The sequence below is a fragment of the Bactrocera oleae genome, chromosome 3, assembly GCF_042242935.1.
Source record: "Bactrocera oleae isolate idBacOlea1 chromosome 3, idBacOlea1, whole genome shotgun sequence".
NCBI lineage: Eukaryota > Metazoa > Arthropoda > Insecta > Diptera > Tephritidae > Bactrocera > Bactrocera oleae.
The window spans coordinates 57873157-57927707 of record NC_091537.1 but is presented as its reverse complement, the minus strand read 5'-3'; the positions used below and the strand labels follow the sequence as shown (position 1 = coordinate 57927707).

The 54551-nt window shown below is 36.6% G+C and overlaps 1 protein-coding gene and 2 long non-coding RNA genes across 4 annotated transcripts; 2 read left to right on the top strand and 1 right to left on the bottom strand.

Moving 5' to 3' along the window:
• Window positions 1-4225: 4225 nt before the first annotated feature.
• On the bottom strand, window positions 4226-6477 carry LOC106622404 (pescadillo homolog). 2 transcript variants are annotated; one of them, XM_014241565.3, is made up of 5 exons: window positions 6317-6477; window positions 5989-6222; window positions 4834-5932; window positions 4585-4781; window positions 4226-4531 (listed from the first exon to the last, which is right to left on the bottom strand). In XM_014241565.3, the coding sequence occupies exons 1-5, from the start codon at window positions 6332-6334 to the stop codon at window positions 4310-4312; spliced, it is 1770 nt and encodes a 589-aa protein (XP_014097040.2). In that variant the 5' UTR covers window positions 6335-6477; the 3' UTR covers window positions 4226-4309. The 2 variants fall into 2 exon arrangements, with proteins under 2 accessions (XP_014097040.2, XP_014097041.2); XM_014241566.3 differs by having other exon boundaries at window positions 4226-4528.
• Window positions 6478-28485: 22008 nt separating this feature from the next.
• Window positions 28486-31524, top strand: LOC118681799 (uncharacterized). The gene is made up of 3 exons (XR_004977541.2): window positions 28486-29312; window positions 29373-31308; window positions 31374-31524. It is a non-coding gene; the product is annotated as an uncharacterized lncRNA (long non-coding RNA).
• A 20694-nt stretch (window positions 31525-52218) lies between these two features.
• On the top strand, window positions 52219-53540 carry LOC118681800 (uncharacterized). The gene is made up of 3 exons (XR_004977545.2): window positions 52219-52719; window positions 52777-52860; window positions 53057-53540. It is a non-coding gene; the product is annotated as an uncharacterized lncRNA (long non-coding RNA).
• The last annotated feature ends 1011 nt before the right edge of the window (window positions 53541-54551 follow it).

The following is a 54551-nucleotide window of genomic DNA, read 5'->3' as shown; positions in this document are numbered from 1 at the left end:
CACCTTTTTGCTTGACATAACCCCATAAGAAAAGACCAAGCGGTCGCAAATATTCTTATACATTATATATGTATAATTATGTGTGCATGTAAACAAATATGAAAGTACCCATTATAATTATTAATTTGTCTACTTACAACATATGTGTGTAAGTATGTACACTCATTGTTTCATGGGAAATCTCCGTTGCCACGGACAACCAATGGCCGAAGCTCACGTTTTTTGTTTTCTTGTCAAAGAGTCACTGTGTCGAAGGACTGACGCGACGACAAAGCGTCACAACATTGTGTTGTTGGTAGAAAATCCGAACTATGCCGAAAAAAAATAACGAAAGGCCGCTCTAACAGCTTTGCCTACAAACTATCGTAAATATGTATGTTTATATGCATTCATATTGACGGAGATTTTCGTCATGGAAAAATGTTTTAAAATTGAAAAATATTTTAAATCGACAAAAGCTTTGTTGCCGGTTTTGTCAATTTTTTCTGTGTTTGCGGGGTTGCAACTTTTCCCTTTTAGAGGGAATATCAGAAATTTGTTCAATTATGATTTTTAGCTTTTGCCATCGTCGCTTGTAGGCAAACGCATGCTCGGGGAGATGAGAGGGTGTCTGTTTTTATGAGTGAAGCGAGGTTGCTTGTTGAAAGTACGCCTGCGTTCATGAATGAAAATGTTGTTGTTGTTTGATTTACTATAAATTTGGCCTTCGCCTATTTGGCTGACATATTGACTTGTGACGATTGTTGTTTTTGTAGAACAATGTTTGTAGTTTTTGCGGGTGACATATTTACATATTTACGAATATATGAATGTAGGTTTGTGTATTTATTATTTGTGTGGCAATGTCATACGCACATATGTATGTATGTACATATAGAACAGAGCGCGCAAATGTTATTACTGATAAATGATAATAACTTGATTTGAATTTGAATTGTACTTACATAAGTACATACATATGTATGTATGTAAGCTTTAAATCATGAAAAGTGTGATTGGCATATATTATATTACTATTTAAATATATTAAGATTTTTAAGATATTATGTTAGTATGTTATATACTTATGTATGTATGTATATAGTAAAACATAGCAGATACATATACATACATATATACTTATATGAAAGCATTTCATATTATCAAACATAAGCAATATTTAAAAAGCAACTGCAAATATTCCTTTGAAGAAGTATATTTTAATTGAAATTTAATAATTTTTTCATGATATCATAGATATTCAAAAAAAAAGTTTCATATCTATGAATATGATTGCATATAAACGTATAAAAATATAAGCTAACATGCGGCTGTAATATCAATGCAAACTTCTGAGCATAATTTTCATACAATGCTCAGCTCTGTTCACCCGACACTGTTAAAATTTCTCCTTCCGAGCCGACTGTGGTGAAAGACCCTCATCGCATTTTGTTAGGTTTTGACAATTCACACGCTGGTCCGTAGTTGGACCTTCTATATATTCTACATTCTCTGATGAAACTTAATTGAAGTTAACAATAGTACGGATGTAGAAATAAAGTCGAGAGGTTTCTCAATCGAGATAATTATGGGTAGCTGGTCTGAAGCGAGAGTTAGCATAGGTCGCCAGGGTATGATTTTTATCAAACCAACACCAGCAATGGTAATGTCCAGCGAAGTATTACAAGTGCCCATAAATCTGGTTGAAGCATTCATTGTACAGAATGTCGAATCATATACAGTGGATCACAGCTTATTTGATACAGCAGTCGATATAAATTTCGAATCCCAATATTTTTTAAACTGAAAGGAATATTGAAAAAATTTAAACGCTATATTTTAGAGTAAAGAATTTCATATATATAATGTACTTCATTTATTTAAAAAATATTTTATTTTCAACTATATGTACATAAAATTAAAATTACTGCTAAATTTCAGGTCACAGCTTATTTGATACAGATATTTTTCCATCACGAGGCGCCAGCTTGTCGCACCGCATAACTGTATTTTATTTTGCCATGCATATTGGCGTCGTTTATGATTAGTTTTAAATATTTTTTAGTGTGTTATAATAAACCATGGAGACAGCAAGTGCGTTTATATAAAAATGGGTCGTCGTACAACAATTGAGCAGCGTGAACTGGTCATAAACAAATTTAAAAACGGTAGATCGGTTCGACAAATTGGTGAAATTGTGAACCTTAGTGCCTCCACTGTACAGCACATCATTGAGCGATATTTACATGAAAATCGAGTGGAAAGTAAAGGCAGAAGTGCGCCAAACAAAATTTTTAGTGCTTCCGAAGAGCGCTATATTGTTCGAAAAATCAAGGTAAACCCCAAACTATCAGCTCCAAAATTGGTTGTGGATGTTCATCAGGAATTAGGAAAATCATGTAGTGCTGAAACTATCCGCCGCGTACTCCGCGAACATGATTTTAATGGTCGAGTTGCTCGTAAGAAACCATTTATTAGTAAAAAAAACCAAATATGTCGACTAAAGTTCGCTCAGGAACATGTTTGTAAGACCCATGATTTTTGGAACACGGTTATATTTTCAGACGAGTCGAAATTCAATATTTTTGGGTCCGACGGCATGTCTTACGTTTGGCGAAAAAAGAATAGAGAGCTAAATAAGGAGAACCTAAGAGCTACAGTGAAACATGGCGGTGGAAGTGTGATGGTTTGGGGTTGTATGTCCTCAGCCGGTGTAGGAAATTTGGAGTTTATTGAAGGGACAATGGACAAAAATATGTACCTTAATATCCTGAGAAGTAATTTGCTGCAAAGTGCCGAGAATCTTGGTATAAAAGAAAAATTCCGCTTTTATCAAGATAACGACCCAAAACACAAAGCAGCAGTCGTTCAATCCTGGCTCATATGGAACTGTCCCCATTTGATGACACCCCCGGCACAGTCACCTGATATGAATGTTATTGAAAATTTGTGGGCTTTATTAGACAAAAACATTCGAAGCCACAAAATTTCGAACAAAGAGGAATTGAAAAGGGCGCTACTAGAGGAATGGCAGAAAATTACCCTAGAAACCACACAAAAGTTGGTCCATTCAATGCCAACCAGGATCCAGGCTCTTGTTAAGGCGAAAGGCTTTCACACAAAATATTAAGAATTTAAGATTGAAAGTGATTTGTTTTTGTTATTTTAGAAAGAATTGAACTGTATCAAATAAGCTGTGACCTGAAATTTAGCAGTAATTTTAATTTTATATACATATATTTGAAAATAAAATATTTTTTAAATAAATGAAGGACATTATATATATGAAATTCTTTACTCTAAAATATAGCGTTTAAATTTTTTCAAAATTCCTTTCAGTTTAGAAAATATTGGGATTCGAAATTTATATCGACTGCTGTATCAAATAAGCTGTGATCCACTGTATCTGTTCTGCCAACTCAATCCTCCTAAAATCGTTGGACAGGCAGGAGTGCTAAACGGTTTTCACCTCGAAGTGGCGCATCTATGTTCGGGTGATATCCTGTTTGGCAACAATTAACAGGGGGATGTATATATTGAATATTTCGAACTTGACATCACCTGACCGGATAGCTATTCCCTGGCATTCAAGTGTAGTATCTCTGCGGTCGTTGTCGACATCGATGAGAGCGCATCTATCGTAACGCGTTCCCGGCTCATAAATGCAACTGTCTCTTCGATCTTACTGTGGAGTCCGTTGCAGTTAAATTGTAAAAGTCAAGTTTGTCGCTCGTATCTAGGTGCATGGTTCTGATTAAACTGGGAGTCAGGCTGCCAATTTGAGCTCCTTAGAACCGTAGAATTCCTTTTTTGGCCACTCAACTGGAGTGGCGGCGCAGTGCGCGAACTGAGTGAAATTTGCAAGGCCGTAGAGACTAGTGTCGCAGTTTTACAACGTTTTATGATGATCGGTTATGTCGTTTCGGTGTAAAAGCATATCAAACTTACATTTATATTATTAGTAGGGATTTAGTATATATTCACATAAATTCATATTTCTTGTGTCTCTATTTTATTTGTACGTACAATTTTTCCGCCATCTCATCACACATCTGTTCGGATCAGCTCAAAGTACAACGAAAACAACTGCTTTGCAATATCCAAATTTCGACACTTTCACTTACTATAGAGTTGATTGTATTTGATAATATACGAAATTTCCTTCGGTTGCTAGACAATATTCTAGCGTAATGTACAATTTGGTATTCTGTTGTCAAATGGCACGCGTAAGTAAAGATACGTAATATGGGGTTAATTTAAACAATGTATATTAAGTAAATGTTCATATATTCTCTTATACATTAATCAGATATATATGTAACTATAATTATTAATTAGGAATTCTTTGTGCGTCAATATTTCGCCGTTTCTTTTTCAATAGCCACTTTTCCTTTTCTTTAACTTGTTTTTCGCGTATTAATTTCCTAAAAAGGTTGCGATGACGAGACTTTACCATGCGCGCTTGTAACCGATGTTCATCTATTTCATTCTTTCGACGGATGTTTTTATTTTCCTTGTGGACTTTACCAGCCTGAACACTCATAGACAACTTCTAAAATAAAATTATTTTAAAATATTAAATAAATTTATATAACCATCGGCTACTTCTTCGCGTTGTTGTTTTTGCATTTCCTTCTCAGCAACTTCAACATCATCGTCATTTTGCCCTTCTTCGTTTTGCATATGACCATACTCCTCAAAATCTGCCTTTTCTTCCATATATGCTATTTGTAATTGCTCATCATCCATGGTGCTACTGTCTATTATTTCTTTTTCTGAACACCCAGCATTTTCCTCAACAGCTATAAATTTATATATTAATCAGTAATACAAGAAATTTGTGAAAAATCTTACATTTCTTTTGATTGAAATCAGACTGATTTTTGTTTTCATGTTCCTCGGGTGGAACGTAGGAATCCCGGTTACTGTCAACGAATGGAGATAAATGCGGCGGTAACACAACACCTTCAAAATAACTGTTTGTTGGAAGTAGTGTGCGCTTATTTACGCAATCGAATACCCATTGTGGTTGAATATAATCACGGGATATATATTTTTTACTTAGTATTGGTCTGTCGACAATTTGATGAGTAATAGTTTCATCGCTTTCATCATACGTGGCTCCAACAAACACTGTAGAGTCCCAAGAAATTTTACCTCCAAATGATCGTATCAAAATTACTATTGGTTCTCGTGGTACTTCTCTATTGATATAAAACTTTAAACCTTTAAAAAGAGAACGCAGTGCCTTAAGTTCTTTTGCTTCCTTTTTTAGTTTCCGTATACGATTTGAACTTTGACTCTGCTCAAGAAAATCTAGGTCCATGATCTCAATTTCGTCTTCTAGTTCATTTTCTATGAATATTAAATCAGAATTAAGCGCCGCGATACGATCTGATACATATGATAATTCGTCTTTAAAATTGTCTTGCAAATCATTATGTATTTCTGACCGAAATTTAGGTGGGTAAGTATAACCTACACTATGGTAAAGACGATAATTTACAAACCCAAGCAATATTGTATAAAACTCAACAAAAATCGACATAACCTTAAAATCCACTTCTGCTTTTGAATGAGGCTTAAAAGGATAATGATGTGGCATAATCCACGTAACTTTTTGCCCCTTAATATCCGCTTGAAAATAAAATCCTTTAATCGATATGAAAACTTTCCGAATTGATTTTGAACTGATAATATAATGCAGGAATTCTATAGTAAGCCGTCTACATAAAAACGATTGATCACGTGGAATTAAACGTAATGAAGGAAATGTGCTGAATAAGAAAAGTAACGTCAAGCAATCATCGAGGTCTTTAATTGCATCAATAAACGTTGGATAACGTTCCTTTACAATATGATCTATTCGCAATTCTGGATATAATGCCAAGCGCCTCTTTAAATTACGAAAATCTTTTATAGCGCGATCTCTCCCAGTTTTTTTTGCAAAAATCTAAAAGGTATAGAATGTATTGACACTATTAACAGAAAAATTAGTAACAAACCAACCTTGTAGTCTCTTAGCGTCCAAACAATAGGCTCATGAAGGAGAAACCGTATATCTTTCGCATGGTATAGTATTTTAATATCAGAAGACCCCTTTTGAGCTCTTCTACGATGTTTAGGCTCACGTGGATAGACACCTTTTATTATACATAGGCGGCGAAAATCGTTCAACGACAATTGTAATTTACGCAAAGCCGCGCGGCGCGTAATATATTGCGCTGCTTCTCCAGACTGATACTGTTAATTAGTTAATAATAAAATTATCAAATATAAGTAAACCGAATTTTTATTTAAGTAATAGATTTTTACTAAACAACACATATTTATTAACCTTTTTTAAACGACGCATTTTAAGCTTAGAAGACTTTTTAATCGGGTTTCTATAAAATAAATGTGTTCCAAAAAATTCGAAACATGTGTCTACAATGAGTTGAAGTCAAAAGCATGGTATAAGATCTATATATAAATTTACGATGGTCAAAAGGCAAATTACTAGAGCTAAAAAAATCGGTGGCACTATCAACATTATCGATAGTTTTATTTTCATCTCACTATCGATAATTTATTTTGAATATCGATGGTGTATCACTTATCTAGACTTACCAATAATTTTCATAAAATTGCAAAATTTCACTTAAGATATACTCTGGTAATTCCAGATGTAAAGTCTTATTTGGATAACTTGGTAGCCTTAAAATCATTTTTTTAAAATAAAATTCGGGAAAACTTTAGTATAACGTCCCACGCTTTCGGGGATAAAATGGGTATGGGCGGATAGAGGAGATCCTCCAGATCAAGAATATATATAGATACAGCCGGGGGAAACTTATAGTTTTCGAGATAATTGGGTTTAAAGTTCAAAATTTCGACTATTTAAAGTACGCATTTTTCCCATTTCGAATGAGTTATACACTTATATTTTCCACTTTTATATCCACTAACACTTCACTAATACGTTTGTACACATTTATTTTACATTATATAGTGCAAAAATAGTTTAATTCAATAATTGGATTATTGTTAAATTCTATTAATTCTGACAATAACAAAAGGGTTGCAAAATTTGAAATAACCAGTGTTACCTTATCGACATCTTTTGTAATTGAACTGAAAGAAATTAAAACAGATAATATCCCAAATTAGATTTAGATTAATTTTGAGGTATGCACCGCGACCTACGGTCTATTGTGCCCTCCCCTAAGTCATATCGTGTCATCTGGGCCCAGCATATTGATAAATTCCAAAATTCTGCTGGGTGCTAGTGAGGCGATACAATCCCTGTGTGGAACCATGGATCCCAGGGCCTTGATTCTGCGTCTGCAGACTGCTGTGCAGTTCATCAGCAGATGTTCGGGGATTTCCGGCTCTATGTCGCAGAACCGGCAGTTTGCAGAAGACTTGTTGCCAATGTATCTCCCTGTCTGCTCTTTCCTCCCTACGGAGGAGCTCTTTGATGGTATGTGGACCAACCGCTAAGTATGGTTCCGGGCCTACCATTCTTGTAGAGGCTGCAGAGCGAGCAAACTCGTCAGCTAGTTCGTTCCCAGCTATACCCCTATGATCAGGCACCCAAATAAGGTGCATTCGGTTGTGCTTAGATAGGCTGTTCAGCCGTTCTATACACTCCATCACTAAGAGAGATCTGACCTCATAGGCAGAGATCGCTCTTAGTGCCGACTGACTATCGCTGAGTATAGCGATACTTTTATTGCGATAGTTGCGTTGGAGATTTATTCCTACACACCGACTTATAGCATAGACCTCGGCTTGGAAAATGCTAAGGAAACTTCCCATGGGAATGGAGAGTTTGGTGCTTGGCCCAGCGGCCCCTGCACCAATCCCCTCCTCCGTTTTCGACCCGTCGGTGTACCACTTGATGGTGCAACCCCTTAGCAGCAGGTCCAGTGAAGAGTCATTCCCCTCAGATTTGCTGCAAGGGTTACTTGGAACTTCCTGCTGAAGTTTACTACTTTGGTAATGCTATCCCTTGGGAGAAGGGCTAGTGGTATTTCCTCACTTAGCTCTTTCATCTGCTGGGATGAGATTACCTTCCCTTTGCCAGCTCCCTCTGCTGTCATTTGGAGCAGAGTTCGTTTGGCAGTCTGTTTGATTACCAGGTGTAACGGTGAAAGTTCTAGCATGACCTCCAGTGCTGCGGTCGGACACGTTCGCATTGCTCCCGACGCGCAGATGGTGGCAAGTCTTTGCAGCTTCGACAGTTTAAGTCCTACCGAAGTCTGCGATGCTTTCGAACCCCACGATACCGCTCCATACGTGATAATCGGTCTCACGATCATGGTGTACATCCACCTGATAGACCTTGGGGAGCACCCCCAGGATTTTCCAGCAAGTCGGTTACACACCATGAGTGAGTTTGGAGCTTTGGTTAGGGTACGGTCCACGTGCTGATTTCATCGCAGTGTGGAATCCAGCGTGAGGCCCAGATACTTGACCGTGCTGGCCATATCAACCACTCTGCCGTCCAGGGATATATTTCTGAGGCCCGGCAGTGACCTCCGTCTGGTGAAGGGAATGATTGTAGTTTTGGCGGGGTTGATGTTTAAGCCAACCCCACTACACCATCCCTTGCCAGTACCAATCCCCTCTGAACGATATCGCAGAGTGTGTCTTCAAATTCTCCCCTAGCTAAGATAACAATGTCATCCGCATATCCCTGACAGCGGATTCCATTGCTAGTCAGCCGCTCAAGGAGATCGTCCACAACTAGGCTCCAAAGTAGGGGGGATAGCACTCCACCCTGTGGGCAGCCTCTTGTTGTTCCCAGACGAATTTTCGTTTCTCCTACTGCGGTTTCCGCCACCCTAGTGCGCAGTAAGGCTGCAATCCATCTGCGCACTGGTGCTGCCACACTCCTTTTCTCCAGTGCTCTTGACACGCTCTCGTGAGACGTGTTGTCAAAAGCACCTTCTATGTCGAGGAAGGCGCATAGCGTCACCTCGCCCCCATCTAACGAATTCTGGATCTCTAAGGTAAGCTGGTACAGAGCAGTGTTTGTTGACCTACCTGCTCTGTAAGCATGTTGCTTCTCATGAAGCGGTGAAGCCTTCAGCACCTTCGATCGTAATTCATGGTCTATGATCTTTTCCATACTTTTGAGTAGGAAGGAAGTAAGACTGATTGGCCTGAACGATTTCGCCAATGAGTAGTCTTTCCTCCCTACTTTGGGTATGAAGATCACCTTTGCGGTGCGCCATGGTTCTGGGATATATGCCAGCGCTAGGCTATCCCTCATCAGCCGAACAAGGTGGGGCAGTAGCACCTGCTCCCCCTGTTGCAGAAAAGCTGGAAGGATACCATCCGCACCCGGTGACTTATATTTTTCAAAGGAGGCCAGAGCCCACTTGATGGAGTCTGCAGTGAAGAGCTGTTTTGCGACTGTCCAGTCCAAGCGTAACGGCCTTCGTTCGACCATAGGTCGAATCTGGTATTCTTGAATCGTCTCCGGGAAATGCGCTAGTAGAAGAGTCGTAGCTCTTTCTTCTGCGCTGGACGTATAGGTCCCATCAGATCGTTTGATCGCTAGTACTGTGTCCGTCTTGCCTCTAGCCAGAGTCTTATGCAGTCTAGCTGCCTCTGGGGTAGAGGAGACGCTCTCACAGAACTTCCTAAAGCTCTTCTGTTTCGCGGTCCTAATCTCCTTATTGTAAGCAGTTAGGCTGCATCTGTAATCCTCCCAGTTTCCGGTGCGCTTAGCCTTATTGAATAGCTTGCGCACCGTTTTTCTTAGTACTGAGAGTTTACTAGACCACCAGGAGCATTTACCGCCCTTGGCGGTTGTCTTTAGGGGGCAGCTGCTATGATAAGCTTCTATAATGGATTGGTTTAGGGCAGACAGTCTGCTCTCCAATCCAGAAGCCGTTGCGCTTCTATCCAACTGCTCCCTACTGTTAATTCTAGTTGCGAGTAATTCCCTGAAAACGGCCCAGTCCGTGTTCCCAGGGATACGTTTGGGAGGGAGTTGCTTGACCCCCATCCCCAGCACGAATCTTATGATACGGTGATCCGACATGGAGGGTTCCGATGATACCCTCCATTGTAAGATCAGCCCTACCTCAGACTCGTTACTGAGCGTGATATCAAGCACCTCCCTTCTGACACTAGTTACAAAAGTGGGTTCGCACCCCACATTTGCTATACTTAAATTCTTACTGACTATAAACTCGATAAGAGACTCACCCCGTGTGTTGCAGTCCGTGCTGCCCCATTCGGTGTGGTGGGCATTCGCATCGCAGCCCATGATGAGGGGCAGTTTATTCCGCCTGCAGTGCTCTACCAGGTTGCCGATTGCCTCTGGGGGTGCTATCGGAGTCTGCCCCGGAAAATAGGCCGCTGCCACGAAGAAGTCCGCTCCGGTGCCGGACATCCCGTTGGTGGCAGGGGGGGTAGTCTGCCTCCCCTCTTCCTTTTCCGCTTACGAGCCCCACCGGAGGTCGCCCGTTGCGACTCCTCTGCATCCGAGCAGTTGCTCCTGCTTGAGAGAGTCTCCGTGGGGTTCTCTTTTGCTTTTTCCGCAGCGGCCGCAGTCGAAATCACCTGCTGAACGCCGCTGCACGAGGGCATGTCATCGTCGTCATCCCTGGCATGCTCCTCGAACAGCGCTCGCTATTCTGGCGAAAGGGCGTCCAGGAAGCTGAACTTTCGTTTAACCTATGATTCGCCCTTACCTGTACCGCTGCCCTTGTCGTTGCCAGAGTCCATAGTCGTTTGCTGTTGTTGTTGCCGAGATCCGTTTGATGTTGTTGTTGTGGTTTTGTTTTTGTTATTCATCTTGTTCGTACGACCCTTGGCTCGACGAGGCGAGCCGTCGGGTCAGCTTTCGGTAAGGGGAACAAAGAGTCCGCCGCGCCAGAGCTCCTTGACGCGGTAAGGCCACCGTTACTTCCCAATGCGGCCCGGTGTTGGGAAGGGTCCGTTAGAATACAGCCGAATTTACCTCCTGGCTGCAAATCATCCAATGGGCACGGGAGTCGCATAACACCCTGGATTAGGAGGTGGCAGCTCTTGGTTGTCGCACGCATACGGCCTCTGACAACCAGTGTGAGGGTGCAACCAGTTGGGAAATGCCGAGAATGCCTGCGATTAAGCCCCTGCACCACGGCAAGGTGCCTGCCATTCGCAGAGGAGCCCCAAATACAGGAATCCAAAACCTAGAGAAATAAACTATTACAAAGCATTGATGTTGAGTATTATGTTATACCCTCTATGACAATATTACTTTTTTCTTGTAGAACTTCTTTTTGCGTTGGCGGCCTTCGGCCGCGCTTCAAAACAAATAACCCTGGTCGGTCCAACACCGGGTGTATCAAAATATTTTTCGCGCAGAACTTCTTTTTTGTTGGCAGCCTTCGGCCGCCCTTTAAAAAAATAACCCTGGTCGGTCCAACACCGGGGTGTATCAAGGTTTTTTTGCGCAGAATTCCTTTTTGCGTTGGCGGCCTTCGACCGCGCTTCAAAAAAATAACCCTGGTCGATCCAACACCGGGGTGTATCAAGGTTGTTTTGCGCAGAACTTATTTTTGCGTTGGTGGCCTTCGGCCGCGCTTCATAAAAAAAGAACCCTGGAAAACGAATTAGTCAAGCGTTTGTGGATATAAAAGTGAAAAATATAAGTGTATAATTCATTTTAAATCGCAAAAATACGTACTTTAAATAGTTGAAATTTTCAACTTTAAACGTAAATATCTCGAAAACTATAAGTTTCCCGCGGCTATATCTATATATATTCTTGATCTGGAGGATCTCCTCTATCCGCCCATACCCATTTTATCCCCAAAAGCGTGGGACGTTATTCTAAAGCCGACCCTAAATTTCCTAAGTTCATTTTTAAAATTATATATATATTAATTAAAATTACTCTATTTTTTACAGTTTAATTAGGCGTCGGATGAAGTAGAAGGAATGTTGTGGATATACTGGGAATTAGGTAAGAATTTCTAATCATCGTAAAGGGGTGGTAGAGAAAGAATCAGCTGATGTAGTACCATGTTTTATTCTATAAAGATACTGCAACTTCAACAAATAATTTATTTTAAGAGTCTATATATTTAAAAACTAAACTTAGAACTATATAACAATATGGTAATTTATTTATGTTAAGAGTTATATGTAAAATATTGTACATATTATAATCGCTAAATGCTGAAATACAGACACAGCTACCTGATATGCCTACCGTATTTTAAACTATAAAGATATTGCAACTTCCAAAAATAATTTATTCTAGAAGTCTATATATTTAAAAAATTAACTAAGAACTATATAATAATATGGTAATTTTTTATGTCAAAAGTTGTAATAAAATATTGTACAAACATATATCCATCGCTAAATGATATACATATCTATACTTAATATTATAAATGCGAAAGTCCGTTTGTTTGTTAAGCTTTCACGCAAAAACTACTTAACAGATCATCATGAAATTTTGTACATATACTCTTAGAGGTGTCAGAATGAACATAGGATACTTTTTATTACAAAATTTATAAATTTTTTACGGATTATTAAAAAAATTATTTTGGAAGATTATATATGTTTGGAAAATAAATTTGAAAACTTTGAAATTGAAAAAAAAAGTTTGGCAGAAATGATTGTTTGTCGAAAAAATTATAAATGAAAGAAAACATAAATGTATAAAAAACGTAAATCAGAGAAATAACACAAATATTATTAGTTACTCTTATTAAATATAAAAATGCGTCGAAAGCGGAAATATATATAATATATCTTTGTTGTATTGATTCAATAAAGTATATTTTAAAATTTGAAAATTCATTGCATTTAGTAATCCAAGCCAAGCAATAAAATATATTCTTTATATGGATCCATATCTACTATAATGATATCAGTTATTTATTTGATGGATTCGATGCGAGCAAAGCCGCGGGTAAAAGCTAGTATGAATAATAAAACGTAAATAAAATTTGTGATTAAATAAATCTATTCTTAAATTAGAGAAAACATCGGCACAGTAACTATTTTTTTGATATAAGTACAATTATAAATTTTGCTTTATTGTTTAAATGTATTATTATCACTTGTATGACAATGATAAGTTTTGCTTTTTTGATTATAAACATAAATTAATAACTAAACTATTAAATATTTATAAATAATTATTAAGGCGTTTTCTGGTATGCTCAACCCGTTTTAACCCCTCGCCACCCTAACTCACCTGGCCACCATGTTGGTTTTATTGTGAACGTACGCCTCAGAGTTAGCGAAACTATTGTGAATGGACTTTTGCTACTCCCTTATACCATGTTTCTAATATTCCGACATTATGATATGTCGGTTGCGCAAAACCTTATTTATTCATTTACAATAATAGAATGCAATAATTTAAAACGTTAGTCATAAAACCATGATATTTTATTATGACTTGTGTTGTTTTTTTGATATATTTTATTTTTATATATTATTTTTAGATGTTATATGATATTTTAACATTTTTTCTATATAAATACACGTATTTAGGGATGTATATGCGTGATATAGGCCTACTCGGGAATCGAGCACCTTAAAATAATATCGAAATGAAAAATTCCCAAAAGTTATTTTTAAAATACCCAAATGACAAATGTTATAAAAAATTTGGGTTTTGACACCTCTCTTTAGAATCAAAGATTTTTGTATCATTTCATCCTTGGCGAAGTTTTGTTATAGATATACTTATAAGGGCTGCCAGATTGTGCAGCACAGGCAGTTCTAGTTAGAGTGTTGTCGTCTTAAGAACAATTGAGAGATAAGTAAGAAGGTGAAAATTCGGTTTAGTAATAATGCGTTAAGTTGTTTGCATAATAAATAAATATAAGTGTATAACCATTAAATTAGGACTTCTATTTAAAAATTTAATGATCGAACGCAAGAGTGAGTTACAGGCAAACGATTTATCGAGAAATACAATTGGTGTCAGAAGTGGGATTGTCAATTAAATTCCCAAGGAGATAATTATTTTAAAATGGCCAAGTTTTACGATCTGAAGATTTTTCTACTGAAAAAGGAACTGGAGCAACGTGGTTTGTTGACAAATGGATTAAAAACTGAATTACAATCACGGTTGCGAGAGGCCATGGAGGCGGAAAACATTAATGTTGATGAATATGTCTTTCAGTTGGAATTAGAGGTAGTAACAATAAAAGAAGAGACTCGCTTAACAAACGCTATGGACCTTAACATGATTTTGGCTGCAAAGTCCCAGATGTCAACGCAGATATCAACGGAGATGTCGACACAGTTTAAAGAGCAGTTCGCAGCGCAAAATGCACGTATATCACTGATGTAATCAAAGTAGTTTGAAGAACGGTTCGCAGTGAAAGATGCTCGTATATCAGCACAAGTGTCCTTACAGTTGGTAGAGCACAAAGCGTGTATACCAGTACAAGCGTCCTCACAGTCGAAAGAGCTGGACGTGCGTATATCAGCACAGGTGTCCTCACAGTTGGAAGAGCAAGAAGCTTGTGTGCCAGCACAAGTGACCTCACAGTCAGAAAAGCAAGAAGATTGTATACCACCACAGGTGTTCTCACAGATGAAAGAGCAGGATAAAATTAAAGCTGAAACGGATGACTATTTGCAAGAAGATACAGAATTGCAAGGTGTAATTCATGAAGAGTAGTTGAATAAATGTACAATGAGTAGAGAAATAACTACAGGAAGCCCAATCGCAAAAACAGTGAGCAGAGCGGAGCAGTTTCAAGTTGATGTGTGGCTGCTTGCATCGAATATAGAAAAGCGAAAATGGGCAAAGCTCCCGAGCACTTATGATTGTTCCGAAGCTTAGAAGTCCTGAAGTGGTCAACGAGCTGCACAACGGTCCAAATAGAGGGCACTTGAGAATTAAAGGCAGTTAAAGCAAAGGTTTTATTAGGTTGCTTGTCGTCAATCAGTCGGAATACCTATTGCGCGAATTGCCGTGAGTATGGATGATCCATTTCCCACAAATAAATTTTGAAGCAAATGTGTTTTTTTGATCAAGGACTATTTCACCGAATGGCCTGGAGTATACACAATTCTTAATCAAAAGGCTGAACCAGTAGCGGACGTAATTAGCTACAAGTAACCAGATTTGGTGTTCCAATAGAATTGCGTTCTGATCAACAATGGCATCTCGACTCAGCTTTAAGTCAAGCGATGTACCAGAAACTGGGCAATTGAGATATAAGCAAGAAGCTGTAAGCTCGGATAATAAGTAGTAAAGTACTTAAGTTGGAATTATTTAATTATATTATTTAACAATCCAATGATCGAACTCAAGAGTGAGTTATAGGCAGAATATTTATCGAGAAATCTGTTACAATACAATTAATAACGATACTGTGACAGTCATAAATTTCGATGCATTTTAATCGATGCGAACCACCTACACCGTGTAAACGAAGGACAATTTTGACGTCTTAACCGCTAAAACAAGGAATACAATTGTATTTCTTATTAATGAAACTAAAAAGGAGTAGCCAATATAGGGTTCTCTAACGTTGCGGCTATACAAACCCGTAAATAGTAACCAGTAAAGAATACAAAATATTCGAAATGTGGGGTCGGCTTTAGAATAACGTCCCACGCTTTCGGGTATAAAATGGGTATGGGCGGATAGAGGAGATCCTCCAGATCAAGAATATATATAGATATAGCCGAGGGAAACTTATAGTTTTCGAGATATTTAGGTTTAAAGTTGAAAATTTCAATTATTTAAAGTACGTATTTTTGCCATTTAAAATGAATTATACACTTATATTTTTCACTTTTATATCCACTAACACTTGACTAATTCGTTTTTAGAATTTTTTTTATATTAGATGCTGCAAAAATAACTTTATTTCAATAATTAAATCATTCTTCAATTTTATTAATTTTGACGATAACAAAATGGTTGTGAATGTCAAAACATCAGTGTTGCCATACTAATATATTTTGTAAACGAAGAAAAATAAAATAAACAGAGACATTGTATCCTAGATACAGGAAACAACGCAAAAAGAATTTCTGCGCGTAAAAACTTTGGTACACCCCGGTGTTGGATCGACCAGGGTTATTGTTTTAAAGCGCGGCCGAAGGCCGCCAACGCTAAAAGAAGTTCTGCGCGAAAAATATTTTGATACACCCCGGTGTTGGACCGACCAGGGCTATTTTCCTAAAGCGCGGCCGAAGGCCGCCAACGCAAAAAGAAGTTCTGCGCAAAAAAACCTTGATACACCCCGGTGTTGGACCGACCAGGGTTATTTTTTTGAAGCGCGGCCGAAGGCCGCCAACGCAAAAAGGAGTTCTGCGCAAAAAAACCTTGATACACCCCGGTGTTGGACCGACCAGGGTTATTTTCTTAAAGCGCGGCCGAAGGCCGCCAACGCAAAAAGAAGTTCTGCGCGAAAAATATTTTGATACACCCCGGTGTTGGACCGACCAGGGTTACTTTTTTTGAAGCGCGGCCGAAGGCCGCCAACGCAAAAAGAAGTTCTACAAGAAAAAAGTAATATTGTCATAGAGGGTATAACATAATACTTAATATCAATGCTTTGTAATAGTTTATTTCTCTAGGTTTTGGATTCCTGTATTTGGGGTATTATCTGTTTTAATTTCTTTCAGTTCAATTACAAAAGATGTCGATAAGGTAACACTGGTTATTTGAAATTTTGCAACCCTTTTGTTATTGTCAGAATTAATAGAATTTAACAATAATTTAATTATTGAATTAAACTATTTTTGCACTATATAATGTAAAATAAATGTGTACAAACGAATTAGTGAAGTGTTAGTGGATATAAAAGTGGAAAATATAAGTGTATAATTCATTTTAAATCGCGAAAATACGTACTTTAAATAGTTGAAATTTTCAACTTTAAACGTAAATATCTCGAAAACTATAAGTTTCCCGCGGCTATATCTATATATATTCTTGATCTGGAGGATCTCCTCTATCCGCCCATATCCATTTTATCCCCGAAAGCGTGGGACGTTATACTAAAGTTTTCCCGAAATGTGTAGCAATACGTGAAGGACTAATAAAGAATTATTTTAAAAAAAATTTTGGTACATACGAAAGTACATATATATATATTCCTGTGTGGCATTATGTGAAGGACTAATATAGAATTATTTAAAATGTTTTTTGGTACACATGACAGTACAAATACATATATTTCGTACACTATACCTGAAATAGTTTATAGGGACTGACATTTCTTGGCCGCAACATCAGTGTTTATTTTGGTAATTTTTCTATAAACCATTATTTTACTAAAACTTTAAACTGGCATCAGCTTGTTGCTAGAAAATTCGCTTGGCGAATTTTTGGTGTTCGAGGTAGATATTGTGATCATATTCCATTCAACGGTTATTTTAAATAAATATTTTCACAAACGTAGTTTAATTAGCTTGATCAGCTTTTTTTAGTTTAAAATTTGTATGAAATTGTGAAGATGATTTTAGGTATTAAAAAAAAGATCAATATTTTCTACATTCCTAAATCGGTATAGGAAAACTACTCCTTGTCAAAATCTTAGAACCGATTAATTTAACATCTTTCCTACTAAAAAATATGAAAAAGATCTGCGACTATATAATCCAACGACAAATTTAACTAACCTCGAGCGAGGATGTGAGGCAAAGGACGACGTGGTGTTCGCTGCGGGATGCATCGTAAAAGAGGGCGACCGCTTGAGCCGTCGATGGTTTTGTTAATGTGGTTGTGGGATGATATGCAGGTGTGTTGTGTTATCCTGAGTGGTGGTGTACGACGACACGAATGTTGCGTGGCTGCGATGTATGATGTAGATGATGTATCTTTAATGTGGGAGGTATGTTAATATGGAAGGTTTTGAGGGATAAGTTAGCCATCCCGGCCCCCTAGGAGAATATTAGGCTAGCATGCTGACCCCAGTGTCACGGCGGGGTTGCGAACTATGCTGCGATTTCGTACTGGTTAGTTAAAAAGTCTTTAATTTGTTGCCACGTTGGGCATGTTCTTCCCGGTGAGAGCGATTGCTCCCACAAAAAAAACACGATTTTTCTGGTAATGTTGCTGTGTATATATTTACCAGAATGGGGTCGTTATTATAAGTGGGAATGTTTTGTGTCGATAGAACTGATGAACAAATTTGGAATGTGAAATGATGTTTGATAAATTTTTTTTATAATTTTAAGCAAGTTCATTAGTATGCTTATCAACAAGTACTCTTTAATTTTCTTATCTTGATTTAAGAGCTCCCCAAGCCAAAATTGAAATCGTCCTTGAAACTGTCCCTTCAGCAATGTATTGGGTGTATGAAATGTCATTACCCCTTTTTTGTTTTGTGGCACCTTGAGTGTGTAGCTTCTGCAGGTGTACATGGACTTTTATCGTATGAAATCATCTTTTGTTCTTATACCATCTGAGTTATTTCAGATTCTTTTGAGTCTGAGTTCATTTAGAAAGTGAAGAATTAATAAAATAACTTTTCTCAGTGTATGCCAATTATAATGAGTCGATGCTTTGTAAATGGCAATTGAAACTGAAACTCTTTTACGTAAATAAGAGCTTTTTTTCGGATTCATTTAATAAAATACACGTATTAAGTTCTTATGGATACCGTTGCGTATCTACTTGCGATATGTAATTTTTTTGGATTTAATTTTAAAAGTATATTCCGATTTTATTTAATTTAATTATTAAAACTGCACGTTTCTTGTTTGATATTTTTTATGTTTTTTGAAGGTACACCCTAATACGTGGACTTATATGTATGTGACTATATTCTTGTGGAATTGAAACCTCGTTGAAGAGATTAATGCACTTTGTACCTATGTATGCACGAATTGTTTCTGATTTAATATTTTTGGTCTAGTATATAATTTTGTGTTTAGCGCCTGGATCCATATTGGAGCCGCTTACAGTATAACTGATCTCATTACCTTAGCTATTAAAAATCGTCCGCTGGAACTTACACATCCTCTATTTGCCATCACACTTATAGAATTCATTTGCTTTACCCATCGTGTATTTCAAGAGTCCAATATTACACCAAGATACTTCAGCTGTGGCTGTGAAGTATCTAACATTCTCCTATGAGGTGCGATAATTTTTCTTCAATTTTCCTGGAGCTAATGAGCAAGACTTCTGTTTTCTGCTCAGCCAACTCTAGATAGTAGCGTATCATCCGGAGGTCATCTAGATGTTTCGCTACTGCTACCATGAGGTCATCCGCATAGTTGATTAGTTTCACGGATTGTTGTTGATGTATTCTTAGCACCCCGTCGTACATCAGGTTCCATACATATGTATATATTTTTTTCCTCTAAGTATTTATTTTGTGTGTCACTTTACTTTATTCAATTTATATATGTGATTTTGTAACTTCAATGCCCACAATGTATATAACTTTATTTGTATATATATATAAACTTTTGTTTTGTGTAACTGCGCTTTTTGCCTTATTTTTATATATGTTTGTCACTGTTATTTATATATATATATGTATTATTATTTTTATTTTATGTTTTTTTTGCACACTGCACAGCACTTTAGTTATGTTTTTTTGAACACTGCACTGTATTTGTGTTTGTTTTTTGTAAACCGATAGTGCCTTTCTTTAGGGCTCGAAGGACCATAGAAAGACTTTTGTTTGAAATCACTCACCACTTTTTTACAAATGCTGCACAATTATAGGCAGCAGGGATGTTCACTGCCGGATGGATCGCAAAAAGAAGGCGGCCGCTTGAGCCGTCGATGGTTTGGGATTTGCTCTGGAGACGGCAAATAACTATGTCACGCTTTGCATATGAGTAAGTGAAGTCTTGCCCGCTATGAAAAAGTTTTCCATACAAGTATTTGATTTCGATCGTTTAGTTTGTTTGACAGTTTCTTGGGGAGAAAAGGACATGTGCTAAACTTTAGATCGATATCTCAAAAATCGAGGGACTAGCTTGAGTATAAATAGACAGACGGGCTTGGCTAAATTGATTTAGTTCGTCGTGCTGATCATTTAGATATATATTTAATTGGGTCTCCGATATTTCCTTCTGGGTGTTACAAACATCGTGTCATCGACAGCAGTCCATACACAGAATGGTGATTCGAACTATAATTCATGGTCATGCCACATAAGTACTTTGGTGTAGTGTTGATCTTGGACAGACTATAAAGCTTCTACTTTTTAGTAAGAGGGAACTAAATAACATTGTAGGGGTCACCTTTAAAGTGTCACCTTCAGAAACTGGGTAAAGTAGAATAAGCATAGGCTTGCCGAATAGGGCTTAATTGGTCACCACTTGAGCTTGGCTTAGTCATAGTTTTATAGTTTTTCGTTTAACTGCATTTTGTGGGAAGTGCGGTGGTACGATTTTCATCTGAAATACCAACCCCCTCATAGTGATAAGGAACATGTGTATCAAGTTTCATTAGATGTCTCAATGTTTACTCAAGTACGACGGATGAACAGCCGTAACAAACAGAACTATTATGCCCTGGGAACTTTGATCTAAAGTTAATTTTAGCCACTATAAATGTTGTTGCTACTAAATAAATATTAAGTTTACTTATTTCCAATATTCATTTACAGTTTGTATCTTGACGTTAAATAAAGCCTCCTTCTGTGCTTTATTTTTACGAGCACTAGCTTTTCTGCATGGTTCTCATTGAATATATTTTTTGAGGTTTTGTGGATGATGTTATGTATAAACATTGTGGGGAGAATTTCTCCCTTTTTGCATAATTTGGCTAAATAAAGTAATGCAAAGATGCCTGCCGAGTTTCATTACATAAAAAAATTTACATTAGTAGTATATACTAACGATATACCATATGTATATGCATATAAAAAAAAGTAAGTTAGGTATGCTTCAGTAGATATGTTAGGGTTGTTAGCCATTGTATGGCGGCAGTCAAATGCTGTGTTTCGTGATACACCCGCCTTTGTCTGGGTTAAAAAACAAAACACTTTTGATGACATCTTTGAAGATATCTGCATTAAGCTCCTCCTTTTTAATTTCTCTTGGGTTAGTCGAGTAACATTGAATTTGTCGTCATTGACTGAGCCAATTTGTGTTAGGGTTTGTTTTGATGGCTCAACATCTTTTGTATCGTTGTCTGAGTATAGCCGTTTTTGACCCCGTTGGGACGAATGGTGCTTTCCGTTGCTGGATAATATTATTACTGGTACACTAATCAATTTTAATTTACGTACTAAAAAATTAAGGCAGGAGCGTAAGTCGTTAACCGGGGGTTCCTTGGGCATGATCCGCAAGTTACGTAACGGTGAGGTCTATTTTATTTAGGGAGTGATGGCTGTTCGGTGGGGTTCACCACTTTTCGCTTCTTCTGGTGGGAAGGGCTGCCTGCAAATACCGAAGACGCCGAGACAGTTTCTCGTCTTCTGACAGTGGATTAACAGTGCGGGGTACGCTAAATAATAATATGGTGGATGTGGAAAAGATTTGGCATAATACTTTTTTTTTTGACAACGAAGGCATAGAACATAAATTTTACATTGGGAATGTTTCCATTTGCATCATCCGCGAAAACTCACGGTTAATGAACTATAGGCTACTATCTATTATTTTCTATTCTTCTTTTCACTTTTAAACAGTCACGTTTTATAAAATACCCCATCGTCGGTTGACCCTCTGCTACGAACCTTGTTGAATATCCGTTCAGGAAATCCACTGATTTTCGTTAGCACGAGTGTCCAACAAAAGGGTATCCCTCTGTACTTTGATGTTTTCAGTGGACAAGAGTCTTTCAGGGCAGCTTTGCTTTTATATAGAACTCAAAATTTTTAATATACTCATTAATTTAGTCTCATTTCGGAAAAGCTAGTCGGAACTTCGGGCAGTAGAAGTTCCAGTTTGTGTCTATAAAATTTACTGGACCGACGTTTTCCGCCCAGACTGAAACACATATGGTTCAAGAATAAATGATCATCAAAAACCCTTCAATCTGAGATCAGAGGCACAAAAACTTTCGAGGTCAGGTGGAGGTCAAGCAAGTCTTCCCTGTCCGCAGTCACTAAAGTAAGATTTTTTTCCCTTCTACAAATATATAGATTTTTACTCACAAAAAAAAAAATCAAAGAGTCTCTTACTCGAATCTGCGATATGTTGAATGTCGTGGATTTGTCTTAGGATTTAACATAACTCTGGTTTTTCTTCGCACTGCATATAAGCCGAATTCAACTTAAATTCTCTGCCGAGTCAACATCCATCTTTCTCTACCGTATCCACCGCCCTCGAAGTCTGAGAGCCATCTGCTCAGGCGTACGTTGGGAGGATCCTAAGAGCCACCGTCGTGAACACATAACATAACGTAATACATAATAAGCTTGGGAAGCTCATGGTGGCATCCGGTAATCTCCGAAGCAGCCGAAATTAACCGCTTAGATCAGACTTTCCCCTTTGTCGCTTAACCGATGGTTTTGGTGCGTCCGTTCTGGACCTTCAGTATGCTTGCGTCTGTATTGATTTTGTTATTTTGACATTAAACGACTCTGAAGTAGTATAATTGGGTCACAGATAAAATTGTATTGGCTCAAACTTAGTTGGGATAATGTAGGCCTACCACGATTAGCTAGAAGAATAGAAAAGTTCAAATCTGTGAATAATGGAACACCTATAGAAGCAACTATAGTGTAGTGTAGTATTTCTTAATTTACTAAGGCTACTATGTAGAGAGCTGCGACTGATAATGAAAAGAGGCTGAAACTAAATATTTAAAATTTGTGCATTGTTTTATATGTCTTGCAATCGGCGAAGGGTGAGTTTTAGACTTTCATAATTCGAATGAAATCTGTAATTTGTTTAGCCATATCAGTTGAATTCTGATTTTTGCCATGATTATATTGGACTAAGCCACTAAGCTGGGTGGTATGATAAAACTTAGAGCTTGATAAATGCGTTTTTTCTGAATTGGGTTGACAAAAAAGAAGAATAAATTATTGTTTTATAATGCCTGGAGTTTGCATTTTTTCAAGCTTAGAATGATTGAAGGGAATTTTTTCCACAGGCGTATAGCAATCTGGGATCGTTTTGCTATCAATTGAACTTTAAAAATAGTCCACATTCTATTTTTAGAGGTTGAGTTATGAAGAATTACATATTCCATCTGAGTTTTGTCTATTAAGTGAGAAATTAACCTAGAGTTCCTTGCTTCACTTCACATAGTAAAACTAAGGTAAGATATCACTACTAATTAGTATGTCAGAGGTCCGTGAGACACAGGGTTCTTTGCGTTTGAGGGTGAATTATCGGCAAGGCTATTCGGAAACATCTTGTAATTTCTATTTAAAGTATTACAGTGGAGCGTAACGTGATTTAACTAATAATCGTTGGTGTTGCTGAAACCGCCATTTAATATAATCATGGGTATTTTAGTGTTTTAAGCCTCTACAAAAATATCAATTTTTTCCATATCAACATAATTAGCGAGAAATTTAGAGTATTCACGTATCGAATACTGCTTCCGCACGGAGAGCAATCTTTTGTCTTTGAAAGGCGTTGAGAAAAATACAATGAGTTTATGGTTTAGCTCAATTGGGTTTTTCGACACGTTTATATAATTTTTCATCCACATTTTTAACTGTATTTTTTATTTGTAGTGAAACTGTCAATAAGTTGTTATGGTTAAATTATCTGCTCTTCTAAGGCTCAAACTAAATATTGGATAAACTGGTTAACATATTATTACTCGTTCTGCGAATGATTTTTTTAGCCACTTAGGGCAAACTAAAAAGTTGAGCATTCACTTCCATTGTCCAATTTTCATATTTTTCTATGGTGGTATGAAACCATCGTTAGTTAGTTTTTTTTATTATTTCTCTTGCTTCTCATTGGGTTTTCTTAATAGAAGTTTTTCAACATTATTTGAAAATATACAGTACCTGTCCCAAAATGTGTTCCACGTCATGCAATCTTCTTGGTAGCATATGCTTATTTTGCATTATAAATAGAAAGTTGATTTACTTTCATTCTTTAAATTTCTTGTTAAATCGATTGATCTCTTCTTTTTTTTTAGAACTCCAGAATCCTACAGTTTTCACGGTTGCAAACTGTTACTCGATTCAGCCTTCCTATGTACTCCTCCACTAGTAGCAATCTAATCTCATAGGCTGAGATCGCTTTTAGAGCGGTATGGTTATCGCTGAGTATAGCAATACTCTTATTGTGATAGTTGCTTTGGAGATTAATTACTGCACACTGACTTATAGCAAATACTTCTGCTTGAAAGATGCTCGGAACACATCAAATCGGTATTGAAAGCTTCGTATGCGATCCCGCAATGCCTGCTACCTTTGAAGTAGTTAGTTACAAAATGTGACTTTTATAAAAACATTTTCAAAATAATTATGTTTCACTTTATTTTTTTTACTAATTTATAGTTTGTACTTTGTTTTTTAACAATAATTCACATCCACTAATTTTCTGGATAACAAGACGTCGAAAAGCACCTTGCGCGAATGTACGAATGACCCACCTTCATGGTCACGGATGAAAACGAAAAAGGGGCCCATCCCGGTCTGATTCATCCTTTTTTCTCGGTTGGGTGGTGGATAAATGTTGGTTGAAGTGTTGGTGTGTAGTGTGGTTTGTTAATGGTATGATGTGTTGTGGTTCTGTTTGGTGGATCAATCCACCAATTCTATGGATCAAAAGTCGTATGAACATCCCGGGCTCCCCTAGACGAATAAATTGCCTAGAAGCTGCAGCTTACTACGATAAAATCCGTCGGTTATATCTGCCAAGCAGCTCATGCAGTGGTGAGCTCTCTTGAAGATTGTGCACCTCTTTAGGATGTATGTGGGATGGCGTAGGCTCCATCATGGATGCAAATGCTCTTTATACTGCCCCTGTTTGCACCCCTGACTGCTGCAGTGGATGATTGGCAGGGCGGACTCTAGACTCTTTGTGTCCTTGGTGCGGCGATGGGTGGATGGAGCTGATGCTTTAGGCACAGCAATTATAGACCTCATAGTCTTGGGAGTACTGTGGATATCTTTTACGCCCATTTCTATTGGAATAGGAATATATATCAAAAACAGGGTTTGGTTCATAATATGTATTATGTTATTCGTTGTTGGTTTCATGTACCGATTATAAAACAGTAGTATTTCAAGTTAAACGAATTAATTGGTGGTTTTGAGTTTATTTATGCGCTTGATTTATCGGTTTTTCTGCAATCGATTCTTCGGTGTTTGGAAGGAAAAGCAATTTTATTAACAGTCGAGTCAATTTAACTAATGGCCAGTTTGTGTTCGTACATCTACTACTCCTATATGACCATCTCGTCCCCGATGAACCTTTTCAATTGGGCCAGTCGTCATTTGGTTGGAGGAAGGTATCCATTCTGTATGTTGACGCATTCTGATGATTGATTACCTGCCGTTTTCTTTTAATGGGACTCTAAGCTTTTAGTAATAAATAAGAAAAACGGAATTTCTCAGAAATAATAATGGGTTATTCGTTATAACTAAGTTGCTAGTCTTCCATTTGCCCGAATTAATCCCTCAGTGTTCAAAAAATCTATTTAAAAGTGTGCTTCCCTTATCAAGAGGTCGTCTTTCGACTCACTTCGCTTTCTCCCGATTAAAAAAGAAAGTTTGTGTAGAGTATAGTGCTGGCGAGGTGAAGTGGTTTGCATCCTCTTGTCCCAAGATCCGCTGGATTATCTGCACTTGCAACATGTTGCCAAAAAAATGTGAAGAAAGAGAGTTTGTTATCGCACTGAGTCCGGATGTAAATTGTTGCGCTATTGGCCTTTTCAGAAGCATCACAGAAGAATTTAAGATATGGTATTTAACTTGTTAGGAACTTGAACCTACTTTTTTAAACGTATGGACTTTATTTGCTCATCCTATTCAGTGCCATCTTGCTACAGTTCTTGAATGAGGATTTTTGCGTAAATCATTATTGGCGAAAGCCATCCTGCGGGGTCGAAAAGTTTTGCTAGCGAGGAAAGTATTTGGAATTTGGTTATGGCGGACATTGCAGATATTGACTCAATTGAATATGAGAATTGATCTGTTATTGCATTCCATTGAATAATAAGGGTTTTTGTAGTACTGGTCATTTCAAATTTAAGGAAATTTGTATCTAATTAGTCTTCCCTCTTCCTGTTTTTTTTATTATCTCGGGATGATTTGATGTAACTTTCTTTAAATGGAACCCGGCTCAATTTAGTGCTTTGATCACTTGAGATAATGATTCGCACGCTAATGAGAGACTGTGGCTACCTGAGAGAATATCGCCAACGTATGTTTGTGTTTGTAGCACAGAAGTTGCTAAAATCAATTTTGTTTGACAGGCTTTTCCCACTCAATGTAATATCCTAATGGCTAAATGGGTGCGCAATTAATGCCACAGGTAGGTTTTTAAGTTTTTAGTCGCTGGTTGGACTATTATTTGATTTACAGAAGACTAAACGTTGGAAGTCGTGGTCATCTTAATGTACTAAAATTTGCTTATACATTTTCTCTACATCCTCATTAAAAGCATATTTAAATATGCGCCAATTTAGTATTAGCAGCATGAGATCAGGTTGTAATGTTGGCCCTATGTACAAGTATAGTACATCATTGAGTGATTTGGTTGAGCTCGTACACTTTGAGGCATTGAGAACAACTCTTGGCTATAGTTACTGGAAAGATGAGCTTGCATCGCACAACATAACGACTATGTTCGTTTCTTGTTGTTGTGGACTTATAATAGGCTTCGCATGCCTGGTCTTTTTTTGAAGGTTGTGTCATCTGAGGTAATTCTTCTACTTCCCAGAACTTTTTGAGTTTATTGTTTAAATATTCGTTTGAAATATTTTCACCTTGAGTTGTGAAGGAATTAATTTTTTCCGAGACTTAACCACCTAAAATCCATCAAAGATTTTATTTTGGGACAATTTATTAGAGATTTTCTCTATACCTTCAAGAATGATTTGAGGTATTAAGTCACTGACCAATAATATATCGAGTTGTGATGGGGTATGGCAGTTGGAATCTACTAAATTGAGATGTGAGCATTTTTCCCAATGTTTATATTTACTTCATAGCTTGGAAGCAAATTAGTGAGTTGAGTAGAACAATAGCGTGTGCATCTCTTCTTATATCCGCGTTCAGAGAGACTATGGTGATTAGGCAAATTTTATTTGAATTTTGTACAATTCTTTCGCCCATTCGCGAATTTTGAAAACTGGAATTTTTAGCCGATTTTGAACATTTGATGATATAAAGGATATTTGATAGCCTTAATCTATTTATGCTCTTAATTTGAATAAATCTCACTTAAGTTCTATAGAGATGACCGCTGTGGTTAAATGAATTTTGTTTTCATTCTCTGAATGAAGAACTTGAACTTTTTCTGGTTTTAAGCAAAACGGTTTTCCGCAATTTTTTTCGTGATACTAGGGTAGACATCCGGTAGTGTCGCTGCACATATTTTTACTAGAATAAGGTCCCATGATTCTGTGGATATATTTTGTGTTTCTAACACATAAGCAATTAGTCACTAGTATAAGTATAATTTTTGAAATTCTTGGCTGGTTTTTTGTTGAATGCTTCGTAAATTCATTAAAATGGCTATTAGGTTATCTACCAATACTCTTTCATTTTCGTACCTTTCGATCAGTGCATTCCAATCCAGATTAAAATTTTCGTCATTAACGCTACTGCCTGCTTCCCCGTTTGTTTTGTGCCTGTGGTGGTACAGCTTTTGTGCTCGTGAAAGTGTAGGATGGTTTATATACATGACAGTGAACATGTCCCGAAAGGACGGCTATTAATCATAACCTTCGTTGAAAAAATTTGTTTTTATGATTACAGATTTTGTTCTATGAACTCGTTTTTTTTCACACTCGCGCTTAATTTGGATATTTGTTTTTAATATCTGTATATTTCAAAAACGCGAAAAGAAAATCGTAATAAGCAAGAAAGTATGTATATAATTATTTGCATATGTTTGGATATGTTTTAAAATATGTATGTAAGTATGTATGTAATTATTTTATATGAATATTTTTAACGAGAGAATAAGTAAGGAAAATGAGGGGTGAGTTTGATTGTGGTATATATGTATGTAGCGCGGGAAACATGGAAATGTTTAAGAAAATACATATGTATGTGTACATACATAAATTTCGATTATTATTTTATTTTTGTGTTTTTTTCTTTTTGCTTTTGATTATATTATAAGCGATCCTGCTAGTTGCTTTTTTAGCAAAAAAAGGAGGAGCTGGAAAGCTTGCAAGTAGGAATACGTGACTTTGCAAAATTGTGTTTGGAGACACAAAAAGTTTATAGGAAGGTACCGCACTTTTATTTTTATTTATTTATTTTTTTTCAATCGATTCGGTGCATACATAATATCCATATACGAACTGTCTTTTTTTAAACTTAAGAGCAGTTGGGTTTTTCATAAATTACTGTATGCCGAAATACTGATAAAACTGTAAATTGAATATACCTACATACATTTGTGCGTGAGATTTCAAAACTTTACATTTGTTCAAATCTACGTATGTATGTATTTTTTTCGTAACTCCATACAATGACTTTAATTGTTGCGTTTCTTTCTTCTTTTTTTAGGTGACTTTCAAAGAGGCCCGAATACCATTTTGGAATTTTCACCTTGCGTTTGGTGTTATACACACTTGCAATTTTGGGTTCTTCAGAAGTTTTCAAAGTGAACGGACGTGTTTTTTAATTCGCTTTGTGAATGCAATTCCAATTCAAAAGAACATCACGAAAAACAAAACCTAATAAGTGAAATAAATAAACATAAGCGAAGGACGGATAAACCAAAACAAAACAATGTTTGGTCAAGAATAATAACAAATATAAACCAAAAATAAGTGAAAAACAAGTGGGCAACACAAAAAACAATAAACATAATGAGTGCAGCGTAGCTCTTCAACAAGGCCGAAGGTATTCCTTAAATGCATATTTTAATTTCGTGGAGCCAGCAAAAATGACTCCTAACAACAAAAAATCAAATGAAGATAAAGATGAGTGATCGCAGCGATCAGCAGGAGATGAGCCGAAGCTGAGGACACCGTCAGCAGAAGCAGCAATAAACAGCTATCGGGCAACTATAAACTTACAGGTACCAACAAGCATGCACGGACACCGAAGGAAAACCGAATAGATGGTGAGAAGTTAAAAACTGGCAATATATTCAAATTAGTATTGACCGCTACATTAATGCAAAAAGAAAATGTAGCTCCACAAAAACAGCGGTCAATAGCAAAACATTTCAACCCGACACTCCAAGTGCTAAAAATCCTGAAGCTCTAAATGGCAATAGATTTGCTTTACTGAGTAACGACTCAAATGACGTAACGAAGGGTAGCACCACAGTCGGTAATACCAAACCACCTCCTATATATTATAACATTGTTTCTAAAATAAGTACCATTCTAGGCACCAACAATTCTCAAATAGTTCCATTGAAAAAGGGTGATGAAACAAAAAAACAAACGAACACTGAGAAAAGTTTCACAGATATTCTAAAATTCTTGTTAAACAATAACAAGAAATATTATTCCTATCAAGGACCTAGTTGTTTTTATTATTATTTAGGTATAGAGACTTCGGTACATTCTAATCAAATCAATGAAGCTCCTGAAGATCGTGGTTACGACATTAAAACGGTTGTAAATATTTTCACTATAAATAAAGTACCACAACCAATGTTTAAAATTGAGTCGATGCCAAACACTAACCAGTCAATGAAAAATGAAACACATCCGATTTATAATTTAAAATATCTTATACATCGTTGAAGGACCACATAAAAGAAGAGGTCCGGTACAATGCACTAACTGCCAAGAGTATGAACACACCAAATAATATTGCACACTACACAGTGTTTGTGTATTAAGTTAACTAAGTATTTCGCACAACGAAATTACTGAAATCACTGACCGGAGTTCCAAGTCTGACAATGTTAATCATAATGTGGTCCAACGAAGTTATGCTATTGTGGTAAAAGGAATCACTGTACAAATGCAATTTCCCCAAAACCCCAACCAAGTGGAAGCGTTGAAAGGGTGATTCCAAACCTTACTCAATGTACATGTAATGACACAATTTATGTCTACAATGCAAAATATGTTGTGAGATTTAATCAAACCTCAAAACCAAATGTTGCAAACCTTTTTGAGTAAAAAATGAGTGAACTAAATGATTGTGTATGGAATGGCAACGGTGTTAACCATATTACAAATTGGAGATCATTATATTTCTAAATGAAAAAAATATAGATATAATGCTATTATCAGAAACTCATTTAGACTCTATGTTACAAATCACCCTAATGAAAAGGCACATGGTGGAACAGCAGTACTGGTTAGAAATCCATTAAGACATCATGCTTTAGAATCTCATGCAACAGCTCAATTACAAGCTGCAACAATATCTTTAAAACATCGCGTTAGTGACTTCAACCTGATGATTTTTTGGTATCCTAGGGAATAGATTTCTCGCAGGTGGTTATTACATTGCAAAGCATATGTATTGAGGCTCACGTCTAATTTATATGAAAGAAAAATTTCCTCTCGTCTGGGAAAAGATTCAAAAAGCTGCGTATTGTGGATGAAATACAGAACTAAACAATGGCACTAGTTTTTTCGAACTTATTTGAAAATTATAAAAACAAAGGTATAAACCTTTGTAAATTAATTAAATTTGAGATCTCTTGTAGGAAACTTATTTGCACATACAAACAGTCATCTTTTCATCAATATTTTATATGGGTCAACTATTATAAAGTATATACCTTGTATTTCCAATACATATTTTGTAACAATAAAAACAATATTACATAACCAAAACTAAACATAACTTGAAGGTACGGTGTTTATGTTAGATTAGTTAGGCAAAACGTCGTTCACGAAGAGTTCAACCAAAATATATGTTTTTTAATTATCTTGTAATGAAATTAGATCATTTATAACGCATTACAAATTTATTTTGAGATAGAGTTCTCCCGCAATAAGAGTAGTAAATCGCTACAAGGAACGAGCCGATTTTTCGCAAGCACTGATATATTATTTTTAATAACAATTGATAATTTAAAACAATGAATCGACCTATTTACTTATGTACATATATTTTTTTGACAAAAAATTTAACTTTGAACAAAACATTTAAATTTTGTAGAAGTGAAAAGTTTTAGCACGGGAACAACGAAACTGTGTAGATAAGCTTTTTGATATGTCGCAGCTGTTTTGAAAATGTTCAAGAAGCAGGCTTCAAGACGACATATGCCGATCAGAAAATTTCGCTGTCGTGCAGTCGTGTCGTTTCGTCGTCTCTGTGTTCAGAGCATGAACTTAGACAGATATCACTTTAATAAGTAAGGCAGCTGACCGATATAATTAGTTTTCATGCACAGTATTTAACAAAATAATTTTTCTTAAGATAAAAACAATAGGGGAATATCTGGACCGACGAGGCTAAAGTAATTGTTCAAATATCTTTGAACATGCATTATCAAACTAAGATAGGCTAAACTTAAGTAAAGTGAAATTAAAAGGAACTAAATAAAATAAAATGTTTAATTGAACTTGAATTGAATGTATTATTTAATAAATTGTTTCTACATATATATGTATATTTGCCTAAAATAAAAAGTTGTTTCCTTCGGCAAACGCGTGCAACAATAAAGATTAAAAAATGTATATAGAACATCTTAACGAGATGCATTCATATGTAGCATGTGATTACAGGAATTGTAACTAAATGGGTACATATAAAAATATATTTGAAAAGAAACTCGTTTCACATATCACATAAAATACATAACACACACACGCACATGTATTAAGTTGTACAATTAAAAACAACCCCATATCGTGGGACAATACATACAAACATTCACACATAACATACACATTCATTTAATTAAATAAGTAAAAGTTTTTTCATTTGAACTTCCAGTTAGACATAATTAAAAAATTATAATAAAACTTATAAGGCGATTTATATTAAAACAACACAACTTTGGTCCCTGGCTGAATATTTTTATGAATTTAATTTAAAAGTATATAGAAAACTATAATTTTGACACATGTACATTAGTACACAAATACACATTTTTAATGAATAAATTAGATAGAAGGAATACAGTCCACTAAATTACAAATGCAATGATAAGCAAAATTGTAATACAATATGATATATTGCTCATAAAAATGGAGGAATCATTGCCTATCGAAGAAAACACACAATTTACAGTGCATACAAAAATACATACAATAGGAAACTAAATGCCTACCCTTAAAAGCAACCCTATATTGCATGCCAATATACAATATTGCGGCAAACACGAATGCTAGAACAAAATAGAATCGACGATAAACTGCTAGAACTAACTAGATAGCGAAATTCGTAGTTGCCAGAATGTTCGGGTGGAGAAGTTTTGTTAACGATCTACTAGATAAGAGCTGTCGGATTGTGCAGCAGACACAGTTCTAGTTAGAGTGCTGCCGTGTAAGGAGCAATTAAGATATAAGTAAGAACAATATAAGTTAAATTGGGACATTTATTTAACAATCCAATGATCGAACTAAAGAGTGAGTTACAAGGTAGACGATATATCGAAAAATCCGGCGTTCACATGGGGACTCACAAGTGAAAAGAGTCTAGCAACTCGAGTAGAATTTTTCTGTTGTTCCTTTTCACAAAATTTTCAGAAATATTTGTTCGGCTACGCGACAATTTTAGCATGTTGCATATCTAATTTGTATGTTGGAATGGTGGTCTCACATTATTCTTACAACAGATTATCATGAATGAGTTAAAACAATATTTAGAATACCCACTGTTAATATTTTCAGCGGAAAAATTTATGACGGGAATTCCGTAATCCATCATAATGGGTGTTATCTGCCTCCCCTCTTCCTTCCACGTTTGCGGGCCCCTCCAGTGGACGCCCGTTGCGGCTCCTCCATTTTAAGCAAAATATTCAAACCGAACGTTACTTTTACCGTTAACCATTGGAATTCGCTCTTTTGTGTAATTGTCGAATATTTTTTCTCTTTAATTTTCGGGGTAAATTACATTTTGTGTTTTTTTCAATAGTTTTGTTGTTTTTATTATCATAAAAGTCATCAAGTTACAAACTATATAAATTGTTATTCTAAAAAATACTGGTTTTTGGTCCTTTATTAGTTTATATTAGGGAATATTTCAAAAATAAATAAATAAAATTCGTGTGTCGAATACTTTCTTTGGCCAGTGTATACGTATACATATATGCGTAGTTAAGAAAGTAGATTTAGAAAATAGAAAAAAGAAATAGAAAGAACGTTTCACAAATAAAATTAGATTCAAATTGGATCTCTCAGAATACAAGCCTTTTTATATAAGGTTTTGTACAAGCAATGATCTGTATCACATATGAAACACCATATAATGTCATAAATATTATTGATCAGTATTATTTACATTAGTTTAAGATTATTTTCTTATACTTGTTATGTCAAGTTTGATACTGTCTTATCTAAGTTTTATATTTGTCATCTCTCGTTTATCATTCATTCCCTTTACAACTATCTTTGTTTATGCATATTAAAAGTTACGGTATTTAAAATTATGTTGAACTCCTATAAATGTCGGAGGACATGTGTGTACGATGCTCTTCTCTGATTGTAACTCGGTGTTGATTGTACTCATATCTGCTTTGGTGTCAAGCAAACCATTCACTAGCGTACAAATCCCAATAAAGCATTGAGAACTCTACCCGCTGGTAAATTAATTATTTAACATTTTGGTGTCTCCTGTGAGCACAAATATATTTTAATTTCGTTTTGTAATTGCGGTTTTGGGATTTCATGGCGGAGCTCAATTGGCGTACATCAGCAGTGAAAGCAATTAAGCGCATACATGCACGTGTCTCGGAAGGTGCATTGGAAGGTCGTGATGTGTTTCACTTTCAACAGGAGCTCAAGTTGCTTGAATCACATTTTGGTTGGAGGAGGTATGACCGCCGAGATTGGGCCACATGATGCACTTTTGGAATCAGTGGAGGAGCTGTATACTGCGGCATGCAGTAGACTTAATCGACTCATCGCATCGTCAAGGGTTGAATCTAATGTCGCTGACGGAGCGCCCAATTGTCCCACAACATCTTTAGATGGCCATTTGGTGGATCTCAATTTGGACCCGATTGATCAAATTGGACCCGTTAACTATCCCGTTATTTGATGGAGATATGTGTAAATGGTTAGCGTTCAAAGACGCCTTTGAAACACTTGTACATAATTCGGCATATCCAGAAGCGTTCAAATTGGGAAAACTTCGTCAGGCAGTCAATGTGGCTACTGCTCCTTTAATTGGTGGAATATACTCGGGTGGCTATCAAGAGGAGTGGAAGGCTCTCAAGGACCGCTATGACAATAAGAAGCAGCCAGCGGAAATACACGTATCCTGTTTTCTTAACCTTAAAACAGCTACCCAGGAGTCATCACAATCGTTATTGGCTATTGTGGACACAGTTTATGAGACGCTGCGTGCATTGCGTGTTATGGATATCCCAATAAATCAGTGGGATGCGTTAGGTGTACCAATAGTGGTGGCAAAGCTTCCATCAATAACTAAGAGAGATTGGTGTATGAGGTGCTCTACTACAGAAATACCACAGTTAGAAGACCTATTAAAATTTCTGTAAAATATTTTGACGTGCTCATAGCCTTGCTCCTGAACCCCCGGTCTCATTAATGGTTTCCCGTCAGCAACGACCAGTGAGGGCGCATGTGGCTACCACGGAAGCAGCTCTATTTTCTCATTGCGGGTTAGCGCATCGAATCTCCAGGTGTCCTTCATTATTGGCTCTTAGTATCGACCAATGATTTAAAGTCCTTAAGAAACTGCAGATGTGTTACAACTGTTTACGTACGGGTCATTCTTATCGACAGTGTCCATATAGTAGCTGCCGAAATTGTGGACGTAAGCACAACACAATCCTATGCCGAAACAAGTCCAACAACACGTCAACGTTTGCTTCTACGACTACGGCAGCCGAAGGCAATGAGGTTCCTGCGGAGGTGCCGACAACCACAACATCATGACTAGCCGCACCTGCGAGGCCCCTCACTGCCAATCCAAAGCCGCTAACCCTTTTAGCAACAGCGCGTGTATATGACTTTGGAGAAGCATCGGTGCAGCGAGTGGCACGAGTTCTATGCGATCCCGGATCACAGGTTAGCTTTGTGACGGATCCTCTAGCGAACTGTTTGCAGCTATATCGACGAAAATGTGATGTGAGGGTAGAAGGCGTAGGTGCTACCATTAATACTAGAGTGAAAGGAACTCTTAGATCAGCAAAAACTAACTTTGAAATGCGAATTGATGCTTTGGTTTTATCGTCCATTACTTCTCCGACTCCAGCAGTGAAGATTGACATGAACAAATGGCCATATTTGAGAGACATAGATTTGGCGGACAACCGTTTCGGTACGCCTGGAACTATCGACGTTCTTATCGGCGCGGACGTGTGGGGCGATTCATTAAAAGTGGAGTCATCGGTGGAGGACCAGACGAACATTTTGCCCAGCGTACTCGCTTTAGATGGGTGGTGTTTGGTCCAGCAGCAGTGACCATTCCTGCAAAGGAATCATTGCTCACTCTCACTAACCAGAGAGGACCACCGGTTGGAGGAACTGGTGTCCAGATTTTGGAAAATGGAGGAAATAGCAGTGGTTGACGATCTGCCAGAGAATGAATGTGCGCAAATCTTCGAGACCACTCATAGCCGTACCTTAGACGGCCGTTATATCGTACACTTACCTTTGCGACGAAGGGCAACGGAACTAGGTGACTCTTACGCATTGGCATTACGGCAATTTCATAGACTAGAGCGTCGCATGGTTGCGGATCTAGTTCTTAAGGAAAACTACATTTCATTTATGAGGGAGTATACAGCACTCGAACATATGGAACTAGTACAATCACCTAACGAGCATACTAATTGCTACTACATTCCTCATCAAGCGGTCACAACGAAGTTCCGCGTAGTGTTCAACGCTTCGGCACCTACCAGCACTGGAATCCCACTGAACGATATTCAACTGGTAGGCCCAACACTTCAGGATTCGCTAAGTAGTTTTACCTTTTCGTCGCTATCGAGTGGCGATAACTGCGGACATAGAGAAGACGTTCAGGCAAGTGTTGATTGCATCTGAACATCGTGACTATCAACGAATAATATGGGGAGAGTCTCCTGAAGACGAGATCCGTGTGTATCGCCTGAAGACCATCACATATAGCATGACATACAGTCCTTACAATGCAGTACGAACCCTCCAACAATGTGCTTATGATAACTCCGCTGTGGTTCCCGACATACAAGCGACTCGAGCTCGAACAACTTCTTAACAAGTCGTGAAAGCGTTATCGATACAGTGGAATTGGCTAAGAACGTGTACGTCATCTTATCTGCGGGACAGTTCACCCGCTTCCGTTTTGGGCTAAAGATGGGATGCACTGAAGGATTAGTTACTCTTTCACATCGATCTATATCAGAGAGCAGAAATTCCAACGAAGCGCCGGGTACTCAGCGAGGTGGCACGATTCCTCGATCCTACTGAATTATTATCGCCTGTTATCGTAACTGGGAAAATATTCATTCAGCGACTGTGGTCTGCGGCTCTATCCTGGGACTCCCCATTGCTTGAAGATCTTTGCCGCGATTGGCTAAACTATCGGTCACAGCTTCCGGAGCTTAATCAAATTCGCATCGAACGATGGATTAGAATGATTCTCCGCTTTCAGACACCATTTCACGGGTTTTGCGATGCGAGCTCACATACTTATGCCGCAGTTATTTATGCGAAGACGTCGATCATAAACGGTTCGGTGCGTTGCACACTTTTGACGGCACGCACCAAGGTGGCACCACTCAAAACTGATACCATTTAACGCCTAGAACTTGCCAAACCATTAATATGAATGTGACGCCCCCCACCCGATGGCATCACATTCGTTCGGCTCAGAACCCAGCTGATTGTGCCAGTAGAGGCATCACACCCGCCAAGCTATTAGTACATCCCTTTGGTGGCATGGACCTAAGGAGGCAAAGATGATGTATTTGGACGGTAGTGATGTACCTTTCAGCAAAGATGAGTCAAATGTCTTACTCGCCGAAAACCGAAATACAACCAAATTTATTGTACTCGTTTCACATCCGTTATATACTCGTCGTTGAGGAGCAGTTTGCAGATGAAATTCGACAGTTGAAGTCGAGTTCAGGTTTGTCATCTTCCAGTCGGATCCATTTACAGACAGGAACCAAATCCTCCACGTCGGGAGACGCATCCACCAGGCCGAACTAGGGCATGATCAATGATTCCCGATTATTCTGCTTAAATCAACGCCATTGGTCAAGCTTTTACTAACTCAGGAGCATGAGGTTACCGATGAGAACCACTGTTGACCGTATAATGCAGTGGTTCTCAATCGGTGACCCAACATCCCGGCCCCGTTGAAAAGCATTTCAAACAGATAGAAGGGCTAGCTTGTGAATTGGTCGCCGAATGATTCCCTTCGTTGTTCGAATGTCCACCACACGCACTTTAGAGTCCTTTCCTGGAATACAATTTATAACTCTTCCAATATGCCATTTTTGCGGTGGTAAGTTGTCTTCATAGATGATAACCATTGAGTTGTTGTTGATGTTTGGTCGTTCCGAAAACCACATTGATCGCATTTGAAGTTCGTTGATGTATTCATTTGACCACCTGTTCCAAAACATCTGTTTAATGCTTGTGACCTGATTCCATCGTTGTACGTTGCTGATGTTAGCTGACAATCTCCGCTCTGGGAGTGCCCTAAGTGCACTACCAATGTTAAAATACCCCGGAGTTAATACTTCATAATCATTTGGATCAGATGACATTGGTGTTATTGGACGAGAATTTAGAATTTAGTTCCTCAGCTGTGAGTCTTGCATTTTTGATGGTGGAGTTGAGGTGACCCTTAGCCGATTTGACTGCTGCCTCCCAAATACCGCCAAAATGAGGTGCTTTGGGAGGAATAAAATTAAAATTTGTAAATTCATTAGCACAATATTTTATAATTGCATCTATGTTTTCGGTTTTAAATAAAAATGACTTTAATTCAGTTATTTTGTTGCAAGCGCCCACAAAACTTGTTGCGTTATCGCAAAAGATGTCAGAGGGTAGACCTCTTCTTCCAATCATGCGCTTGAATGACGCTAAGAAAGTGTCCGCGGATAGATCCGACATAAGTTCGATGTGAACCGCCTTTGTCGCTAGACAAACGAAGATCCCAATGTACGCTTTATAAGGTGTTTTGCCTCGAATACGCAAATATACGTTGACTGGTCCGCAGAAATCAATACTGCAGCGCGCAAAAGGGCGTGATGGAGTAAATCGCTCGATAGGTAACAGTCCCATTACTTGGTTCATCAGCTTTGGCTTATAGTGTATACAATGTGTGCACGATCTGACGATGCGTCTATCCAAATCTAAAGTCTTATCAGAGCTACGAGTGCCTTTGGTCCTGCATGGTAGTGTTTCCGATATAGATGACGAACGTAATGCACAACAAATTCACATTTGTGTGGCAACAGCATTGGGTGTTTCCATTCTTCTGGAATATCTGCTGATTTCAATCGACCTCCAACTGTGAGTATTTGAAATCTTGCGGTATACTCGAGAAAAAAAACGGTATGGCCGCTAGTATGCCGGTGCAAGCTTTTTGAATAGCCTCCACGTCTGCATAACGCTTTTCTTTTATCGGCAAATGCATTTTTCCGAAAAGGTAGAAGTCGCACGGTGCCATATCAGGTGATTACGGGGAGTGGTTGATTGTTAAAATGTAATTTTTGGTCAAATAATCGGCCACAAGCGGCGATCGATGAGACGGCGCATTATCGTGAAACAAACGCCAACTTCCAGTTTTGCGATACTCGGGCCAAACACGTCGAATACGGCGTACCAAACTCTTCAAAACTCCAAGGTAGATTACCACATTAACGTTTTGGCCGGGTGGAACAAATTCTTTGTGGACAATACCCTTGAAATCGTAAAAACAAATCAGCATTGTCTTCACTTTTGACTTCTCCAAGCGCGATTTTTTTGGTTTCGGCTCATCGTCATTTATGTCCTCACCACCACTTTGAAAACGTTGAAACCACTTGTGCACTCTGCTACGGGATAGGCAATCATCGCCATAAACTTGTTTCAGCAATTGAAACGTTTCGGTAAAAGGTTTACCAATTTTAAAACAAAATTTAATGTTGGCTCTTTGTTCGAAGCTCATTTTCGCACTGATGACAAAAACATACTAACGCTTAAAACGCAATAACTTAACTTCCATTAGATGAAATGTCATGAAATTTTTAAAGGAAGTCGATAAAGAATAGCAGATTCTAACGCACTAGTCGACATATAGATGGCGCCACTAAAGTTTACTTTCTTACTTTTGTACTCTTTACTTTGGAACGCACCTTGTAAATAACGTAACAGGTCATTTATCGTAAGCTCTTTCTGTAAAAGATAAATTTCATTAGCGAAATGTGTTGAATATTCCAAATTATGCAAAGAAAGGCGTGATGTAACTCTTGTGGCGAAAGTGTTAATGAGTCATTAAGATTAGCACCATGTCGAGATTTATTGATGAAGCGGAACATCCAAGCTATTAATCGAAGGCTTCTGGTGTAGTTACTCCGCTGATTCACAATTTCCAAAATGGCATAGAGGCAACATCCGCCGGGTTACAATGCGTTGGTACATGTCTCCAATAGGCTCGTTTGGTTAAATCTTGAATTTCCAAAATTCAATTACCAACAAAAGTCGAAAGTGTTGCATAATGCATCTTAAGCCAATGTAATACTGTTTGTGAGTCTGTCTAAAGAAAAATGTTAAATGATTTGTTAGAAATTGTTGGTTTAATTTTTGCTAAAAGACGAGCAAGGACGATTGGTTTTTGGTACGTGCCTCTCTGGACTTCGCAGTAAGTAGGCGAATGGTAGTAGTAGTGCCACATTTGTTGATAACGCGAGTATATATTGCGCAGTCATATGCACGAATCGATGACAATCAATATTTTGGTTCCATTTTAGTTAAAGTGATGGATGGACTTACGTTTAGATCCTTTATAGAGTCGTCTTCTCTGAATTGATGATAATTGGAATGCCACTTTGTTAATTTGAACTGTCCTAGTTTTAACAGTTGTAATACCTCTTGTTTTATCTGTGAAAGTTCGGTTAGAGTCTCAGCACCACAGAGTAGGTCGTCTACGTAGAATGGTGACTTCACGATTTTTGCGCCAATTCTAAATTGTTCTGAATGCTGTTCAGCTAGATATAACAAACTCCGTATAGCAAGATATGGTGCAGTAGCCATTCCATACGTTACAGTATTTAGTTGATACGTCCGAATATCTTCAGTTGGGGAACTCCTCCACAGAATATACTGGAACTTTCGATCATCTTCATGCATTAATACTTGGCGATACATCTTGATTATGTCGGCAGTGAGTGCAAACCTGTGGAAGCGAAAACGAATAAGAAGAAGAAAAAGTTCGCATTGAATTGTAGGGCCAACCATCTAAATATCGTTTAATAAGTTTTGTAATGTGGTTCGACAGGAAGCGTCAAATACAACTCGAAGCTTTGTTGTTGTACCTGTTGGTTTTCGCACACAATGATGTGATATATAATATTGCGGTTCGCTGAGATTTGGATTTTTTACAACGCTCATATGACCCAAACTCTCGTAGTCGCTCATAAATTCAACGTATTGTGCTTTCAATTGTGGTGATTTGGCTAATCAACGTTCTTGTGCATTAAATCGTCTCAATGCCGTAGTATATGACTCGCCCAAACATGTCGGATCATCCTTGAAAGGTAATTTGACAACTATTCTGCCGCAAGGTCTTCTTGACACTGTTGATTTGTATATGTGATCGCAACTCTGTTGTTCACGAGTCCAAGCCTCTGGTACGATAGTGATTTCTTCCAATTTCCACAACTTTTCCAATTTGGCATCTAAAGATTCATTGGCTAAAAATAAACAAGATGGTTTGGATATGTTGTTACTGGCCGTCTTATAGCGTCCCGAAACAATCCAGCCTAAGAGTGTGTTTTGCAAGATTGGTAAATTAGATCCAAGATTTATTTGGCCTACAGATAGAAGACTGAAGAATGTTTCTGTACCCAGCAACATGTCGATTTTCTTTGGTATAAAAAATTCATCATCGGCGAGCGCTATATTGTGTTGTATTTTTTTTTTTTTTTTGTTTAAGTGTCAAAGAGTGCGGACGTGTATTTAATTCGCTCCGTGAATGTTTAAACAAAACCGATCAAATAAATAAAAAGTGATACAAAAAACAAATAACAGTTGTCACAAAGTGTAAACTAACACAAAACATTATTCAAATAATAATAAAAAATAAACATAAACATATAATAAGTGAACAAAAAGAAAACAAACAAGCCCAGCGAATCCTATTCAGAGCTGTCAAACGAGCAGTGGACTTTTAATCTTTTAAAATTGTAAAATACCCCTATAAAAGCTTTTATATAAAAGATCGTGTAAGCACGGACACAAACCAGTAGATCTTTTATTAAGGTAAAGCCTAAAAGCCTGCTATAAAAATTTATGAATTCAAATAAATATGTAATATCACACGAGTGGCTAGAAAAGAGTTCTGTGTGGGATAAATCATATTTTACTATGTGACATGAGTCTCAATAATAAAACAGCAACTACATCAAATGAGTACATACTCATCCAGTAAAACCAAGTACTGTTCCAAGTGGATCAACAACGCGCCCAAAATGAACAGCAGTTGTTTAATCAATAGCAATATGCCTCTAGTCGATGGCAACATGCAGATAGCGAAATTGCTCGTCTTAATTCTCAACTAATGGACATGCAAAAACAAATTGATATGCTCAAGGCAAATCTACCTAAAGGAAGACCTTTTCTAAGTGCCTCGAGAACCGCAACTCCTGCATCCTCTAGAGCTAGTACACCAGCTCCAGTAAAAGAATGTGATACTGAATATGGGATGGATGAAGATGAGCTGGCTAAAGAAACAGAATGGATTAGAGAAAAACATAAAAATAAAAAACGAAAAATAAATACAACACCCTCACCAACCACTTTAAAGAAAAGTATGCAAACTCCCAAAAAAAACTAAAAAAGAACCATTACCACCGCCTATTGTTGTAAATGGAATCAAATCTTATGAAACCTTACACTGCTTGATGAAAGAACATATAAATGAAAGTTCCTTTCAAATGAAATTAATCAACGACTCAACAGTCAAAATGAATTGTAGAGAGTCAAATGATTATAAAGAAGCAATTAAGCTACTTTAAGAAAATAATTTGGATTTTTATTCATATGAAAATAAACAAAAAAGACCAGTAAGGGTAATGGCTAAAAACCTGCACCACTCATGTAATCCTAGCGTTGTTGGATCATTTTTATCTGAAAAAGGGTTTAAAATTATCTCTGCTATCAATAAATTGTCATGGAAAGAAAAAGATTGATAACCCCAATTTGAACAAACATATCCCAAAAAATATTGTAAAAGATGCACCAGAAATAAATAAAACTGCCAGCGTTCAAAATAAAATGGTCAACGTTCAAAAAAAACCAACTTATGCCTCTGTAGCTGCATCAGGTACTGAAATGCAAGGTATTGATACCAAAGACACGGGGGATATTAGCCAAACCCTTCAACTCATTCTTGATAAAATGACTAACCTAGAAGACTCTTTTTCTAAAATCAATAAAAGGGTTAATAAACTTCAGGGCAGTACTAAAAAGACTGCACCTAATCAAAAAAGAAGGTCTTGATGTCTAAAACAATTAAAATTATGTCATGGAATGCAAATGGGTTGCTCAACCATCACCAAGAAGTACAGGCAATCCTGGACATAAATAAACTAGACGTGTGCCTGATATCAGAAACGCACTTTACTAAACAATCTTTCATTAGATTTAAAGGATATAAAGTCTACCACACTATACATCCAGAAAATGCAGCAAGGGGAGGAAGCGGAAGATATACAAGCAACGGCAATAAACATTAAAACAAAGAATGGTAACATTACGGTAGTTAGCTTGTACAGCCCCCCGAAACACAATATTAAGTGTGATAGATATGAAGAGTTCTTCAAAAACATAGGAAAACGATTCATCATTGGTGGTGATTTTAATGCTAAACACACGCACTGGGGATCGAGGCTCATCACAACTAAAGGAAGGGAGTTATTAAAAGCGGTTCAAAAATATGGGTGTGAAACCTTATCAACGGGCAAACCCACATACTGGCCTACCGACCCAAACAAGGTTCCTGATCTTATTGATTTCTTTATCATAAAAGATGTTTCAAGCAATTACATGCAAATAGAAGATATTTTCGATTTAAATTCAGATCATTCGCCGATTGTTCTAACTTTAAGTGAAAACATTATAATGAAGCCAGCTAACCCACATCTGACTAACAAATGAACTGACTGGGAAAGCTTTAGAATTTTACTTGACCAAAGAATTGAATTAGCAGTTCCATTACAATCTGAAGAACAGTTAGATCTGGATGTAGAAAAACTGACCAATGATATCCAGTATTCAGCGTGGCAAAATACATCTGAAGTTTGTTTAAGACCAAAAGGTAACAATTATCCCAAAGAAATATTGGAACTAATTTTTGAAAAAAGAAAAGCGAGGAAAAAATGGCAACAATCCAGAGCCCCACTAGATAAAATTATACTGAATAACTTAACGTCTCAATTGAGAAATGAAATTAAACAATTTAAGAACGATACCATGAGTGCGTTTCTATGTGAAGTTATAAATGACTCAAGTACTGAATATTCACTTTGGAAGTCTACCAAAAGACTGAAAAGGCCAATTATGCAAACCCCTCCAATTAAAAACATTGATTATAGCTGGGCTAGAAATAACTATCAGAAAGCATCCAGATTTGCTGAACACCTTGAAACGATTTTTCAACCCAACACGATGGATGACACTACACTGTTACCAAACATTATTGCACAAGAAAAGATGGAAATACCACGGGTCACTCTAGCTGAAATCAAAAAAGAAATTAAAAATACCATGAACCCTAAAAAAGCTCCTGGTTTCGACCTGATCACCGGCCAGATACTTAGAGAACTACCAAGGAAAGCATTACTTAAAATAACCAATCTGATTAATGCATCATTCAGATTACAATATGTACCGTCATTATGGAAAGTGGCTGAAGTTATTATGATACCCAAACCTGGAAAGCCACCCCATGAAACCACATCATACCGACCAATTTCTCTGCTTCCGCTTATGTCCAAACTGTTTGAAAAACTTTTATTGAAAAGATTAAAACCAATAATTGATGAGAAAAATCTTATTCCAAATCATCAATTTGGTTTTCGGAATCAACACTCTACGATTGATCAGGTTCATCGAATAACTGACACAATTGAAAAAACATTAGAAGAAGAAAAAGTGTGCTCAGCAATTTTCCTTGATGTAGCACAAGCTTTCGATAAAGTTTGGCATGCAGGATTGAACTATAAACTTAAAATGTTTCTTCCAACACAATTCTCGAAAATTCTGAAGTCATATATATCAGAACGCTATTTCAGAATCAAGCAAGAGGACCCTTTTTCTGCCCTAAAAAAAATCTAAGCGGGAGTTCCGCAAGGTAGTGTATTGGGACCAGTTCTTTATTTCTTATATACTAGTGACCTACCAACATTTAACGAAAATATTGTTGCTACATTTGCTGATGATACTGCAATTTTAGCCGTTGGCGACAATAATATTGAGTCAAAAGAAAAATTACAAAAAGCCATTGCAGAAGTACAACGCTGGACAACTACTTGGCGCATTAAGCTAAATGAAACCAAATCAGTGCATATAGATTTCACCAACAAACGTATACAGCACAAACTAATATATATGAACCAAAAAATAGTTCCGTATGAGAATACAGCAAAATATCTTGGTATGACCCTTGATACTAAACTCAGGTGGAAATCACATGTTAAAAAAAAAACAAGAAGAACTAAAACTTAAGTACAGAAAAATGTACTGGCTATTGGGCAGATATTCTGCCTTGTCAATATAGAACAAGCTACTCTTGTATCAACAAGTCCTTAAACCGATCTGGACTTATGGTATTCAACTCTGGGGCTGTACCAGTCAAAGCAACAGATTAATTATCCAAAGATTTCAAAACAAAGTACTTCGTGGTATTGTTAATGCACCCTGGTACATTCGTAATGACAACTTGCATATGGATCTGAATGTAGAAACTGTTGACACCGTCATCAAAAAGTATGCTCCAAGTCATGCACAACGACTTCAACAACATATCAACATTGAGGCTCTTCAGCTCCTTAATAATGATGGCCTTACCAGAAGATTAAAGCGAGTAAAACCTTTCGAACTTGTGTAAAACAAAAAAAAAATGAACTATAAAATAAAATAATCATTGTTCAGGTCTCACTAAAATAGTGACTATAATACATACATATGTATAAGTTTAACATCTGAAATGAATATCATAGGATAAGCATTTTGTAATTTTAAAACCGTATAAATTTAAGTCAGAAACAAATAGTTTATTAATATTAATTTACTAGATTGCTATAAAATAAATTCCCCAAAGGGGTGTTTTTACAAAATAAAAAAAAATAAAAAATATTGTGTGGAATATTCCATGTTGAAATATTGATTTCAGGATCTGGTTGATAAGCAATGTGCGATGTAATGCAAAAAGTCAATGGAAGTTCGAAACCAGTGACTTGCGACTTGATATTAGTTGAGGTTTTGAATTTGATATTTATCGACGATGAACCGATGCTTTGTATTTGTATGTGTTGCTTATTTCTTGGCAGAAGCAACTTTTGCGAAAAATCACCTGTGATAAAATTTACCTGTGAACAGGAATCTAGCAGTGCTGTATCCAATCTGTAGCTCCCCGATGCATCACGAACGAAAATTTTTGCTGTTGCAAGGATGACGTTATCCAACGATGAATTATTCCTGTGTGTATGCGCGACTGCCTCTTGTGTTGTAAATACCTGAGTAGGTGTTTGTTGGACTGAAGTAGAACCGCTGTGGAGTAAACTGTGATGTTGTCATCCACAAACCTTGCACATATGTGATGATGGACAATTGGCTACTCGATGTCCCTTTGATAAGCAATTGATGCAAAGTCCAATTTTCTTTGCATGATCGAAAAGTTGAGTAATGTTTAGTGACTTAAAGCGTTCGCAATTAAAAACCTGATGGTTGTTACTGGAACAGAAAGTACACGTTATGTTGGAGCAGGAAAATGTATAGCCTCGTGGTTGTTTTTTTGATTTCGAAGAGGAGTATTTGTTAACACCTTGAGTTGACGAGGTACTAACACGCGTGTTGTCCAGTAATTCCAGGTATTGGCAGTGTCTTTCCAAAACTGCGATGCAATTCTCCCATGACGGCAGCGTTCTGAAATCTAGCGACTCCTTCCACTTTTTGTTGGTCTGTTCAGCAGACTTCTGCAAAATTAAATGAATAAGCATGGCTTGCGATATTTGGCTGTCGGTACCTAGTCAGGGAACCATAAATAGCTGAAGCTTTATCAATTAAACTTCATAGCTGAATGCCATTTGGTTTCATAACTGCTGGTAAATCAAATAACGAATTTATTCCTTCCAAAAAAGTTAGTGTTTTGTTGTCATACCGTACCTTCAACTGTTCTAACGCCTTCGGGTAGTTTTCATTTGTCACTTGAAACGCATTTACAGTTTCTAAGGCTTGACCTTGGAGACAATTTCGCAAATTGTTAAATTTTTCAATATAGTTAAATTGAATTCACGATCAATTATTTGCTTGAATGAGGTGATAAAATTTTGATAATTTGAATACTTGCCATCAAACGTAGGAAGCTTAAGTGGTGGAAGTTTTGAACTTGATTGTACTACGCAAGTTGTGTCCAAAAGTGAAACGTTGTTATCTTCTGCCAGTTGCGATTGGATAACCAATTTAGTGGTGAGTTTTTCCAGGGCAGCACGTCCACCATCATCAGCATCCAATCTTTCGATGTCACTTTGAATTGAAATGCTTAAAATAGGACTCCAGGATGCCCAAACGGCATTTGTATTCCGCAGCTGAAAGAGTGTTTCCACCTGGTTGCAAGCTGGCGTCGAAGATATTTTTAATGCGCGTAGTATTTTTCTTGGTGCTGGCGCGTTCTTGTCTTAGCTCGTCCAAAGACATTGCAGAACAGGATCTTGTATATGCTTTATAGAGGCTTCCAAATTATTTTAAATAATAATATTTCTACTTCTAGTGAGTAGTTAAGCAATAAGTGATTAGTTAATTTTACCGTAAAAAATGTATCAAACCAATTTATACTTATGTGTGTCTAGCGGTGGCAAACTGGTGTGCTGTGCTGTATGCGAGCAATGCTTGTGACTCCAATGGTAAAGATTTCCAACGGTAACTAAGTTTAATGAGGACAAAGTCCAATGTCGGTAATTTCCAATGACGATAATGTCCAATGACGATAATGCCCAACGATGCAGTCTAATACTGACCACACTCCGAAATGATGTGCGAAAGAACAAAAAATTCACTCGTGCCCCACGTTGGGCGCCAAAAAATGTAGGGCTACAAAGTTTTTTTGTAACCGCGCAAATATCGAAAAAGCGAAAAGTTTAAGCAAAGTTGTAACAGCGACAAAATACAAAGGGCCGAGTAATGATGCTATGTGTGGTCAGCTATTAGACTAATGTATTGTATTGTAATACTGTTCAATACATAATTTCCGCTAAGTACATAGTTTCGTTTTCTATTAGTGCATATGTAAGTATGTAAGTTATATAAATTTAACAGTTCATAAAAGGAGAATAACCCAAGTACATACTTTATTCTATTGCTCCTTCATATATAATGTAGTTATTAACAAAAGAGAAATATAACAAGTAAGGATGCAACCGAACATTTTATACTCTCGCAAAGTCAAATGGTATACTCGTTTGAGATTTCTTTGTGGATTGACTGATATTTTCGGTAGAAGGTCAACTATAGGCACTGGGGTCCACATATTTAGTACTTAGGGGTTTGAACAGTTTTGGTTCGATTAAGACAATTTTTGGCCGCAAGGTAGCATACTTTAATTGCATTATTCACGCAAAGTTTTACCCCGATATAATCATTGTTACCTGATTTGCATAGTGGAAAGTGAAAGAATCAGATGGAATTGAAAATGGTGTTACATGGGAAGTAAGCGTGGTTGTAGTCCGATTTCGCCCATTTTCGCACTATGACATAGAAACATGAAAAGAACGTTATGCACAGAATTTGGTTGAAATCGGTTAAGCAGATCTCAAGATATGGGTTTTCACCTAAAAGTGGGCTGTGCCACGCCCACTGTCTAATTTTGAACTCGGTTCCTATAAAGTCATCTTATACCATCTCAGAGATAAAATTTAATGTCTCTGGCGTGTTAAGTGCTTGATTTATCGCGCTTTTAGTAGTGTTTAACAGTACCGTTATATATGGAGTGGGCGGAGTTGCCACCCGATTTCAACTATTTTCACACCGTCAATAGAAGTGCTAAAAACATATGCTTTTAGTGAATTTTGTTATTATAGCATTAGCGGTTTAGGAGATATGCACATTAAACCTATTAGAGGCGGGACCACGCCCACTTTAAAAAAATTTTTAACTGAAGATGCCCCTCCCTAATGTGATCCTGTGTACCAAGTAACAGTCTTGTATCTTATTGCAGAGCTTGGTTATGGCAAGTTATTTGTTTTTGATTAATGGCGTTTTGTGGGCGTGGCAGTGGTCCGATTACGCCCATCTGCAATACCAACCGTCTCACGGTACCAAGAAACATGTCTACCAAGTTTCATAAAGATATCTCAATTTCTACTCAAGTTAGAGCTTGCACGGACGGACAGACGGACGGACGGACGGACGGACGGACAGACAGTCACCCGGATTTCAACTCGTCTCTTCATCCTGATCATTTATATATATATAACCCTATATCTAACTCGATTAGTTTTAGGTGATACAAACAACCGTTAGGTGAACAAAACTATTATACTCTGTAGCAACAGGTTGCGAGAGTATAAAAATATGGGAACGCAGCATTGCAAGAGGCTGCTTACATATTAAGCTTAGTACTTGTTAAATGGGACTAGCTAATGTGCACAAACAAATATTCATAAAATTGCGGGGACGAAAACATAGCGGCAGTATAAGTGTACAAAGCAAGCGCAAGCAAGCAATAAATATGTAAGTATGTACACAATGCAAATACAATTATTAACTGCATTGAGGTGAATGACTTCTAATGCTTGCCCTTGAATATTAGGCAAATAAGTAGAGAACAAGAAATAGCAAAAATGTATAGAACATATGACCGTATAATGCAGTGGTTCTCAATCGGTGACCCACCATAATATATGTTAATTATATTACCTTTACTTTTATTTGTTAAGTGTATTTAGTTTTTTAAATTATAAAGATATGTTTAATAATATATAATTATTCAAATTTTTTTTTAGATTTTTCCATTAAATTAATTTATTGGGAATAGTTAATCATTTTCAAAAATAATTTATTAAATAAATGTAAGAAATATAGCCCAATTCAGTAATCAGTCTCAAGTCACCATCGTAAAGGGGGAGAAGAGAAACTATCAGCTGAGCAGATGTAAATAAAGCGCAGGCTGGGAGATGTCCATCGAGAAACGTCAAAGGAAATACAGGTATTGGGCATGCAAACGGCCCGACTTTTGAACGGAAAATGGTTGCATTTTACTATTTTCTTAAAATTTATGGGAAAGTGGTCCCAAAAATATTGGTTTAATGTAAAACATTCATATTGTTTTCAAAATAACATCAGTTTATTTTAATGTACAAGTATATTCTTAAAGAGGCGGGTGTTATAAGAATAATTCAGTTTTATATTTATTTTATAAATCCGTCCGTCGATTTCTAAAATATACAAATACGTTGCCAGAATTGCTACTGAGCATGGCGTAACAGTGTTTGTTTTAATGTATCTTTTGGGAAAAAAATATATCTAACGTATTTTATATTATAAAGAAGGTATTGCAAATTTATAAATAATTTATTTAAGAAGTCTATATTAAAAACTAAACCTAGTACTATATAATAACATGGTAAGTTTTTTGTTCAAAGAGTTGGATGACCACGTTGCGCGAATACCAAAGGATACAGCCCATGCAAAGTACACAAAGTGCACTTACCGCAACATCCGCTACCTAGTCACAAAAATATGTTCCAAAATGTGAAAAATCGCTTGTCCCGTACCCGGGCAACAACAACGTAACACGTAAATAGCGCACGTAAATACCCACAAAACACAATTCAGCAAGAAGTTATAGCAACAATTACTCACACGTAAACTTATATTGCTCAAAAAGAAATCGAAAGAAAACAATTGCAACGATGCACACGCACGTCTATTCGCATCTGAAGCGAAACAATAAATTGTAGTGCTCCAATTGTAACGGATTTCTCGGTAAATCGCCTACCTTGTAACTGACTCTTGAGTTCGATCACTGGATTGCTAAATAAAAGTCCCAATTTAATTAGAAAAAGTTTTAATTTGGCGACACCCTATTTATGTAAGTACTCTCGAAAACATCTATGCCCGTCAAGAACTGCGTCATGTAGAAATCAGAAGTCAGTTCTCTTTGACGTGTCCCAGGGTTTTTACCATTCCTGTATGCTGGCTTGTCTTTCCTCTTTGCGTTCTGCTAATGTTAGCTTCCTGCCTACACTCTTGCTTTTGTCGTAAATTCGCTTCAGCAGAGCCCCTATGTCTGATGGCTTTATTCCAGATATATTGATGTGATACCGTACGGAATGCCCTTTCTTTCCGGCATTTGTTTTTTCATTAAGGCTGATCCCCGTACAACCTTAGCCAGAAGCGCTCTGCTACTTGGTTTTGGGCCTCCAATGTTCGCCATTATCCTGTCTAAGGCCTCATTTACACGGGCGGATTTTTCAAAAATTTTGTCGATATGAACTTTGTAACTTAGTCTTACGTCTATCATCATACCCAGGTTCTTAAACGATGTTTGCGTTGTGATGTTATGCCCATCTATGCTAAGAGAAATAGTCTTAAGTTTTTTTCTGCTTGTAATAAGTACTACCTCAGTTTTTAAAGTGAAAATTTAATTGTATTGTTTCAAACCTTTTCATCTGTATGTTGCATGTCACGTGACGCTTACGTTACGGCACTTATCAGTAATAACATGTGCACGCACTGCTCTATACATACATACACATATGCGTACACATGTAAGTACCCCGCAAAAATTATAAACATTGTTCTACAAAAACAACAATCGTCTCAAGTAGCACAAGCAACACGCACCCATGTCAATATGGCAGGCATATTGCTGAAGCCCAAATTTATAGTAAATCACACAACAACAATTTTTACTCATGAATACAGATGTACTCTTAACAAGGGAAGTTGACTCATTTATAAAAGTAAACACCATACACATCTCCCCGGACATGCGTTTATCTACAAGCGTCTTGTAGTGACTGTTAAATAATTAATTAACCAGCGGGTAGAGTTCCCAATGTTGTATTGGGATTTGTACGATAGTGAATGGTTTGCTTGACACCAAACCAGAGATGAGTACAATCAGCACCGAGTTACAATACAATCAGAGAAGAGTTCGTAAACACATGTCCTCCGACATTTATAAGAGTTCAGCGAAATTTAAAATACCGTAACTTTAAATATGCATAAACAAAGATAATTGTAAAGGGAATGAAAGATAAACGAGAGATGACAAATATAAAACTTAGATAAGACAGTATTGCCAGATCAATCTTGACATTATTAGAAAATAAACTTAAACTAATGTAACTAATCCTAAACCAGTGACGATGGCAAAAGCTAAAAATCATAAATTGAAGAACTTTTTTATTTTCCTTCTGTAAGGGAAAAGTGTCAACCCCCCAAACACAGAAAAAAGTGACGTAAATGGAAATATAGTTTCGGCACATTAGCAGCTCTATTCTGAGAAAATCTTACAACTTGTTTGTGAGGAAAAATTTGTGGGGTTATTCTTGCTTGAACCTCATAAGAAAAAAACTTAAAAAAGTCACCAGGTGAAGTAAAAAGCATTATAAAAATAAACAAAAAGAAAGACAAGAAAAGTAAGTAATTTCGCAAAATTTATAATTTTGATATAAATATAATAATATCATTTATTTTTAGGCTTACAAAATGTGGTTTATTTCACTATTTTCATCATGTGTAAATGTACAGCTCAATTTATGCGCTTGTTTATTTATATGCAAGTTCTTACCCCTACAAAAAACTGCTGATGGGTTTACCAATACACTCAAATTTGTTATGTCAGTACTACCCGTCAATTGATCGCCACTGTTATTGTTAAAATGAGTAGTAAGGGTAGATTTATATTTGTTACTATACTATAGCTTTACATATGTAAGAATGAAATAACTGCATTTATTAGTACTGTCACCAATGACAGTGAAATGAACAGTAAAATTACTGTCAATGTTTACGATTTTTCCAAAAGCAAATTTTGTATACGTCGAAAAAGACAGCACACATTTCCATAGGAGTTTCGAGAAGTTGTGAAATATCTATGTAGCTGTTATTCCGTGCGATAAACCAAAAGTGTTGGGTGCTCCTGTGCAATAACTCTTTTTGTGTTAAAAAATAAATAAATAACAAAATAATTTTCAAATATATCATACGTAAGTTATTATTAAGTTTCAAATAAAGTTATATTTTTAGTTCATTTTCATTTTTAGTTAGATATTTTTAAATTCTAAAGCATCCATGAACTGGAGAAACACGTACAGCAGAGCTTTTGAAAGGGGCAAGCATGGAATCAAGTAAATATTTCTTTAAATAATTTATTATTTGATATATATAATTATAACAATTTTAATTAAAAGTTTTGAATTTATTAAAGAAATAAAAATTGTATAATATACTGCGCTAAAGAATTTTTTACTTATGATAGATTTACAGTCATAACTGACAAATCGCAACTATGATCGCTTTTAACTCATAACTGAAAATTTTCAGCTTTGATGGTTTTATGATCAGCAATGACTCAGGAAAAGGCATGAGAGTGAGCAGTATAGATGTATAGTGAATCAATACCGAATATCTATGTGTTAAAGGGAGATGCAAAATCACACACATGCATTTGTTTACATCAGTTTTTGCACAAGGCCCTTAAGAAAATGATAGAAACTTTGCTCTGCGCATTAACAAAATTTGTTCAGCTGTGACTGTCATTTACCAGTCAGATGACTGTCACTGTGCTCGTAAGGACACTAAATATGTTTGTTATGTTAAAAGTTGAATGCATGTATAATGCAAGCATATTATGCTTCTTTGTGTTTGTTTTGTATTGTCTCGTATTGTATATATATGTGATATGAGATATGTGTTCTTGTAATAGTTAGAATTACATATTTTCGTGTAAAGAATTCACCAGATCTTTATGATGGCTATTATTATATTTTACATATTTATATATCATAAAATAACTGAATTATTTAAACATAACTATCTTTTTATACGTATATGTATTAAATACATACATACATATTTAAAAATAAAATTTTGTCCGAATTCTTTAAACATAGATGCCTTTTTATTCATACTTAGTAACTCAAAAAAAGTTCCTCCATTCTATCAATTAAATATTTACAAAATTGCTTGAAAATATTGAAATAAACAAAACATACACAACTGTTTTTCATTATTGTGAAGGTTGCTTTATGATGTCACAAATTTGTGATGAAATTGTGAGCATTTGAATTTTTGATTTTACGCCAGCATAAGGTAAACCTCACAATCGTGAGGGTAGTGACTATTGCGAGGGCATGTGAATAGGCCTGTATATTAACTTTTATACCTTTTATAATTTACAATAATAGCTACATTAATTTACTAAATTTTAATATCCGCATATTATGAACATACATGTATTATAATTAAACAATAAGATTTCTAATTATTAAATTTAGTACTTAATGCTTATAAATAAATAAAATTTTATAATTTAAGAACTCTTGGTGATATTGAAGTCCAGCTTGAGAACATTCCAACATATTTACAAATATCTAACATGAATAAAAAAGTTTAAAATAAATTTTTTTTCAAGTATTTTGATTACATTTTAAAAATAAAGTTATGCAAGTCTGTACACAATTCTTATAAAAAGTTAAGGGCTTAAATATTTAACATGCGACTTAACATAGACATGTTATCTACGGTGTTACGGGCTTTCATGTTAAGAAACATCAAAAATTGTACTGAAATTACTGTTTATTTTTCTAACTATTGTCATTCAAAGTCAACATTTTTATGTTTTGCTAACTAGGCTTTTTGACTGTGTTAAAGAAAATACAATATTTATAGTCAACATGTTAATTTGCATTCAAATTTTATATACGAAATGTAACAGCTGATTAGATCTTTTGTTTGTTTTCAATTGAAAGGTTTTTGTGACTGCCACGTACTGAATTGCAAAATCGTATCAAGTCACAAATATTGAATTGAATTTTGG

Excerpts from the sequence above, each read along its gene's own strand:
- LOC106622404 (XM_014241565.3), bottom strand. Across the intron at positions 5,933-5,988 it reads GGACGCTAAGAGACTACAAG|ATTTTTGCAAAAAAAACTGG; the intron begins GTTGGTTTGTTA and ends TATACCTTTTAG. Across the intron at positions 4,532-4,584 it reads AAAAACAACAACGCGAAGAA|AAGTTGTCTATGAGTGTTCA; the intron begins GTAGCCGATGGT and ends ATTTTATTTTAG.